General features: G+C 40.0%; 1 protein-coding gene across 1 annotated transcript; it reads left to right on the top strand.

Moving 5' to 3' along the window:
* The first annotated feature begins 16,713 nt into the window (after nucleotides 1-16,713).
* CLCN4 (chloride voltage-gated channel 4) lies at nucleotides 16,714-52,548 on the top strand. The gene is made up of 11 exons (XM_032226655.1): nucleotides 16,714-16,857; nucleotides 25,863-25,962; nucleotides 29,371-29,558; nucleotides 34,148-34,270; nucleotides 35,259-35,465; nucleotides 35,559-35,639; nucleotides 40,564-41,109; nucleotides 43,368-43,554; nucleotides 43,961-44,353; nucleotides 46,960-47,176; nucleotides 51,584-52,548. Exons 1-11 carry the CDS (start codon nucleotides 16,714-16,716, stop codon nucleotides 51,672-51,674), a joined length of 2,277 nt encoding a protein of 758 aa, XP_032082546.1. The 3' UTR covers nucleotides 51,675-52,548.
* The last annotated feature ends 19,541 nt before the right edge of the window (nucleotides 52,549-72,089 follow it).

The raw sequence follows: 72,089 nt of genomic DNA, 5'->3' as shown, positions 1-72,089 counted from the left end.
CCAATTTTATAAAGTGGCAACTTCTTCTGCCCTTATGTTTCATGGGAAATTTTAAATATTGTTCCTTCCCAGTGCTAATAGTGATTTTATCTATTCAGTGGTGACATTTTGACTCAACATTAAGGTAGAGATGTTAAACATATGAGCTAAAATAGTTCAATATTATCTTTGAAAACAATATACTATTCAGTTGAATGCCATTGCTTTGGAGGTAAAAAATATCCTTTTAGGGTTTTTGCTCATAGGTTTTTACAGTTAAGGGTCTGTCACCTTAAATTCCTGAGAAAGCCACTTTTATGTCTTGCAATGTATGCAATGTTGTTTATTATGTTGTTATATTCAGCTTCAGTTACCCAAATAATTATGCTCTTATATAATATAAAATATACCTTGGGGGTGTTAATAAGAAATGCAATTTTAACATAGGATACTATAAAAATCAAAATTTTGTTTTTGTTAAAAATCTAACAATGATATAAAGAAGTGTCAAGCACAGGAAATCAGGAGTCCAGGCAGTTCAAATGAATATAGGTTTATTGTATGCTTATTTTATTTGTGTTTCTCCACAAGAATCTGAACTATGGATCAAAGCAAATGGTGGTAGGTAAGAATCAGATGAATTGAAAGTGGGGTGAACTTAGATATCTTGTGAGCAAGAGGGACTTGAGATTGATCCTTCCCTCAGCCCAGTGGTGGGATTCAGCCAGCTCGTACCACTTCGGAAGAACCGGTTGTTAACTTTCTGAGCACTTTGGTGAACTGGTTGTTGGAAGAAATCATTAGGGCAGAGAACCGGTTGTTAAAGTATTTCAATCCCACCACTGCCTCAGCCTCTTCATCTCCTATAGGAAGCCAGATGACAAAGAAACTTATTGACCCAAATAAATCAACAGTTTCTATCTATCAAATCTGAAATAGTGTTTCGTGTTAAAATCACGAAACAGTAACCATTAAATTGTATTCTGGAGAGCTGGGCTTTGAAATGGTTGCAGTGTTATAAATCCTACATTGGGCAATTTTAAAATCCAGATAAAAGAGAGTTTCAGCACTGCTGAAAAATAAGAGCCAGTGAATTTACTGGCTTCATATGATGTCTGTAAGCATAGTCTGTAAGCATGGATAACATAAACCCATTAAATTAACAAGAATTTACAGAAAATCAAATAATTCATGATAGATGCTGAACATTTTCCCATTAGTTGGCATGATTAAATGAAAATTTGCCATTGTCTTCTAATAAAATTATTTTGGGTGTGATAGCAGATTATAAAAATGTTTGAAAATTTTTATCCCAGAAACATACAGGAATAAATGGGTGGAACTGGATTAAAAAGATAATGAAAAAATAGGTGATCAAATGCTTAAAGTGTTAAAATTCTTAAACATTGTTTTATATATTAGCTGCTATTATGGATTAATCTTATATTGCTGCATAATTCAATATATTTGGCCTCTAATGCAGCAGTCTGTAATCTTTCTGGCTCAGTGGACTGGTGGAGGCAGTGGTGGCGGGGTGGGGAGAGATGGGATGGTTTTGTGCGCATGTGTGCTGCTTTCACAAGTGAAGTTTCATATGAATGTGCGCACGTGCTCGCCCACCCCTTCTGCAGCCTGATTCATGCCGGTGGGCCAGGGGTTGGGAACCCCTGCTCTAACCCATTTGAAAAACATATCTGACAAAGAGCTTTTTTTACCCAATCTGAAGAAAAAAATATTACTTCTGATATGAAGCACTGCCTTGTCACCTGTGTTGTACTTATTGTTTATGATAAAAAGCAGTCAATATAAATATTTTGTCATCAGTTAAGTCCAATTGTGACCAGCTTCTGTTTGTATTATGGATAGAATACATGGTATTTGGACAGAAAATGTGTTTTGGGATCCCAAATAGAAAGTTATTAGTGGATAATAGTTGTAGTGACTATGCAGTATACATTCAGTATTTGTTTGGGGGGAATAAGAACATGACTGCCCACATTAATACTATTACAGTATGTTATACTCTACAGTATTCATTCCTTAATGTTGTCATTGTTTCTGAATGATTATCATTTGTATTTGAAAAGTATTCTGTGAAATTAATAAAAAATATACTTGCTATAAAGTCTTCATGTTGTGCATTTATTTTACAGCTAACTATCATAATGTTAGCTTATGTTTATACATTATGAGTTTGCAAAATCCAAAACACATGATCTTATAAAGACTTTTACTTGTTTTGGATTAGCTATATTAAAATTTTATAGTTTTTATTCAAAGTGTACATTACATCTTGTGACATTGACTAACATATACAATACATACATATATATGGTTACACTGCATATAAAATACTTTCTGTGTAATGTTCTTATGTCCATTTTTACAATGTCAGCCATTCTGCCTTCTGAAAGCCATTTATGATTTTTTAAATTGATTGGTAAGTATAGGTAGGAATGGAGGAATTTGCGATTATCATAGCATCCTCATGGTCACATGATCAAAATCCAGGTAATTGGCAACTGACATGCATTTATGATGGTTGCAGCATCCTGGAATCACATGATCTCTGTGACTTTCCCAATTCATTTCCAATAAGCAGTCAATGGCATGATTTGATTAACAACTGCATAATTCACTTAACAACTGTGGCAAAAAAGTTGTAAAATTGGGCAAGACCCTCTTAACATCAGCTTTGCTTAGCAAAGGAAATGCTGGTCTGAATTGTGGTTGTAAGTCAAAGAGTACCTTTAGTGTAGGATTAGAATGTATTGGAATTGGGATGAACTTGGTGTTTGTTCCTCCCAAGCTAGTAGTCCTTCCCTGGGACCTATAATTGGATTGACCTGAAGGTGTTGTTAGTAAACACATTATCTGTAACGAACCTATGCTCATGCATCATCTGGTGATAAAAAGGCATACCAAGAATGCATTACCAAAACCTGACTGAATGAAGCTGGGGATGTTGGTCCGTCATCTTGGGAGCACTTTTTAGGATAACAACTTTCCTTCTGGAAAGGAGCAGCTCCAAAGCTTCCCCCTGGCTGCTAGGACCAGTTACCACTGGTTATCACTAATAAAGTCCTGTTTCACTTGAGTCTTGACTCCACTTCGGCAGGATCCATAGTAGCAATTGGGACAATCACCTGCCAAGTTATGTGGATTTTTTTCTCCCTCTAACTTCTGAGAAAGTGGATATGGTACTCACCAGGATGACCTGCAGTCTGTGGTCTAGACCCTTGTCCTTCGTGGCTTTTTGGCATAATGGAGAGTTATTCTGTGGATTTGGAAAATTGACAACAGTTCTTTGTGAGACGAGTTATGGCTGGAAGACTTGAAGGAAGCTGCTAGATCCAAAGAGTTCTCCAACTGCTCTTTGTTAACAAAAACTGTTGAGGGTGAGGGATCAATTACAGAGTGCCATAGATAAACCAGATTATCTGGACTATTATTAGAGTTCAGGCATGAATCCTTGGCAAGGAGACAGACAAAGCATCTAGAAATTATTTTAAAATGTGTGTAAATTATTTAGTTTTTCAAAAATGCTATTTAAAAGGGCTGGCAGTCCACAAAAACATATATAACCTTTAAAGCTATCTGAAGACTCCTATCACTGAAAATCAATTCAAGAATTTTTCGTTTTTACATCAAAGTTGGGGGAGGGTATTGTTTGTATTTTAAATGTCTATGGAGATTCTCAGTCATTTAGGTCCTTGTTGTCCCAAAGATGCTTTTTCAAGAGTCAACTGGACTTTCTGGTTTTCCTTGAAGACATTTCGCTTCTCATCCATTAAGCTTTTTCAGCTCTTGCTTTTGCATTTTAAGTTGAATCCATTTAAAAATATTCTCTAAGCACTCCCAGAATGAAAATATCCCCACTCACCTTTAATTAATTAAAATACAAGTAGGTGCATTGTGGCCTTAGTCCGATTTTTGTAATATATGTGCACAGGAAATATGAGGTGTTCATCTAAAACAGAAACTATATATATAGTCAACTGTACAGAATTATGGAATAGATTTGCAAATGCATGTTTGGATATGATTGCTGGTGCTTCAGGTATGCAGATAGTGGTGCCCCTCACCCCCAAGTGTTGAAAAAGCCTCTTAGTCTGCGGCGTTGTTGCCACACTGGAGGGCCGCTCATGTGTCCTTGGCCGAATTGAAAGAAAAACACCAGACAGAATTCCTCGGGATGAGCTAGCTTCGAATGAACATCGAAGGTCTCTTTTATTAGAAAAGTTAGTTACAGCGTCATCAAAAAGGAGCGTATCAAAAGGCATATATAATCACACATGGTACAAGTAAACTAGTGAAAAATCACAGCATTCTACAAATAAACCAATAGAAAATCACATCATGGCAAAGGGTGGGCAAAGGGGGACTAGAAAGTTACAAGCTGCATGGCATTGGGAGGGGAAAGGGGGAATAGAAAGTTACAGCACAGCATAGGGGGAAGAAGGGGCAGGTGTGGGAGTAGCTGGCTCACATAGTTCGTGTTACATGAGGCTGCATAGTGAGTCCTGACCGTTAGGCCGGAAAGATGTTTCTGGTGCGATGTTTTTGCATCCCTGTGTACGTGTGCACACACACACACGGAATGGATTCCAACATCTCCACTGTTTTTGTTTTAAAAAGGCAGCGTCTCCCTCTTCGTCGCTGGGCATGCGGAAGGGATCTTTCCCCATGAAAGGGATTGACTGTTCATGTAACTCCATGTGGTTGACAATGTGAATATTCTTCTGTGGAGCCAAGCTAGAGAGTATATTCTTACACATTGCAAATAAAGAGGGTACACATTGAATACAGCAGCACAACAGTATCAGCAAAGCTACAAGGGTTATAATGGTCTTGACAGTATTTCCCAACCAGCTAAAATTAGGTAGCCAAGAGGTCAGCCAATCCCACAAGGAGTCCGAGGCCTTATATGTTTGTCTAACTGTTTGAACAATATCATGTAATTTTTCCACACTGGTTTCAATTTCTCCGGACTGGTTCAAATAATGACAACAGGTAGCATTCAACCAAACACATAGGCCTCCTTCCTTGCTTAACAAGTAATCCAGAGCCAATCTATGTTGAGTTAAAATTCCAGCTAAAGAGTCAACTTCGGCCTGCAGGGCTTGTAGCCCAAATATCGTGGTGTTAGCTAGGGTTTCCATTTGGGCAGATAAAATACGCAGTTGTTTAACGTTCCATGCGACACCCAAAAGTGGTAGGGTGGAGGGTGCTCTGCCCTGTTTTCCAGGTCAGAGACAGAGATAGCCTCAAGCTGTAGTTCTTGTTGGTTGGTTATGGTCAGGCTGCTTCTGCGCTTGTGTAGGTGATTTGGGTAAATATGGTCTTACGTGCCGTCCTGGGATCCAAAGAACTTTGTCTTTTAGTTGGATTGCAGCGTAGCCCCTTCCCCAGGTAATCAGGTCAGCAGGTCCTCGCCACTTCAGGTCAGGCAAGTAGCGATAGTAGACAGGTGGTCGAAGAGTGTCAGCAGAAGGTGGAGCTGCGAAATGACGAGTTGCTGCTGAGGAAGGCGGCTGACCGGTGAGATTTAAAAAGTTTAATGTATAGAGACAAAGATTAAGAATCTTTTGCAAAGCTGGGAGCTAGGGGGCGCTTTCCCCTTTGTTTCAATGTAGCGATCAAGGGAATGCTTAAGAGTCTGATTAGCGCGCTCAACCATAGCCTGTCCTTGGCTGTTATATAGAATGCCGAATTTATGCACAATGTTCCCATTGTTTACAAAAAGCAGCAAAGGCTGCACTGGTATAAGCGGGCCCATTGTCTGTTTTTATCTCTTTTGGGCGTCCCAGCGATGCAAAGGTTCGAATGCAGTAGTTGATAACATGTTTTGTGGCTTCCCCCCTTTGTGGGGTAGCAAACAAGAAGCCAGAGAATGTATCTATAATTACATGTAGATACTTCCAAGGAGCAAAGGATGGATATTGAGTCACATCCATTTGCCAAATTTGGCAACATTCTGTCCCTCTGGGGTTGACCCCCATAAGGAGGGAATGCGCTTGCCGGCTACAAGTGGGGCATTGTTGAATGATTGCTGATGCCTCCGCCAACGTAAGGCCAAATTGTTTTATGAGCGCTTTTTTATTCTGATGAAAGTAAGAGTGGCTATCCCAAGGTGTGATAGCAGAACAAACATTGACATGGGGTGGGGGGGCTGATGCCGCAGCGTCAGCAACATCATTGCCCTCCTGGAGAGGCCCAGGGAAAGGCTGATGATTTCGGATATGGGAGACATGGAAAAAATGGGTGCGGGCAGAAATTAACTTTTGCAAAGATAAAAAGAGCGAGAGTAATTGTGGTTCCAATGAGGGAGAAAGATAGGCCTCATAGATTGATTTCACAATTTGAGTTACATAGAGGCTATCCAAAATCAAGTTGAAGGGTTTATTTGGAAAAGTAGAAAAAGCCAAAATAGAGGCAGCAAGCTCCACACGCTGAGCGGAAGTCTGCGGGGGGGGGGGTAATTTTTGTACACCACCGGCCATCCTGCTGCCATGCACAAGCTCCATACGTCTTGCTTCCATCAGCAAAAATAGTCATGGCCTGAGGAAGCTGGAGAGGGGAATATGGAGTGTGCCATTGCAGGGGAACAGTTTTCAAAAGAGCCAATCTAGGGTCGACATGGCAAGAAATCTCACCTGGCCAGTCGACGAGTGCAAATTGAAGGTTTTCCGAGTTAGCAAGTAAAGTCTCCCAAGTTGATAAAGAACAAGGGACAAAAATCGTGGAAGGTTCAATTCCAGCCAACAACTTTGTTCTGACACGGGCTTTTGTAATTAGAGCTGCAAAAAGAGCAGGTTTCTGAGAAATAGTAGATTTTGGGGTGTGAGACAAGTGTACCCATTCAATAATTAATAATTTTGAAGTTTTTTGCACCACGGCCCCTGTTGGGAGCCCAAGAGTGTTACATATGATGAAAGCTAAGGGGGTGTTGTCCTGAAGACGATCCACCCAAATTTGAGCAAGGGCCTCATTTACTTCTTTTAAAACTTGCTGATGTGTTTCATCTAATTTAATAACATCTGCAGGGTTTTTGCCCATTGTTAATGCAGAAAACAATGGAGCCAGTTGAGGGGTTGTGAGCCCCATATATGGGCGTGCCCAGTTAATGGAGCCCAAATATTGCTGTAACTATACTAATGTGGGAGTGTATGGCAAGTCCAATTTTGGCAATGCAGGCGCAGCATGAGAGGCCAGAAGCTTATGACCCAGGTACGAAAAAGGTTGTGCTGTTTGAACCTTTTCTGGAGCTATATGCAGGCCATTTTTATGGAGAAGGTTAGTCAGAAAAGGTAATGTTGCTAAAACCGTACCTGGGGGCCCACATGCCGCTACCAAGATATCATCCATATAGTGGTAGACTAAAAAGTGAGGATGTGCCGTCCGATACGGCTGCAAGGTTTTATCTACAAAATATTGACACATGGTGGGGCTATTGAGCATTCCCTGAGGCAGGACCGTCCATTGAAAGCGAGAAGCAGATTTGGAATTGTTAAATTCCGGGGCAGTAAATGCAAACAGTTTGCGATCATTCTCATGGAGTGGTATAGAAAAAAAGGCATCTTTTAAATCAATGATCATGAGATCGCATTCTTGGGGAATCAAATTTGGATTGGGGAGGCCGCACTGCAGCGCTCCCATGGGTTGGAGAATTTTATTAACAGCCCGCAAATCATACAAAAAACGCCATTTACCAGATTTCTTTTTTATAATAAACACCAGGATGTTATAGGGGCTCAGGGATGGCTCAATGTGTCCTTTTTGTAATTGCTCCTGCACTAGGTCTGTTAAAGCCTTAAGCTTTTCCTGAGTTAATGGCCACTAATCGACCCAGACAGGGGTTTCAGTTTTTAAAGTTAGTCGCAAAGGATCAGAAAGCAAGGCAGAAGAAGACATGACAAACAAAATAGACAGCAGTTACTGCAAGATTAATTTGGCATTAAATTGGTGCATAAGATCACGGCCCCACAAATTAATATGGAGAGGCAAAATGACAGGTTTGATGTGAGCTACTACAGAAGAATCAGTAGAAACAACTGATAGCCAATGCTTACTGATTTTTGCCGTTTGGACGCCGCCTACACCGTGGACTGCGGGAGACACTTCAGTAGGCCAATCAGGGGGCCACTCCTCCTCACGGATGACCGAAACGTCCGCCCCGGTATCTAAAATACCAAGAAAGGAGTTGCCCTTAATTTGAAATTTAGCTGACGGGCAGGCATGTTTCATTGTTCTATAGCCATGGCTTCATGGCTGTCATGGTAATCATTTGGGTCCGTCTTGAGGGGTACCGGAATGGCCGTGGCCACCAGGGATCCCTCGGGAACATGCATTGGGACATTAGGAATAAAAATCAAAGCAACAGAAGAGAAATTAGAAGAGTCAGTAAGAAAGGGAGTAGCAAGAACTCCCTGAGACATGAAATCACGATGAGGAAAAACTAAGAGAGGCATCGTAGAGGGTAATGAAATAGAGGTAGCCGGGATCACCGGAAGAAAATAGGAAGAGCCAGGCATTGGGGCATCAATAGATTCACTTGCCAAGAGATTGAAATAAGAAGGAAAATAGGAAACAGACATAGCAGCATCAGCCTTTTGTGTGGGGCTGGCTGAATGCCCCAGGATTAGTTTCCCGACTGTGAGTCAGGTTTGGGCATGGGGTTTGTGCGACATTGATTTGCCCAATGAAATCCCCTTTTACAACGAGGACAGACTGTTTTTGGTTTCGGTGGGCGAGAGCCTGCGGCAGCAGCCCCACCCCCGGGTGCACGGCACTGAGAGCGAAAATGGCCAGGCTTCCCGCAATTAAAACAGTTGCCTGATTTAGGATTATTCCGGGAAGCTCCCTGAATGGCCATGGCCAAGGTTTCCATGTTATAGGTGTTAGTGCCAACCACCCGACAAGCCTTCAGGTAGTCGGCAATGGTGGCTTCAGGTTTGCTCACAAGAGGGTGCAGAACCTTTTGACAATCTGAATTAGAATGTTCATAAGCCAATTTCATGAGCAATTCCTTTTGAGCATCAACATTTTCAATTTGACGTGTCAACGCCTTTTGAAGGTCATCGACAAAGTCAGAGTATGCCTGATTCAGGCCCTGTATAATTTTAGAAAAAGATTTTAGTGGGGCGGACGACACCTCATCCACCTTTTTCAGGGCTGCCACGGCTGCTTGAGAAATTATGGTAAAAGCAGCCGCCGGAGAGGTAACCTGCTGTTGAGCCATGAGAAAGGCACCTGTGCCATACAAATGGGCATCGGTCACAAGAGCAGGTAAACCCCTGTGAATGGCTTTTTGAATTTCATGAGCATATTGAGACCACAAAATAGAATATTGGGAAGGGGTCATCAGCATACCACACAACAGTTTCCAGTCTTCTAAAGTCATAGTGTAAGTATTAGCTGTGGTTTCAAACAACCCTTGTGCATACGGAGAGGTGATCCCATACAAGGAGACAGCAGACTTAAGGTCCCTGATAACCTTGTAAGGGATAGGGACATAATTTGGAATATTTTGGCCCGGATTATTCGGGTCCGGGATCATTTCAATTGGAAAACAGGCAGAAGCATCCTCTAAAGGGATGTCCCCTTTTTGAAAACCTTCCCTTACAGCTGGAGCTATGGCACCCTCACGAAGGGGTGTCACAGAAGAAGCCAGTGGCATTTCTGAATGCTGAGGAGCTTCAGGGGCTGAGGGTGACAGAGGCATGCACACAAGGGGAGAGGAAGCCTTGGATTCAGAGCGTGAATTTAGTGAAGAGGTTTCCAAATATGGCGGGGAGGGGTCCGGTCCCCCCATCATGGCCTTTTCATGAACTTTTAAACATTCCATAACGATCCGCCAAGTGGAAAGTATTTTCGGTGGTGCCCTTGAGGGGTCATGGAAATACTTTCCTAATTTTACCCAAATGGTTGTTCGAATTGAGCCCTTCTCAGGATATGTGGGACAATTTTGATAAATGTACTTGAGAAGGTTAGTAAGATCTTTTTTCGAAGGGATGGGGAGAATGTTCCCATTGTTTTTTAAGATTAATATTGAGGACTTGGTCAATTCTCTAAGTTCAAAAAGATGTGCAACCTGGGGCTTAGAGAATTCTGCCCCCGTAACTCACGATTCTGGGAGGATGCTCCGTCTGCAACGGCTGGTCCTGGTATGAAAGAGGCGTTCCTTCACCGGTGAGCATGGGGGTGCCAAGAGAGACAAATGAGGCGACGAGCTCGGTCAGCGAGATCACGTCAGGGTCACCAGTTGCGGCGTTGTTGCCACACTGGAGGGCCGCTCATGTGTCCTTGGCCGAATTGAAAGGAAAACACCAGACAGAATTCCTCGGGATGAGCTAGCTTCGAATGAACATCGAAGGTCTCTTTTATTAGAAAAGTTAGTTACAGCGTCATCAAAAAGGAGCGTATCAAAAGGCATATATAATCACACATGGTACAAGTAAACTAATGAAAAATCACAGCATTCTACAAATAAACCAATAGAAAATCACATCATGGCAAAGGGTGGGCAAAGGGGGAATAGAAAGTTACAAGCTGCATGGCATTGGGAGGGGAAAGGGGGAATAGAAAGTTACAGCACAGCATAGGGGGGAGAAGGGGCAGGTGTGGGAGTAGCTGGCTCACATAGTTCATGTTACATGAGGCTGCATAGTGAGTCCTGATTTTTAGGCCGGAAAGATGTTTCTGGTGCGATGTTTTTGCATCCCTGTTTATGTGTGTTTCAGACAGCAGAAACTGCCCTGCACACACACATACGGAATGGATTCCAACATTAGTCATCAGGAAAGCATAGCTTTGATGATTACCTAACATATTCCATATAGAAAAAAATAACTTGGTTAACAACTTTTGGACATCTACATCAGTGGATAACCGGTTTACTACCAGTTTGCTCGTGCTTGTGTGTGCAACGCTTCTGCATGCGCAGAAGCATCCGGGCAGAGCCTCCTGCTGCCACTACAACAGACTCAGCTGAATTGGGAGCAACCCAATTGGAAGCAACCCACCTCTGATCTACATTTGCTCTATATGCAGGGACAGTCTAATTGTGCTCTCCAGAGGTTTGTAGTACAATGACTGTGAACCTAATCATTATGCTTAGTATATTAAGTTGATAGTTCCTGAAATAGAAGATAAAAATATAAAGAAAACAAAGGGACAATTCTCACTGATATATGAAACTTTTTTCTAAGCAATGCTGAGCTATACCTTGACAGAGTAATTTGGCATTTGAGAGGTGCATCCAATGTTCTCCTTTTATACCCTGAATCATGCTTTTGCTTTCCTAAGTTTACATATTTCAGCTTAGTTGTGGTAAAAATAATTGCTCAAAATATCTTCTGAGGTGTTACGGTAACTACTTTTATGGTTATATCATAGGTTAAAATATCCTAGGGGGAAAAATCAAATACCACCTCAGTTTTCTATAGACCCCATAAACTAAGGCTGCTATTACAGGATTCAATCTGAATTGGTCACTGTTGTGGCCTGCCAGCTGCCAGTGGAGCTGGTGGCAGACTTAGACAATGAGGAGGTTGGGGAGGAACTTGGGCCAGTCCTGGAGTCTGGAGAAGGCTCTGATGGATACTCTGCGTGGGATGTAGAGATAGAGCCAGGACTGTCTAACATTTCCCAGCTGCCTTCAGAGGTGGAGATAAATGGGGAGGAAGAACAGCTGGGGTCTGTTCCAGATGCGTGCATGCGCAGAACTGTCAGGAGAGGAGAACAACTGAGGACAAAGAACCAACTCGAGAAGAAAGGCACACGTGGATGCTGAATGACCTCTCCCTGGCTGGGGAATAAATAGAAGGAAAGGGGAGGGGTGGTTGCAGGAGACAGCTGTTTGGATTTCTTTCCGAAGATTTGCTCATTGTGGTTTGTGCCTCAGAGACTGCTTGCTAGAACTTAATTTACAGCCTTGTGAAGCTCCCAGCCTGGCAGTTATATCAAGGAACTGATAAGGTTTGTTACGCAGTTAACCCTTTGAAGGATTATTGCCTGGACCTTTCAGTGTGTGAATGCCATTAATTCACAGTAACTAAATAAAGGAGATTTTCGGGACAAGGAGTCTGTTTATAGGTTCTGCTAAGGCTGGGTCCGAACAGTCACCCAGGATGAAAAATTTATTCCAAGCTTTCAGACTCATGCTAGAGCTCATTCTTGAGGAACTTTTCTTTCTCCATGGATGAATTCCAGTATGAGCCTGAAAACTTGGAAGAATAATTCTTTGGTCCTGGTGAGTGACTCAGATTGGATCCTACAACATTATCATAGGACATGTATATTTGCCTTCATTCCTAAGGCTGCTATTGCCAATGTTCTGCACATTTTGCATTCTACTTTTCACTGTCCCAGTGGTGACAATTTTACTACTTCCGAACACATAATAGCCCATGTTTTTTTAGTAGTCCAGGAAGAAAATGATGCAAGACTAAGGTATTACAACCATCTTCTTAAATATAAAACATCTAGGACTAGAAAAATAGGTCATATCAAACAAACCTTATTGTCTTCTTTAACGAAGTGACTAATTTATTGGACCAAGTGTTCTGACCCAGCAGAAGCAAGAAACAGACTCCTTATCATGAAAAACCCCTCTTTATTCACCTCTTGTGAATTAATTACATTCACCCACCAAAAAGTCCAGGCAATAGTCCTAAGTTAACTCCTAAGGAGTTAACTGCAATAACAGACCTTATCTGGCACAAAACACAATGAGCAAAATCTTCAGAAATATGAACTGTTGTTTCCTACGACAACCACTCCCCTTCTATTTATTCCCCAGTCAGGGAGGGGCCATTCAGCGTCCACATGTACTTTGCTTCCTGAATCAACTCCTCGTTCTCCATTGCTCACCTCTCCTAACTGCTCTGTGCATATGTGCATCTGGAACAGGACCCAGCTGTTCTTCCTCACTCATATCAGCCTCCAAAGGCAGCTGCCTCTCTGGTGGCTGGGAAATGTTGGACAGCCCTGGCTCTATCCGTGTCCATCAGTATCCATCAGTCTTCCCCAGACTCCAGAACTGTCCCACGTTCCTCCCGAACCTCCTCATTGTCCAAGTCTGCCGTGAGCTCCGCTGGCAGCTGGCAGGCCACAACACCAGGAAATACTGTGGGAATAGTATAGACGTCAGTAATATGTTTGATAAAGAAGACTACAGCCTACTTCTTGGGAAGATAGAACAATGTGGGATAAACTGCACCAGCACCAAATGGATTTAACTGACCAAGTACACTACACATGTGTGTAGCCCGCAATGGAACTACATCTACATGGGGGGAAGCATACAATGGGGTACCTCAAAGTTCTGTCTTGGCTCCAGTGCACTTCAAAAGTTTCATAAATGACTTATATAAGGGGATTGAAATTTATGGAAGGAATTGCCAATGTTTTGAAAGATTCAGAAGGGTTTTGACAGAAGAGCATTGGGCTCTATCCAAAAGATGCAGTGGTGAGAAAATAAGGTCTTGTACTTAGGCAGGAAAAACCAAATGCACAAATACAGATTAGGTTGTACCTGGTTCAACATAATGCCTGTGAGAGGGGTCTAGATGTCCCGGTGAACTACCATTTAAGTATGAGCAATATGCTGCAGCCACCAAAATGCCAACACAGCCCTAAGCTGCATCAATAGGAATATAGCATCAAAATCCCAGGAAGTGATAGCACTACTCTATACTGAATTAGTGATGCCACCTTGAAATACTGTATCTAGTTCTGGTCACCACGATACCAAAAAGATGCTGAGGTCCTACAAAGGCTGCAGAGAAGAGCAACAAAGATGATAAGAGCTCTGGAGGCTAACTTGTGAGATGAATGGCTAAGATAAGTAAGTACATTTAGCCTAATGCAAAATGGCTTAGGGAAGAAGTAACAGCAGTCTTCCAGTACTTGAAGACTGTCACAGGGAAGTATGGGTCAATTTATTCTCCCTAGTATCTGGGGGCATGACAAGAAGCAACAGGTGGAAGCTCACAAGAGGGGGATGCAATCTGGAAATAAGGACAAATTTCCTGAAAGTGAGAATAGTTAATCAATGGAACAGTTTGCCTCCCAGTTATGGATTCTAGACCAGAAGACCTCCAGGGTTGCTTTAAGTCCTATGAGTCTATATTTGTATGAAATCTCAGTAAAATACAAATTTTATTTCTCTTTTTTGCATTTGTCATGAATCAGTTCTAAATAAAGTTGTTTAATAGCTACTGTTCTATTATTTTAAGCAATGAAAATTGACTTGTTCTGGTTAGGAATACTTTTTAATTGAAAGCCATTCCTTCCTCCCTCCCTCCCACCCTTCTTTCTTTCTTCCCTTCAGAGGAAGGGAAGCCAGCTCTGAAGATGTAGGAATATTTGCTTAATCCTGAAGGAGCTCAGTTCCTGCCCGTCTGCCTGCCTCTCTGGCAGTTCTCTAATGTGGCATGTGGTCATGTGACTAGCTGCTTCCTCTGTATGACATCATTCTCTTTGCAGACATACCAGCGAAGAAAGGATGCTGTCAGGATCTTTAGAGCAGAACTAAATGATGTTGCATTGCGGGTAAGAGAAGACCATGCTCTGTTCCATTATTTTTTATAAGCTTTTCATGGACATCGTTCTGAAATCAACCATTGTCAAAGGACGGCTTTAAAAATACATCCTAATTATTACAGGCCTCTACAAATCAGAAGCCGGCAGGTGCAGAGGCTGTTTGATGTGTCTCCAGACATTCAGATGAGAAGTTTAAAAATAATGCTGTCAAATGGGGTCTTAAAGCTGACAAAGACAATCGTCAGTGATCTTTTTAGTACGCAGGAAGCTGTATTTTCATTCTGTCCAAACGGCTAGAGAGAAACAGTTGTGTTCAGATGCATGAACTGGCTCTTTGCAGAATATCGGAAAATATTTGTTTTAAAGGGAACATAACTAAATTTCTGGCATAATTCATGTGGAAATTCTGTTTCATTTGTTCTTGGGGAGCTTACTGGGGGGGGGGAATCTTCAGCTGAATGGCTTGCCTAAGGAAGTGTTAAATTGCCTATTTCATTATTTTTCCCTTGTAGTAGGTAAGATGTGTGTTCCGCAATCAGTTTATGTGAAAGAAAATACTTATCAAAATACTTGCAGATATTTTTACAATGTGTTGAAGAATGGGATAATACGTAATCTAGTATTTGGTAGAATGGATCAAAGAAAGAATCACTGCAAGAAAGTAGTAAGAGTTCTCAATTTCTGTACCATTCAAAATGCCATGGTGAAATCTATCTGCATAAAGAGAAAGTATTACTTGTAGTTCAGTTAAAAAGACAGGCAGTTATCTAATAATTCTGTCTATTTTGTTGAAACAGAATGTTCAGCTGGACACATCTGAGTGCTGATTTTTTCTACTGCAAGCAAAAAATGACTATGCTTTATTTCCTCTTCCAAAAACCTCTATGGTTTAAGATGTCAAGCAGAGTAAAATTCAAACAAATCATTTAAAAACCTTAAATCACAGATTTAAAAATAATTTTCATTTCTATTACCAAAAATGTTGCATTGTCTAATATTGGATAGCTGAAACAGATCATGCCAAATTCCTTTTTATAAAAAAGATTGTATTATCCTATGTAAGCCTAAGATTGCTCTCAATCATGATATTATCTGATATAGTTTCAATTTTCATTCACCTCCACACAAGGAACATTGCTGTTTTGCATATGCTGTACACCACATGGCACAGAAGATAATTTGAGTTAGTTGACAAACAAAAGTTGTATTTATTTTTAAGCACATACCTGAAACATTTAATATATTGTTTAAGAAAAAAACTACCATTTTTAAGGAATTCCACAATAACTCAGTCTGTAAAATTACATAATCATTAATCTATGTAACCACTCAGGAGTAACTATGCTTTAATAAATCCACAGAGGCATTAAACGAACATTAAAACAGCAGGAATAATAAAAGTAGTATTATCGTTATACTGGAAAAAAACCACTTTGATTTATTGTACCTCATACCATTTAATGAGTTTTCTGAACTTTCCTGTGGATTGATTTTCTATTTGGTGTTATGTTATTGTAATTTAAGCAAAATTTAAGAATGGAAAATTTACATAACTTTAAGGAAGGTTCAACTATTGTCTAAGTAAACAGTGTACTAGTTGCCTTTTAGAAAAAGTATCTTTGGGACAACCATGACCTGGATGACTGAGAATCTCCATAGACGTCTTTCTAATGCCATTGGTCAGGCACACGATTATCTCTTCAATCTTCTATTAGATATATTAGTCATTTTAGTAGTTTACCAAGGATTAGTCTGGATATTGTTATTTTTAATTAATTGGCTGTTGGAAAATTCTTGTCCTCATCTTTCAAGTTCTTATTGAGCCACTAAACCTGTATGTGAGGCATGCTTTATAGCAGTAGCCCCCAATCTTTTGGGCATCAGAAGATTGAGAAAAACCCTGAGAAAGCTTTTTCCACAGAAGGAACATGGCTTTGCGTGCTGCCTGCATCCTGTGGATGGGGTTTCACTTGATTGCGCAGCCCAGTTGCTGACATGCCGCAGCCTGGTGCCGGTCCATGGATTGGGCATTGAGAACCCCTACTTTATCATATTGCAAGTAATTTCTTCTTTGCAGGAAAGGGCGTGATGAGTATGATGGTGTAAGCATGATGTAAAAGAAATGCTAATGTCTTAATATTGAACATACAACCTTGCTCCTTTGTTTTTCATTGTCTAGGTTCTAATATGGTTAATGCAGGAAATATGAATGGTTCTGGAAATCTGATGGATTTTTTGGATGAACCTTTTCCTGATGTTGGCACTTATGAAGACTTTCATACCATTGATTGGTTAAGGGAGAAATCTCGGGATACAGACAGACATAGAAAGGTAAATAAAAGATAAACACTTGGCATATCTGTTTAAAGTGATTGCTTTTTAATTTTATTCCATTAATAGTTATAAGCATGAAATACAGGTGGTCCATGACTTAGAACAGTTCATTTAGTGACAACAGCACTGAAAAAAGTGACATGACCATTTTTCACACTTAAGACCACTGCAGCATTCCCATGATCAAAATTCAGATGCTTGGCAACTGACTCATAGTTATGACAGTTGCAGTGTCGCAGGGTCATGTGATCACCTTTTGTGACCTTCTGACAAGCAAAATCAATCGGTAAGCCAGATTCACTTATCATGTTACTAATTTAACAATTGCAGTAATTGACTTAACAAGTGTGGCAAGAAAGGTTGTAAAATGGGACAAAATTCACCTAACAAATCTTTCGCTTAGCAACAGAAAGTTTGGGCTTACTTATGGTCATACGTTGAGGAGTACCTATATAGCAATACAATGGAAAACTGATTTAAGGAACTGATAAGGTATGGAACATGTATTTCCAGCTTCACTTCTAGATGAGTTTGAATGGTCAACTTGGTCATTCTCATGAATAATGGTTTTTAGATTTCTGGCTTATTGATTCTTTGCCTTCTAAGTAAAAGCCTTAAAAGCAATTGAAATAAAGCCTTATCAAACATTAGTATAAGGAGTGTTAGAGATGACATGATAGATGTATTGTTAAGGAAATTAACATGCATAATCTTTTCTATACAGATAATGCTGTTACTAAATAAGGACAGAATTATTTGCAGCGATCATTAAATAACTGTATGGTGCAACAAGGAGTATAGATCAGAAATTAATGTAACAGAAACCAAGGTAGTTGTGAAGTGAACAAACACAATATATACGTAAATATTAAAAATAAAAAATAGGTGCAGTTCATTCAGAAAATATTCAGACCCCATTCACTTTTGTCAGTTTTGTTAGGCTGCAGCCCAATTCTACAGTTGTTGAAATTCATTTTTTCTCATTAATCTACATTCAGTACTCCATAATGACAAAGTGAAAACAGAATTTTAGAAATGTCTGTAAATTTATTAAAAAGAAAAAACTGAAACGTTGGCATAAGTATTCAGATCCTTCACTTAGTACTTTATTGAAGCATCTTTGGCAGCAATTACTTTGGGGGAATAATGTGACAAGCTTTGCATACCTGGATTGGGGAATTTTTTTGCCAATATTCCTCACAAATCCTCTCCAACTCAGTCAGATAGGATGGTGACTGAATGGACAGCCATTTTCAGGTCCCTCCAGAGATGTTCAATAGGGTTCAAGTCAGAGCTCTGGTTGGGCCACTCTAGGAAATTCACAGAATTGTCCCTAAGCCACTCCTATGTTGTCTTGGCTCTATGCTTAGGATCGTCGTCAGGTTGGAAAGTGAACCTTCAGTCCTGAGTGCTGTGAAACAGGTTTTCATTGAGGATATCCCTGTACTTTGTTCCATTCAGCTTTCCCTCAACCCTGACCAGTCTCTCAGTCCCTGCTGCTGAAAAACACCCCCACTGCCACCACTGGGATGGCATTGGGCAGGTAATGAGCAATCTCTGGTTTCCTTTAGACATAATGTTTAGAATTGAGACCAAACAGTTCAATCTTGATTTTATAAGACCAGAAAATCTTGTTCCTCACAGTCTGGTCTTTCAGGTTGTTGTTGTTGTTGTTGTTGTTGTTGTTGTTGTTGTTGTTGTTGTTATTATTATTATTATTATTATTATTATTATTATTGCAAACTCCAAGTGGGCTTTCAAGTGTTTTGCACTTAAAGAAAAAGTCTCAATCTTCTCCTTTTAAAAGTTGCAGATTTTCTTGAAGGTCTTCTTTCAGTTGTGTTGAGAGATTTATATTTAAACCATCATAATAAGAGTTGATGTCAGGTTTATATTCCAAAATTGCAGTTGACTCCTCTGCATTTTCAGTTAGTTGTGAAGATGCCTCAGTAGTTTGACAACTTTCTACATGTATTTGCATCTCTAAAGTAATTTGAGAAAAAAAATTATCATCCTTGGAGCACAGCTGATCTACAAACTGGTGAATTTTATTTACAAAATTTTCCAATACATCTCTAATAATTTGCTCCTCCATCTTGACTCACTCTTTGATCAAGGAGTAGCTTTTTTATAAGTCACTTAACAATTGCTAGCTGTTCAGGAATCATAAAAATCAGAAAGTTTTAGCCACCCATAGCAAAGCAGACCAAGCTACAAATTACTACAAATAATAAACTAAAGCCACAACATTCTGCCTTTATGTTTCTCTGTCAGCATTTTTTTTTTGGCTCCACACTTCCTTATTTTGGCTTGTCATAGTAGCCTCCTTCTGTGTTGTTTAACACTGAAAAAAACTCCCAAAATGGCTTAGGTAGCCGGCTATGACAAAAAAGAGCCTCTTTTAACTTAATAAAGATTAATAGTCCTTAAAGGTGCTTAAGAAATGAAAGGCGCTGTCAATTTCAAGTAAATTTCAAAGCTGTTGCTTCTTCCATGACAAACAGGCACACAAGCAATTTGTCTTTGGTGCATATAGTCTCAGTGTACATAAAAGAAAAGATACATTCATCATGAATCATAAGGTACAACTCTTATGATAGTCATAGGGTACAAATAAACAATCAAATCATACTAGGAAATAATCATTATAAATTGTAAAAATACAAGCAACAAAGTTACAGTCATAAGGGGAGGAGATGGGTGATAGGAACAATGAGAAGATTAATAGTAATAATAATGCAGACTTAGTAAATAGTTTGACAGTGTTGAGGGAATTATTTGTTTAGCAGAGTGTTGGCGTTCAGGAAAAACCTGTTCTTGTGTCTAGTTGTTTATGTCCAGGATTTGAAGGGTCTGTAAATATTTTCACAGCCCTCTTTTTTAATTTTTTTTTTAATAGACACAAACAAACAAGACACAACAAACACCATAAAAACATATTCCATTACAAATTATAAAAAGTGTGTCAATTGGTTACAAAGAACTTTCGTGCATCCCTTCCATAGTCATCACCTATAATCCATATCAAATTATATATTTTACATCAAATATATTTATTTATATTACTATCATCATACCTCATCCTTCATATGACTATAGTTGTTTTTACATCCCTTTAAAACAAATATTCCAAAATTCAAAGCAAAACCACATAATGGCATTCCATTGTCTATTTTCAATATCATCAAATAACGTTCTATTTTTATGAAACATTCTAAATAAAAATTAATTATGTTTGATAACAAAGTTTCTAAACCTCCTTTCTTAAACACTGTTTACAATTTATATCCAATTTCAATATTATAGGCTTTCATATATAACTAAGTTTCAAAACTTCCTTTCATGGTCACCATTTAAAATTTATACCAAATTTCCTCTTGTCAAACCGATATATATGTATATATTATATCATTATCAATTATTTATCTAACTATATCCATGATCAATCCAATTTCAGTATTATAGGATTTTATACATAACAAAATTTCTAAACTTCCTTTCATGGTCACCATTTAAAAAATTATACCAAATTTTCTCTTTTCAAACCAATTTTCTTGGTATTGTGTCATTGTCCAATTTATAAACACTGCACCACTAGTTGGAAAACAAAGCTTTGTTTTTCACTTCTCTCTCACTGCCAAAGAGACATCCAAAGGGCATCTGCCTAAACAACCCATCTTATCTCTTTGCAAGCTAAAACCTTTGAGGTGCAAGGTCAAAATGATCAAAGAAAAGAGAGAGAGAAATAGTTCTAGAACTCAGCCTCCAACCTCCAAGTGGCAGTGGCAGTTCTTTTCCCTGTGATGTTACTGCTCTCTTTATATTCCTTTTATATCCTCTTTATATTCCAAGCTTAAAAGAAACAAGGCTCTTAAATAGAACAAAAGAAAAAGAAAAAAACCCCATCCAAGCCAGTATTTTGAAAATAAAAAAAAGATTTAATCCATAGGTTTAAAAAAAAAGTAGTAGAAGAAAAGCCAATACTTTCACCTTAAAAAGTAGGAAATGTTTGCAAAACTTTCATCCATAGAAGACAATTTTTAAAAAAGGGGATAACACACTGTCCAAAATAGCTTAAATGTGCTGCTTCTTTTCTTTTCTTTACAAGTTTGATTTGGTTTTAATCATTTTTGGGCAATCTCTTTTGTAAAAATAAAATTTCCTCACCAGATGGACACACTTTCTCTTTCCACTTTCCTCCGGTTGCGGAGCTGTTCCGACTTCAGCAGCTTGGGGCTGCGCTTCTATCACCAGCTAGAAGAGATTCTCTTGGATCAATCAGGGACTTTGCAATGTCCCTTAGATCAGCAAGACGTACTCTTCCCTGTCACCGTCTCTTTGGGACGGTTTAGGTCCAGATGGACCACCCAGCGGTAAAAGTATCAGCGGCGATCTCGGAGCTCTGAGATCACACATCCATATCATCACATTATCAGCTCCTTTCCACAGCCCTCTTTTTGACTCATGCAATATACAGGTCCTCAATGGAAGGCAGGTTGGTACTAATTGTTTTTTCTGCAGTTCTAATTATCCTCTGTGTCTGCCTTGTTGGGTTGCAGAACCAAATCAGACAGTTATAGAGGTGCAGATGATAGACCCAATTCCTCTGTAGAACTGTATCAGCAGCTCCTTGGGCAGTTTGAGCTTTCTGAGTTGACACAGAAAGAACATTCTTTGTTGTGCTTTTTTTATGACGTTTTTGATGTTAGGTGTCCATTTTAGGACTTGAGATATGATAGAACCACTGTTTCCTCTAAGGTGCGCGGCTGCATGGCCGTGCACATGACAAGAAAACACCGCGCAGCAATTTCTAACTGCCGCGCAGTGATTTCTGTCACAGGCTCTGGAAGCTGAGGGGCATCAGAAAATCTAGAGTTAGCATGGGTGCGGGGACGACGGCAGGAGCTTACATGGCACAGCCGGTCTCCTAGGACCTCCTAGGTGCCGGCTGCGCCGCTCATTACTGTCAGTCGCCCCATGTTCAGCAAAGCAAACACGGGGAAGTCCTTTGCAGGCGGCTAGAACTGGCCGCCCGCAAAGGACCTCCCAGATTTGTTTTGATGAGCATGGAGCGACTAACGGTAGTTTGCACCGGCTGCGGCCTCTCAAACTAGTGTCAGTCGCCCTGTGTTCAGCAAAGCAAGCCCAGGGAGGTCCTTTGTGGGCGACCAATCCTAGCCGCTTGCGCCTGGCTCTGCGGCTGAAGTGAACCCCCAAATCCCCCGCCGCCACCAGAATATCTGCTGCCGCCTCCTCCTCCTCCAACAGCACTGCCGGATTTGCTGCCCAACACTGCAGCTGAGGTGAAGCCGCCAAAGGTCCTGCCAGCACCCCCGCCCGTGGCAGTGGTGCCTCCTCCTCCACGCGGAGCACCTGAGCTGGGGTAACCCGGAGCCCAGCTGAGGTGCTCTGAGCGGAGGGGGAGGCACCACCGCCACTGCTATGGGCGGGGGCGCCAGCGGGAGCTTTGGCAGCTTCACCTCAGCTGCAGCGCTGGGCAGCAAATGTGGTGGTGCTGTTGGAGGAGGAGGAGGAGGCAGCGGCAGCAGTTATTCTAGTGGCGGCGGGGGCTCGTTGGCATCTTCAGCGGCAGCCATGCCCCTTGTGAAAAAAACTGAAGATGGAGCAGATCCATGCAGATGACGTTGCCGCAACATGACTGGAGGAGGAATTCTGGGAGTTGAAGTCCACAAGTCTTAAAGCTGTCATTTTTGAAGACCCCTGGGTTTTTTTCCCTAAAGGGTTAAGGGTGCAAGAGTCTTGTAACTTGACAGCTTTAAGACTTGCATGTTTCAATGCCAGAGTTTCTGAGCCAACATGACTGGAGGAGGAATTCTGGGAGTTGAAGTCCACAAGTCTTAAAGCTGTCAGGTTTGAAGACCCCTGGTTTTTTTTTTTCTAAAGGGTTAGGGGTGCAAGTATCTTGTAACAACAGCTTTAAGACTTGCGTGCTTCAAATGCCAGACTTTCTGAGCCAACATTTTGGTTGCTAAGCAGGAGCGTTGTTAAGTGATACTGATATTATATAACACTTTTAATTAAGCGGGTACCTTGAATAAATATAACTTTGAATTTCAAATAATACTGATTTCGTTGTTGTCTTAGGTGACATCTGTGAAAAAAATTCAGATGCTCAGGCATGAAAATGTGCCGCTCAAACACTATACTTTTCTGCTCACACTGAAAAATAATTAGAGGGAACATTGGATAGAACCTAGAAATTTGAAACTCTCTACTGTTGATACTGTGTTGTCTAGGATTGTAAGAGGTGGTAGTATGGGAGGGTTTCTCCTAAAGTCTACCACCATTTCTACGGTTTTGAGTGTGTTCAATTCCAGATTGTTCCAGCCCCACCATGAGACTAGTTATTGAACCTCCTATCTGTATGTGGATTTATCATTGTCTCGAATGAGACCAATCACTGTTGTATCATCTGCAAACCAGTAGTCTAACAGATGAATCGTTTGAAATGCAGTCATTGGTATATAGAGAGAAGAGAAGTGGAGAGAGCACACAGCCTTGGGGGGGTGGGGGCTGTGCTAATTGTACAGGTATCTGATGGGATTCTGCTTAGCTTCATCTGCTGCTTTCTGTCTGTTAAGAAGCTTATGATCCACTTACAAGTGTGATCCAATACCACTAGCTGGTTTAGTTTAGTTAGAAGAATATCTGGAATGATTGTATTGAATGCTGAACTGAACTCTACAAAGAGGACCCTTGCATAAGTCTTTGGAGATTCAAGATGTTGTAGATGTAGTGCAGGGCCATATTAACAGCATCATCTGTTGATCTGTTTGCTCAGTATGCAAATTGCAGGGGGTCTAACAGTGGAGGCGTGATGGTTTTCAGGTAAGACAGCACTAGCCTTTCAAAGATTTCCATAACTGCAGATGTTAGAGCAACTGGTCTGTAGTCATTCAGTTCCTTGATGGAGGGCTTCTTTGACACTGGGATGATAGTAGAGCGCAGTGGTGGGTTGCAGGCGGTACGCCCCGGTACGGGCGTACCAGAGCCTGCCCGGAGCACCGGGTACCATTCCAGTACGGTGCTTTGGAGGGCCCACCCTCCCACCCAAGCTCCTTACCATGTTTTAAAGCTGTCGGCACTTCCACGCATGCGCATGGCACGTACAACACCGGTGCAACGTTCCACTGAGCAGCTGGAGCGTCGCGGAGGCTTGTGGAAGCATCGTTTGCAGCTACAATGCATGTGCGTGCCGTGCGCATGCATGTGGGTGATGCCAGGGTCATTCCAACCATACCGGTTGGAACGGAATCCGGAACCCACTACTGGTAGAGTGTTTGAAGCAATTGTAGAATCAGGCTGCAGCATAACAAAATTGACAAAAGTGAAGGGGGTCTGAATACTTTCTGAATGCACTGTATAGCTGCTCATAGTAGAATACTCACTAAAGAGAGGAAACTGCCTAGAGAAACTGTAGGAGATGAAATTCTGATAGAAAGGTAGGTTGGATGGTGTGCTGAAGGCAAAAAAAAAAAGCTTTGTATAAGAGAATCCTTTTGCCTACTTTGTTATTGAAAGGACAGCTGAGTGTCAAGAAAAATATAACAAATTGGATGCAGCGGGGATAGGTTACTTCAGCCTGAATGGTAAACAAGTAAAGATAATAATTTAATAATTTATAAACCTTTATGTCAACTGACTCTCGGTGATTCTGGTTTATTAACAACAATCAGAGAAATTACAATAAAACATAAAAATAAAGAAAAATGATGGCACGTATGTTGAAATGAAAAATTTCACTTTCCAATGCCAAGTGAAGATCAGGTCATAATATAATTACATTTAAAAAAATAAATGGAACCAAAACAGGATATACTGAGTAAGTTGGATATTCTCAAAATCAGAGAGGAGAAAAGTTTAAAAGATAAAAGATACACTGATGTGGTAGGAGTAAGGATAGTTTCAAGGGTAGAAAAGTACAAATACGTACATATAGTGAATCAATTATAAGCTAGTTTTAGCAATTTTATCTTTCCTTTTTCTTATCATATGCCTTTAATTTCTTTAAATTATTATTCATCATTCTTTTTAAGCAGTCTGCTTAAGAGTACTTAGAAAAGAGTGCTTGAAAAGAAGCATTATGATTTTTTTATGGATATCTGATATGGGATATTGTAAGACCATAAAAGGTCAAATTATCACATATAGTTTGTATAAAAACATCCAGCAATTGGCTAAGGTACCATTCTTGAAGTAGAAAGTTAAAGAACTATTGTTTGTAATCCCATTTATCTCTTGATGTCTTTTAAATATGAATTTACTAGGTTTCATGTTTATAGGACTTAATTTTTATTACAATAGACAAGATACTGAGAAAAGAGAAAGAACTCTAGTAAAATATTAGCAGTGAGAGTTACACAGGAAATACAATATTGACTCCAATAAAAATATGATTTCAGATTGATTAATCAACAAATTTTTAATTTTATTCTAAACTCTGCAGTTATAATTATTAGAAATATAGCAATAGCACTTAGGCTTATATACTGCCCCATAGTGCTTTACAGAATTGGCTAGGCAATTTACAATGTCATATTGCCCCCAACAGTGTGAGTCCTCATTTTACCAACCTTGGAAGGACAGAAGGCTTAGTCAACCTTATAGGTTTTATAAGGATAGATCATTTCCACCCAAAAGTCAATCTGACGTACATTGCAGGAAATGATTAATCTTAATTTAATTTGTTTTCTTCAATAAATTCTCACTATAATTAACTCTAGGTAATGGGAAAGATTCCTAGCCCTTATAGATTGCTTCAACGCTTTTATGAAATATGTTTTGTTCATAAAAGCAGGATACAAATAAATAGAATAATAATAATGATCATATCTCTTGCCTCATCTTCTCTACCAAATACTTTGCCATTTGACTTTATAGCTTACATATAGCTTACATGTTAGATTATTTTAATATATAGTGCTATATTTGATGAAATATCAACATTGCAACTTTTTCAATTAAATAATATATTTTTCCAGATTACAAATAAAAGCAAGGAGTCCATATGGGAATTCATCAAAAGTTTATTGGATGCTTGGTCAGGATGGGTTGTTATGCTACTTATAGGACTGCTGGCAGGTAATTTTATATTTACTTATTAAAAGTTGTGCGTTGTAGAGACAGTTGTTTATGTTGGGTATATAAATGTGATATCTTCCATTTCAGGGCTAAATACTATTTTTTGGGGGGGATAGAAATGCTAAATATTTATGCAGAATATTGACAATAACAGCCCAAAGAAATAATAATATTTATAATTTGAAATATGGAATAACAATTGTGATATAGAATTTTAATTTTTTTAGTCTCAAATAGATCTATTACTAGTGAAAATAACAACAACAGTTTTCTGGTTAATTGATAACAATTTGCAAAACCTTATGTTTATTTATTAAATTTATATAGTTGCCCATATATACACATACACATGCATACACACACACACGCGTTCCACCGTTAAGAGCAGTTGATAACATTCTGAGAAATCATTAGAATTGTGGTACTAAAACGCATTCATAATATTGTGATTAATAATGCTAATAACAAAATGATTTTTAATTATTTGTTATTTATCATTAAGAATATATTAACTACAAATAATATCTCTGGACTTTAACTAGTGCTTTTTTCCTTGCTATGAATAAACAACAAATGTTCTTCTAGTGTTTGGCTGAAATATGTAATTGGAGCCATGCATAATTCATGAAGCAATATGACATTTATTCAGGCAAGCTCTTATAAAGCAGTCACTAATTACTATTTCAATTTTTCCTTGTTATGAGTTACCACTTGATGTCACTGTTGTACTATGTTATTTTAAAAAGTGCCAACTATTTGGAACGGAAACACAACAATATTACAATGTCAAAATGGAAAGCATAAAAAGTTCATGTATTATAATACAATATAAGCCAGTTGTAAATATTTAATGCTACAAGTTAATGATGTTTTTACCATAAATATATAAAAATAAATATTGAAATAATATATAAAAATGGTTTTTTGAGTGACGTGGTGGCCTAGTGGTGAAGAGGCTGACTTCCCACTTGGAAGATGGAGAGTTCAATCCTAGGCAATATCAGATGTTTCTCTCTTAGGGTGCAAAGAAAAAAATATGTGCTGAGAATTCCTCATGGCGTCAGGAAGGGCATCTGGCCAGTAAATGCTCTGCTCCATCCAGTCACCCCAACTCTATCCCAAATTAAGGAATTACAGGGTTGTAATAAGAAAACTGTTGTTTATGGTATTTTTTAATTGAATCAGTGTCTACTTTTAGGTCAGTAGTCATGCACACTGCCTACTTCTTCAACTAGTGGTCTTAACCTATTGTGAACTTTGGTCAATAATCCCAAACCCAAGTTTTCACCTTATCAATTTCAGCTGCTCATGGAATGATCTAGATAAGAATGTATTTTCTTGTTTTTAAAACTTATTTAGACTAATAATTGTTTATGTTGTTTACAAGTTCTTAGAAGTGAGTCAAGAAAAGCAATTCGTATTTTAAGAGAAACACTACATTGCATAAAAAAGCTTATAGAAAGATACAAGGAAACAATTCTCATCTTCTGTTTGGCAAGTTTCATTCACTCACTCACTATTGTAGGTGCTAACATGTGTAATAAATGCTCTTGAAAACACCCTATAGCAGTGTTTTTCAACCACTGTGCCACGGCACACTAGTGTGCCGTGACATAGTGTAAGGTGTGCCGTGGGAAAATTACTTTATATATAGTCAATATAGGCACAGAGTTAATTTTTTTTAACATTTTCTAATGGTGGTGTGCCTCGTGATTTTTTTCATGAAAAAAGTGTGCCTTTGCACAAAAAAGGTTGAAAAACACTGCCCTATAGCTATGAGGTGGACAGTTTTCCCTAGTGGTGGAGGCAGCATCCAGACTGGGTTAACCTTCATCCACTCATCGCGAGGACTGGGTCTGATAACGTTGTTAAACCACGTCCCTGTTGCTAGGTAGATCCAGCTTTAGACTCAGTCCCTCGATGGGGGCGGCTATGTCATCGCTTTCTCTGGTCTTAAAAGAGCATTGGATGTGGATTGAAAAGCGTTGGAGGTTAAATTAAGGCGTTAGTGAGTAAATACTAGGGAGTGCCAGACAGTGACCCCAGTATCAAAGCCCCTCGTGGGGCAGTGATTTTGGAGGGGTCTGAGCCTGTAAACCCAGTCAGAGTGCGTAGGCTGTCGCTAGGGCTAGAGCGACTCAAACGACAATAAACGGCTCCCTGCGGTTTGAAACAGCCCGCTGACTGTCAGCTTCGGCTTCCCTCTCTAAACGCCTATCTTCGGCAGCCAGAAGAGACTATTTGGCTCCCTGCTGGGAATACGCTCCGCTGCTCATGTCAAAAGTTGAGCAGCGAACTGTGGCAGCCCGTGACTATATAAATATAGTCTGCCGCGGAGCGAAACAGAGGGAGTTCTGTGAGGAAAACTGAAAGTGTAAGAGTTGCGTTGGAGTGCCGCTAGCGTGACTGAGCCATAGGGCGAATTTAACTTTATTGTTTAGTGCGCGCGCTTCATGGCAATTAAACAAGGCGTGAATTGCCATTTTGAATGCCTGTCAGTTGCTGTCAGTTGGCAACATGGAGGCTGTGCTTAGTGCAGAAAACTCCATACCGGCTCTCCTGAGTTGCCTGGGGAGGCTCAAGTATCTCACACACCTGAAGCAGCGTCAGTGCCTCATTCCTCCCCCCAGCCCTCTACTTCTGATGGCAGGGAAGCAGCCAGGGCTAGCAAAAAGACAGCACAAACCTCAGTTATGGAGAAAAAAATTCAAAAAGTCTTCCAAGCCCAGTTCACGCTATGAGAAACAGAAGGACAATGCCTTAGAGAGAATTCATAAGAAGGCAGCCAGTAAAAAGGCTTCTTCTTCTACTCTGCCATCTGATCAGACACCTCCAGCTCAGAGCCAACTCACACTGATGCTGTCCCCAGGAGGCAGGCAAAATAGAGAGCCTCCTGCTAATCCAATATACCCCATTGATGTCTCAAATATTTGAGGTCTACCTCAGGGCCCCAAGCCCCTCTACCTGTTAGAGATGACATACTTCCACCAGCTGTCCAAAGGATGGATGCAGCTATTATGGGACAGACACATCCTATGTATTTGCCTAACTTTCAAGATATTATTGCCAGTGCCATCTCACAGGGCATCACAGCAGGGTTGCAGCAAAGGGATGCTGCAAAAGCAGGCCACTGTTCCTGCAGCAATACTACCAGCTCCTGCTCCAATGGCGCCCTCTGCAGGGCAGGTGACATCTGATCAGGAAGAACAGGATGACTCCTCTGAATCAGAGGAGGGCGTACTTAAGGAGGCTGAGTTTTCCTAACTTGTTATTTTGGTAACTGTGGGGTGACTTAATATGGAGTTACAACTCATATTCAAGAGACATTTCTGCAAGAGCCTGTTCAAACTCATTTCTCAGCATCTATCATTTGGATCTTTCTTTAACAACTATTTCTCACCCTGTTAGGCACATTGGCTGGAGTTATAGATTTAGCAGTGGATTGGATGACTGATTTGAAAGAAGGAGTCTGTTTAGAAGCTTTTTGGTATAGTCATGAGCAGTGTTGCTGGACATCCAATGAAACTACTTTTGAAGACCGGGACAAATGTCCTCAGTGGCAAAAGTGGTCTGAACTTTTAGTTAACGAATCTGAGGTATGGTTATAGTTTTGCTGTAATTTATTACTAATTGTTTAATGTTTTAACATGGCACTGTCATGAAAACATTTACAGTAAACTGAAAAATGCTCTGTGTGTAATTATCTAGACTACAGAAATTTGGACCATTCTTAGATGGTAGCAAAGAAGTACAATAATCCTCTAGTATTGTAATAATCTAAAATTTTTGCAGCATATAGCTCTATTTCCTCTCAGTTAGACAGAAAATAAAAATTATGCCATTGATCTCCCTCCCTCCCCCCCCCCTCTCTCTCTCTATCTCTATGTATGTATGTATGTGTGTATGTGTATGCGTGTGTGTATGTATGTATGTATGTGTATGTATATGTATGTATGTATGTATGTGTATATATATATATATGTAGCTCAATGGTTAACACATCTGCCTTAGAGGCAATAGAGCACAGGTTCGATTCCCAGTAAGGGTGTGGCTAGCTGATGAGAGCTAAATAGCTTGAAATAGATCTATACTAGTCTCCCTTTATTTATTTATCAGCATAAAATATAACACATATATATATATATATATATCTGATCCGTTATCAGCTAAGCCAGGGAGAAAGGTATATATTTAAAGGCTGATAACGGATCCGAGCCTGTAGCCTAATGGCTAACACATCTGCCTAATATGTAATATAGCCCAGGTTCGAATCCCAGTAAGGGTATGGCTAGCTGATGAGAGCTAAATAGCTTGAAATAGATCTATACTAGTCTCCCTTTATTTATTTATCAGCACAAATAAAACACAAATATAACAAAGGCAACAGTAAAAATATTGGGTTTCTGTCGTGATGGACTCTTGTGATGAGCCGATTGACAGAGAATGGAAGCAGTTAGCTTCCTCCAATAATTGGGGCATACCAGGGGTTGTGACTTTAAATATGTATGTATGTATGTATGTGTGTGTGTGTATGTGTGTGTGTATATATATATATATATATATATATATATATATATATATATATATATATATATATATATATATATATCTTTGTTCATTTTATGTCTGTTTTTTAATCTTACAGTGGTTTGTTCAAATAGTTAGTTGCTTCAATGTTAAGTAATGTTGGTTTGTAAGGTGACAGCATGTATATTTACATAAATTTAATTTACCATTATGTCATCACTGTCTCAGCATAGCAGTAAGTCCAAAATATTGCTTATATGGCTTAATTTATATGTGACAAACTGAGAAAAATATTCATTGCCTGCATCCCCATATATTTATTTATCAAGGAAAGAATTTGTGTTGAATCAGTCATTCTGTTATGGACTGTAATTTTCAAACAAAGTCCATCCCGTGAAGGAATAAAGATTATTGTCATCCCTGTCTCTTATTTGAAAATATGCTACAACAGTTGTAGCAATAAGAATTACTCAGGGAATCAAAGCATCAAAATAGATGCCATTCATTTCAGATCTGCCTGGCACAACTTGGAGGGCCTCACAGGCATCCTGCCATAAAAAGAAGAAGGGGGAAGGATGAAAGAGGGAAAGATGAAAGGGCAATAAAGGGATAGGAAATCGGGAGGGGGGATGACAGGGGATAAGGACCAGAGCAGCCGGATCCTGTTTGCACCAGCATCCCACAACCAGGTATCCTAAGGAATATACAAATTATCCCCAAACATCTCAAAATACTCAAAACATCTTGGCGAGCTCCTGTTGGTTGGAAATGGACTGGTTACAAGGGGAGGGATGGCCTGGGGGCAAACCTATTCCTTATTTTTATATCCAGCAAGCATGGTAGTGTCAGAGCTCGCTTCACTTTACTGCAACTACCACTCTTAGTAAAACAATCATTTGCTTTAACCAAATGGAGTCGAAGCCATTTCTTTCCTAAGAGATCAGATTAGGACAGTTCATCTAGGTCTTAGGCTTGAATAAGTAAAGCCAGATGTCAAAATTAGCAGAAGAATCTCCAGTCATTCATCATTCTGTGCAATAGGTGAGAATATAAGCAGTGGTGGGATTCAACCCACTTAACAACTGGTTCACCAAAAATGTGAGTGTGCGCACATGCGCGTGTGCATGGCTTCTCTGCATGCATGGCGTCTGCCATGTGGCAAGGGTCGACTGAGCAGCCTTTCGAGGCCTGCTCCGCTCCATCTCTGCACTCTGGGGCAGCCGCTGCTTCTCTCCACTGCTGCTCTTGCTGGATCACCACTGTATTCTAAGTCTCATTCGGAAAATGTATAGCATAGAGAAGCAGCATCCATGTTGAATGCTGCTTCTCTGTACTGTGCGTTTTCTGGATGGAATTGCACAAGAGATGCTCTCTCTCCCAGCAAGAGCAGCAGCAGAGAGAAGCAGCCACTGACCCGGAGACCACATGGAGCGTCTCTGCAAGTGACCGAGCCTCGGCAAGGACAACTGCAAGATCTCTGCTGCAGCGCTTTAGGTAAGCAGAACACATACGTAGTTTGAAGCCAGAGGGGGGTGGTGACATGCGGGTGGAGGCCTGGGGCAAGGCTGGAGCTGGGGAATGATACATTCCCTGACCTGGCTGAGGAGAGCAGCAAGTAGGCGGCAGCTCTGGGACAAGGCAGGAGGTGGGGAATGCCGTGTCACTGGGCCCCAACAAAAAGCGAAAGATAAGCAGGTGGCATGCTTTCCTTTGGTGAGCACAACAGGCGAAGTGCAGAAGTGAGGTGCAGAGGCTAGCTGGACTGCGTGACGAAGGGAAGATAATATATAGGGCAGGGTGGAGCAGGCGGGGTGGGATGGCGTGGCTAGTCAGTGTTTGATTTTACCAGTTCTCCGAACTGTGCAAGATTATAACACCGGTTCGCCCGAACCGGTCCAAACTGGCTGGATCCCACCCCTGAGTATAAGTGGGAAACATACATTTGTTACAATAACAATTTTTTATTATTTACCAGACTTTAAAAAATTCAAAAAAAACTATGCCTGTGAAATGCCATTCTTTTCACCTCAAAGCATCTTATTAAAGCTCCAAAAAGCATTATAAATATTCAGCAATGGATTGTATTTATTTAAAATAGTTCACCAGTCTACTATTTTTCAGCCTTAATCCCCCCACCTTTGTGTATAGACTGTAACTTTTGCTAACTTTACTAAGACAGATAGTTTACAAAAGCAAACAAAACTGATTTGAAATGAAGGAGCTTTAATGGGAAATACTGCCGTTTTCAGTCGCAATTCATTTAAAATGGCTTTAATTTGATCTGCCCTCTTAATTTATGGCTATAGTACCTCTGCAATAATTTAGGCCTCAGTGGTCAATATTCACATTATGTTTCCTTGTATGTTTTGAAATAATAATTGCAATTTCCATAAATTGCTTTTTTGAGGTCCCATGTTGGAAGACATGCAGTTCCAAATTGTAGGTGTTTATTTGGGAGTAAGTTCTATGACATTAAAAAAACTTGTTTTGGGGTAAATACTGCACAACTCATGACCTGCTGGGTCATCTTTCTTCCACATATAATGTAGGCTGGTACTGCTTCCCCTCACCTCACAACCTTCGTAGTGAAGCCTCCTCTTCCTCCTCCTCAGCTGACCATGGATCTGCCTGCCACTTTATTGGAGTGGGGGAGAATAAAGGGAGCTGAAGATTGCAAGAAAAACTACATGATTACCAAGGGTGGGTTCTGGTAGTCACTCTTGCCGGTTTGCTCATGGACGTGCCTGATGTGCACTGCATGCACATGTGCAGTGCAATAAAAATTGTTCTGTGCATGCGCAGAAGCAAAAAACAAGATCACGACGTTTATGGCACCACCAGAAGAACTGGTTTGGCGGCATAGCAGGCCTGGGTCACTGCCAGTTCCAACAACCAGGCCACCAAACCACTACCAGTTCGGCCCCATTCCACCATGCCCCCAAGGACCCCTTTCTCCAGTGGGCTTATTCTGCCAGCTGTATCCAGCTATCCTTTTCTTGCTATTAGGCATACAAATTGCTTCCTAATCATTCCCTCACTGCCCACTATTGTTAAGAGATTTCCATTTTTGGGTTCCATTCCAAAGAAGTCAATTATCTGCCCATCAGATCTTGCTGACAGTTGATTTGATGCAGTGGCCAGAATAAGGCAGGAAAGGTGGGGATATGCCCCTCCCATCTTCCCTTGCTCATTTATTTCAATTACATGGGAGTAATGGTTCCTGAATTTTAGATGCATTATTTAAGTTAGCTCACTTGAAATACCTTGGTCAGGAGTGTCAGACTGGCAGCCCATGGGCCAGATGTGCCATGTCATGATATGTCACGTGACCCGATCACGTTTGACACCCATGACCTTGGTTCAAAACTTGTTGCTCTATGATGCTCCTTCTAGCCTAATTGACAAGACAAGATTATAAATGGACAAAGAGACAGGAGAGTTTGAGTAATAAATAGATGCATCAGACTGCAGACTTCAAGGAAAATATTTTTGTGGTTAAATAAATCAAATATGAAAAATATACTGTTCAAATTTTATAACATAGTTGATGAAGAAATTGTGCTTTATATACTCCCACTCTCCCACACAACCAACATAAATATGCCCCTTTTTTGGACTGTCTTAAAGTGATCTGTTCTTGTTTCTTTCCCCTTTTAAGGGTGCCAGTGCTTACATTCTAAATTACTTCCTATACATCTTATGGGCATTGTTGTTTGTTTTCCTGGCTGTCTCCCTTGTGAGGGTGTTTGCTCCTTATGCCTGTGGATCAGGAATTCCAGAGGTAATGTCTCCTTACTTGATTGGTATAACTTTGATATTGGGAGTGAGAGGGGAGGGAATAATTTTCTGCAATGCAAATTACAGGCAAACTCAGTCTGCAGTCCTTGCTAATGGAGATGAAAGTAGGAAAACGAAAGGAAATTGTTGACTTTAAAGCTGGCCACTTTATTTTATTTTTATTTATTTATTTGTCAAGCAAGTATAAGATAACAGACATAAGTATAAACATGATTATGAATACATGAAATGGATACAAATAAATGGGGAAATTAGGACAGGGACGGTAGGCACTTTGATGCACTTATGCACGCCCCTTACAGACCTCTTAGGAATGGGGTGAGATCAATGGTAGACAGTTTAAGGTCAAAGTTGTGGGAGTTTGGGAAAGAAACCACAGAGTCAGGTAGTGCATTCCAGGCATTGATCACTCTGTTGCAATCGAGTTTGGAGCAGTTTACCTTAAGTTTGTATCTATTGTGTGCTTAGTATTGTTGTGGTTGAATCTGAAGTAGTCATTGACACGTAGGACATTGTAGCAGGTAATTTTATGTATTACGTTTAGGTCAGACTGAAGGTGGTGTTGTTCTAAATTGTCTAAGCCCAAAATTTCAAGCCTGGTGGCATAAGGTATTCTGTTGTGAGCAGAGGAGTGGAGGACTGTTCTCATGAAATATCTCTGGACATGCTCAATTGTATTAATTGTAGTATTATAGGGTTTCCTGCCTAGGCAGGGGTTTGGACTAGAAGCCCTCCAAGGTCCCTTCCAATTCTGCTATTGTATTTTATTGTATTAATGTTAGATATGCAGTGCGGGTTCCAGACAGATGAGCTGTATTGGTCTAGCAAATGTTTTGTATGCTTGGGTTGTATTTTTCAGCACGGAATATTCACCTATCTTGAAAAAGCAAATTAATTGCTGACCTGCCTAGACTTCCTAATAGTTTCACAAAAATATGATCAACCAACTTTTGTTCTTCTTTCTCTTCCAGATAAAGACCATCTTAAGTGGTTTCATTATTCGAGGATACCTAGGGAAGTGGACGCTCTTAATCAAAACTGTAACTTTAGTTCTGGTGGTATCCTCAGGACTCAGTCTTGGCAAAGAAGGGCCTCTCGTGCATGTAGCCTGCTGCTGTGGCAACTGCTTTAGCAGCCTATTCTCCAAATATAGCAAGAATGAAGGAAAAAGGAGAGAGGTACTAATAGTTTCACCATTTCCTTCATTCACCTAATATTCTGTGAATATTTTCCACAGACTACTAACAAGTGGATTGATGTTTCCATGTTAGGTGCTGTCAGCTGCAGCAGCTGCTGGTGTCTCTGTTGCCTTTGGTGCACCCATTGGGGGGGTCCTTTTTAGTTTAGAAGAGGTAAGAAGTATTTTTAATGTCATAAGCTGAGCAAATGCTTTGTATGGCATATTTTATTGGCAGTTGTTCCTGCATTGTTTTGCTTTAGACAGTGGGTGGCAGTCAACTCAAGGGACAGAAATCATTAGAGGAAGAATGGAGATAGATAGATATCTCTGAGCTGAGCTGGTGACTACAAGCTGGAATTCAATATAATGCAAACACAAGCAATAGAACATAACTCAGCTAGTGTCTTAAACTTCAAAAGCACTGGTTTTAATAAACTCAGAGAGACCCTAGGAAAAATCCTATGGATGAAAATTCTGAAGGGAAAAACAACTCAAGAAGCGTGGGAAGTTAAAAAATACAATCATAAAAATCTAGTCCAACACAATACCACTGAAAGGAAAAGTAGACATCCAAAAAGAAACCAGCATGGTTGCACAAAGAGCTCTCTGAAAAACAAAAAGGACAAATACAAAAAATGGAAAGAGGGACACATAACTAATGCTGATTATCAGCAGATAGTCCAAATCTGCAAAGATGAAGTCAGGAAAGCAAAGGCTCAGAATGAACAAAGACTTTCAACAAAAGTCAAAGATAATAAAAAAAACAGTTTCTTTCAATATATAAATAACAAGGAAACAGTCAAGGAAACAGTAGGTCCACTTAAGAGAGAAGATGGCAAGGAAGTAACAGGCAGCAGAGAGAAACAGAACTGTTTAACTCATTCTTTGCATAAGTCTTGAAGCAAGAAATTACAGCCAAACCTACTAAAAACCTATTTTTAAAGACAGACTAGAAATAAAAAATAAAATAAGCAAGAAAATGGCTAGAAAACACCTATCTGATCTTGATAAATATTAATCACCAGGACCTGATGGGTTAAATCCCAGAGTTCTGAAGGAGCTGGCGGATGTTATCTCAGAACCATTGTACCATATCTTTCAAAAATCCTGAAACGAGGGGAAATTACCTGAGGATTGGAAAACAGCGAATGTGGTTCCCATTTTCAAAAAAGGGGGAAAAAACAGACCCAAAAAACTACAGGCCAATCAGTCTAACATCTATATCTGGGAAGATACTGGAAAAAATAATTTTAAAAAAAATCAGCATCTGTGAACATCTAGAAACAAAGAAAGGTATAACTAGTAGCCTGCATGGGTTTGTTAGAGTAAGATCATGTCAACCAATCTTATTTTATTCTTTGACAAAGTGACTAAATTAGTAGACCAGCGAAATGCTTTGGACATAGTATACTTAGATTTTAGGAAGGCATTTGACAAACTAGACCACAACCTACTTTTTTGTAAACTAGGAAAATATGGGATAGACAACATCACCACCAGATGAATTTGTAAATGGCTGACAAGCCATGCTCAACTAGTAGTCCTTAATGGTACTACATCTACAAAGAGGGAAATAAGCAGTAGGGTCAGGAGTGGGTTTCAAAAAAGTTTACTACCAGTTTGGTGGGTGTGGATGGGGGGACATGTGACTGAGTGGGCATGGCCAATTTGACATCACTCGTGCACACTCAGTCACATGATCCCCCCCAGCAACCCACACACAAACAGTGGCAAAAAGTTTTGAGGGGTGTGTGTGCGCCAAGCCAGCGATCTTCACTGCCTTTTGGGGGGGGGGATCCCCAGAGCACCTTTATTTTGTTTCATGGGCTCCCTCAGAGGCAGCTTCTCTTTCTGGCCCACAAATAGAGAACAAGGTTGCTACCTGCCCTCCCTTCCCTCAGTCTCCACATTGCTGCCCACTGCCAACTCGACTCTGCGCAGAATGGGCTGTGGAGGGTGTCATAAGCCAGATTGATCAGGGCAGCGTGCTGCTCCAAGAAGCCCAGCACCCTGAAGAGGTCCGTGCAGGGCTCCACCAGCTGTGAAGCATGGCACAAGGGACAGAAGCCCCTGAACCCAGCAGTGCAACACAACTCCAGCAGCAGCAGCACCCAACTGCCTGGGATCGGGCCTACCGCAGGGCCCTCGCGCACAACGCCTGCCGCCCCATCCCCACCCCGATCCCAGGAGGTTGGGCGTTGCTGCTCTTGGCACACTGAGCCGGGCCACAGGGCTGGCTGGGTGCCATCCCGCATGTTGCACTCCCTTCCCATAATTTCACCCACACCTCTGTGTCATTTTCGGGCATGCAACACGTGGGAGAGCCTAGCTGCATTTTACTCGTGAGTACCATTGGCCAGGAGAGGCAGGGAAAAAGGCCAATGGTGCTGATGAGTAAAGTGAGGCCCCTAAGTGGGATCAAGCCGGGGGGGGGAGGGTTTCCTGGCTGCTGCTACTGCCGGTTACTCTGCATGCGCAGAAGGCAAAAACAATATGGTGGCACCTATGGCGTCACTGAGAGAACCAGTTTGGGAGCGTGGCCAGCCTGGGTCGCTGCCAGTTCCAGCAACCCAGGCTGCCAAGCCACTACCTAATCGGGCAAACCAGTCCAAACCAGTAGGGTACTGGTCTGAGTAGGGTACCACAAGGTTTTGTCTTAGGCCCAGTACTCTTCAATGTTTTCATAAATGATTTAGTTGAGGTAATAGAAGGGGAACTCATCAAATTTGCAGATGATACTAAGCTAACAGGAATAGTCAATACCCCAGAAGACAAACTCAGGGTTCAAAAAGATCTTGGCAGACTTGAACAATGGGCCATCTCCAGCAACATAAAATTTAATATCTGGAGAAAAGCAAGGTTTTACACCTGGGCAGGAAAAACCAAAGTTACAAGTATAAATTAGGCGAAATCTGGCTCAAAAACATTAATTGTGAGAGGGACCTTTGAGTTCTAGTGGACAATCATTTAAGCGTGTCAGCAATGTGTGGCAGCAGCAAAAAAAAACTAATACAATCCTCAGTTGTATAAACGAAGGCATAGAATCAACATCACATGAAGTATTAGTACTGCTTTATAAACCCTTAGTAAGGCCACACCTGGAATACTGCATCCATTTTTAGTTACCACATTACAAAAAAAATGTTGAAACTTTGGAAAAAGCGCAAAGAAGAGCAACTAAGATGATTAAAGGCCTGGCGACAAAACATATGAAGAATGATTGCAGGAGTTGGGTATGGCAAATCTAGAGGAAAGAAGGGCTAGGGGGGATATGATAGAAGTATTCTAGTATTTGAGAGGCTGCCATAAAAAAGAGGGGATCAATTTATTTTCCAAAGCACCAGAGGGCTGGGTAACCTGGAATTAAGGAGAAACTTCCCAACAATGAGGACAATTAACCAGTGGAAAAGCTTGCTCCAGAGGTTGTGACTGCTTCATCACTTTTTAAGAAGAGACTGGACAATCACTTGTCTGAAATGATATAGGGTCTCCTGCTTGAGCAGAGGGCTGGACCACTTGATCCTGATTGATTAAAATATTTTGATACTGCTGCTCTTATGCTTGCAAGGTCTTACATCAGTTGAAAACATTCCTAAAAGTAAGATTATCCAGAAACAGATTTTGTTGTTTTATCTTCAATTGTATTTAAGTGACCACAATGGGTCAAGCAACTTAGTTATTAAGTGAAGCAGTCACTAAGTGAACTGTTCTTACTGTATGTTCTTACTTCAGCTTTCCTTTCATCTGTGAAAATCATAAATGCTTTTTCATTATCATTGTGTTTGTGAACTGTTGCTATACAATGCAGTAGCTAAATGAGAACTATTTTATTCCTCAATTGTAACATTTTGTATTTCTCTGAGCCCCTTCTTGGCAAGAAGATATACCATTAATCCAGAAGCTTCCTTGCTTTTGGCTGGTCTGGAGGATTAAGTCATTTACATGGGTATATAAAGAACAAACTGAAATGCCTTAAGATGCATGGAAAACGTCCAGCCTTGGTATTGTAGAAACCAGTAGCATAGCAACAATGTTGTTAAGAAAGAATAACTTATCACACATACATCCTTTTTAGAAGATAATAGCAAAATATCATATTATAAATTGGTGGGGATGGTAGGAACCACTGTACTGCTAGGTAAAAGTGGCTTAACAATAGATATTTAGTATCTTAAAAAGGCAACAATTTGTCATATGCCTCATTTAATATTCAGTCATTTTATTAAAAGTGATACAAATGCACTTCCCCTCAATTGATTTTTTAAAATAACTAGCAAGTGAGAAGGCAATTCTCTTTTGCAACCCATGAACCATATGGTAAGTTTACCTTCCTATGAAAAGTACATATCAATTTCACAGTTGTATCAAACCAATTTTATGTGGCTACCATTAAAACTCAAAAGAGGGGTAAACAGGGGTGCATTTTGGCCCTCCTGCTTTTCAACTTCTATATAAACAACATAGTGAAATGGCTAAACAAACCAAATTATCAGCCTCCAAAAAATATGGGATCGAAACATCGCCCTGCTGCTCTATGCAGATGACACGGTGATCCTCTCCAGGGAGGCCATAAAAGAGTGCAGTTCTTAATTGTATATTTACTGAGCATTTTTATTTGTTCTGGTCTCTGGTCTAAGACTAATAAATTGATTGAATTGAACGTGGCTACTAATAAAAACTGGGAGACATAAACAATTATATAAAATTATATGATGAAATATAAGCATACGATGAAACTTTCCCCTATATTCTTTTTTTTTCACCAAAATGGATATTATGTACCTGTAGAATTCTTTGGTACTTTAATAGCAATGGTTATGGGATCCTAGTATCACCTGAAAATGTGAAAGTAGCTTGCTTGCTTGCTTATTTATTTATTTGTTTGTTTGTTTATTCTATCTCTGCAGTGTGCTTGTGTAATTCTAATAATATATTCAAAAATAGTGTAATCTTTCATCAGTTTTAACCTTCTACAATCCTATCCTTAGACTGCATCTTTATCAATGCACAATAATGTATCACTTCCACAAGTATCTGCAAAGGAAACCCTTTGAAAGAATTGGAGATAATTGTTGATGGATTCTATTTTATCCTAGGTGAGTTATTATTTTCCCTTGAAGACACTCTGGAGATCTTTCTTTGCTGCACTTGTTGCAGCCTTTACCCTGAGATCCATCAATCCATTTGGAAACAGCCGCCTGGTTCTCTTTTATGTGGAATATCACACCCCTTGGTACATGGCTGAACTTTTCCCCTTTATATTGCTTGGAGTTTTTGGAGGATTGTGGGGGACGCTTTTTATTCGATGCAACATTGCATGGTGCAGGAGACGTAAAACTACCAGGCTTGGAAAGTATCCAGTCTTAGAGGTCATTGCAGTCACTGCCATAACTGCTATTATTGCCTATCCAAATCCTTACACACGAAGGAGCACCAGTGAGCTCATCTCTGAACTTTTCAATGACTGTGGAGCCTTGGAGTCATCACAACTCTGTGACTACATAAACGATCCCAACATGACTAGACCTGTGGATGATATTCCTGACCGACCAGCTGGTACAGGAGTATACATGGCTATGTGGCAGCTAGCTCTGGCCCTGATTTTTAAAATCATCATTACCATATTCACTTTTGGCATGAAGGTAAGTTGGAAAATCAAGCATAGTTTAAGAAATGTTGAGGTCACCTAAGATCTGATACACTGAAATAAATATACCAATATAGCAATAGCACTTAGATTCATATACCGTTCCATAGTGCTTTACAACACTCTCTGGGTACTTTACAATGTCAGCATATTGTCCCAATAATCTAGGTCCTCATTTTACTGACCTTGGATTGATGGAAGTCAACCTCGACTGAACTCCTGGCCATGGGCAGAGTTAGCCTGCAATACTACATTCTAACCATGGTGCCATCAGAGTTCCTTCTTTTACTTAACCAAGTAAAACTAAGGGGAAGATTGCACTAAAAATAATATTTTATACCACATAAAATGTTTACAGTTTCAGTTCAGCTTTTAAAGAATTCTTGAATATTTTGATATATTTATAGTACTTTTGAAATTTTGTACATCACCATATATGATAAAATGTCCCTTTGTTATGGCATTTCTCAAATTTATATATTTGTGTGTGTATATATGTATGTGTGTGTATGTATATATGTGTTTGTGTGTGTGTGTGTGTGTGTGTGTGTATATATATATATATATATACACATACATACATACATATACATATATATATACATACATACATATATGTACATATATGTACATATATGTACACAAACACACACACACTAATAAGTGATCTTGCTTATTGTACAAATATTTTAAATTATGTAAATTTCTTAAAATTGTTCCTACATGAACATAAATTCCTATCTTCACTGAGCAGCTCTTGCTGTCATTTTGCTCTACTGAGCAACATTAAATGACAGGTTAATCATCATTTTATTTTATACTAAATGATACCCTTCAGAGTCCATGTTTAGCAGAATTTGATATCATACAGCCAGTATTGTTGACAGTACATTGAATATATAGTTAATTGCTTTTTAGTATGATTTATGACTTATTTTAGGGCTTTTTATTTTTGCCATTATTTTATTTTCAAAAAAAAAAAAGTCACCCGTAAGTTTCATAAATTTGTAGGGCAAGTATAACAGTGTAGGTATTATCAGATTATTTGAAATGCTGGACCATTTGCTAGTTCTAAGGGGTTTAAATAGGTTGTTACTGAGACTGAGTATTTGATGCTAAATTCATTTGCAATCACACTGGCATCCACAATCATCCAATGTTCATCAAAATAACAAAGTATGCATGGTGATGTGACGAAGAAGCACCACCTTGATGATGTCAAGTACATGATTGATAGTATGAATTATGGAATGCGGTTAAAATAAAAAAAATCAGAAAATTATTGGAGATTTCAAATAATTTTTGACTAATGACTTCCCACATCTATGGCAAAATGTTAGTATCCCTGCTTGCTCACTTTTAATAGCAAGTGAGGAAGAAAAATTATTTCTGCTGGACCATTAGAACTTGCTTGACATTGATTTTAAGAAAATATGGTGCAAAAACAATTTGGAATTTATTTCTTTACCAATACCACTGATGGAGAGAATCATAGTGGTAATTAAAACTCTTTTTCATGCTATGATTCCTTCATATGTTGTCTCTTCTGCTCTTGTTTGATTAATTGTTGTGAAAGACAGAATTGATAACAATCTTGGAAAACAGCCAAGGTGTTAAGAAATGCAAGGTCACAAGTCTTTACAGTGAACAAAAATAATGGAGATCTCTGAAATAATAAGAAACAAGAACATTTATTAGGAAGATTTCAGTTGCCACTGAAATAATTTATTAACTTTAAGAAATGTAATATATTTAAGGTAAACTTTGAAATAATCTTTACCATATGTACTACAGGTAGTTCTTGACTTATGATCACAATTTAGCCCAAAATTTATGTTGTTACATGAGACATTTTTTGAGTGCATTTTGCCCCATTTTATGACCTTTCTTGCCACAGTTGTTAAGTGAATCATTGCAATTGTTAAGTTAGTAACACAGTTATTAAGTGACCCTAGTTTCCCCATTGACTTTGCTCATTAGAAGGTCACAAAAGAGGATGACCCCAGGACACTGCAGCCGTCATAAATATGAACCAGTTGTCAAGCATCTGAATTTTGCTCCTGCGACTATGGGGATGCTGCAATGGTCATAAGTCACTTTTCTCAGTGCTGTTGTAACTTTGATCACCACATTTCACCCACAGTGATCACCCATAGTGATCAGTCACTAAAAGAATTGTTGTAAGTCGAGGACTATTTAGATTAAGTTGTGCTTGTGATAATTTGGTTTTAACTTCACTTTATGTTATTTGAGATTCCTTCAGGTCTCTTTATACCCAGCATGGCTGTAGGAGCAATAGCTGGTAGAATTGTTGGAATTGGTGTGGAACAGTTGGCCTACCATCATCATGACTGGATCATCTTCAAAAACTGGTGTAGACCAGGAGCTGATTGTGTTACTCCAGGACTATATGCAATGGTGGGAGCTGCTGCGTGCTTAGGTATCATTATTTTGTTTTAATTGCTGTTCTGTATGATATAGCATGGTATCTGTTTACACCCCTAAAAATGCAGTTTACTTACTACTGATTTACTTGTGCATGCTGATGAGTGAACTGGTAGTAAAAAAAAATGGAAACCCACCACTGTATTATACCTAAAGATTCCTTGGAATGAAGGCACCATATCCATTTGGGAATAAAGAAAACTAAGGGTGTACACTAATTCAATGAATGATGCTCTGGATACCATACAGTACAACTGCAGAGCTGCCTTTGTGTTTTGGTTTATGGAAAAATGTTAACATTCTATAGTTGATTCCATTTATGAAAACGCATGTCAGGTTGCAAAAAATCAGAGTGGCATCTTCTATGACAAACCTACCCAACAATTTCTTTCTCTTGACAGGTGGAGTTACCAGAATGACAGTATCGCTTGTTGTGATCATGTTTGAATTAACAGGAGGACTAGAGTATATTGTGCCTCTTATGGCTGCAGCTGTTACTAGCAAGTGGGTTGCGGATGCTTTTGGCAAAGAAGGGATCTACGAGGCACATATCCATTTGAATGGCTATCCATTTCTGGATGTAAAAGATGAATTTACTCACAGAACACTGGCTACTGATGTTATGAGGCCCAGGCGTGGAGAACCTCCTCTTTCTGTCTTGACCCAAGACAGCATGACTGTGGAAGATGTGGAGACATTAATCAAGGAAACAGACTACAATGGCTTTCCAGTGGTGGTTTCTAAAGAGCGTCTTATTGGCTTTGCACAGAGACGGGACTTGATTCTTGCAATAAGTGAGTTGCATCTGTTTCACATAGTGGTGATTAGTTTTATGGGTGGCCTAGAAGAAAGTTAGGTAAGAAATTAACTATGTGCAATAGTATTCTAAACTTAAACGATTCCAATGTCATGTCCTCTCACATCTATGCATTTAATTTTCCCTTTCCAAATTAGTCTTTAGAAAATTTTGATTCTTTTAAGAATAACAGAAAACTTCTTTCTTGTTACTTTTTGTAACAAAAGAAGTCTTGCAATATATACTAACAATTATACTCATAAATAGATTGAATGTCTATACAACTTTTCTGTCTTCTTTTTCTTATTATTTTCAAAGTTAAAGCCAAACTATACTAAATTGATGCATAGAGGAAGGCGATGAGACTTGCAATTACAAAACTAGGCATGTTTACCATAAGAAGACAGGGCAAATGTCAATAATTTATATGAAATATAATAAATTACATGTAGGCTTGAAAGTTGATTGGAGGATGATGCAGCTTGGGATTTGGTAATTTTCATTTCATGGCTGTTAAAAGATGAGTTTAAGTGACACATAAAACAGTACAATGCCAATGTGTTAGAAACTGACAAGGTTCTGTTGTTAGAAGTTAAGAGTTGGTTTCAGCTCCATGATTGATGGAAAATAGTTCAAAGGGAGAGAGAGAGGAACTTGCACTAAAAATCTCTTCTGAAAATTAGCACCAAGCAAGAGGAAATATTATTAGTGTTAGTTAACCTTTGTTTTTGAACAGAAGATATTTTTAGGAAGCCTATTATTGTTCTGGAGGTTTTAGCACTTCTACACACTGAAAAATCAAAGAAAAGGAAAGGGAAATGGGTGTATTTATTATTCAGCAGTAATTGTGCTGTGATATTACTGTACACACACATTAGAGAGAAAAGAGCAATAATAATAATAATATATGTTTCAATTAGCTGAAAGATATATGTCAATACTGAGCTTAATGAAGAGTCTAATTTAAAAGTCAAATGGGCACTTTCCTAAAATAAAATTTAAGCTGATTAAGTTTACCCATTGGCAACCACTTCAAGAATTTGACACTTAATTCTATTCAATAATCACAGTCCTAAACCAACAACAAGCCACAGTATGGTTTCATGTTATATATGCTACTATTAGACATCATAATCCTTTGCCATAATCCTTCCTAAACTCAGATTGCCTTCTATGTTCAAACCAATTAGTTTGTTGTTTTATCCAAAAGCTATCACAATATTTTGCTCTTTCACAAGACTTTATTCCTTTATTTAATCTACTGGATTGTCCAGTAGATACAAGAAGTACTTTTAAAAGGTTTGTCTGTGTCTGGAAAGCAATTGTTTGTGAACCAACAGTTGAATTGTGTGAAAGAAGGATTGTGAGACTCCAGTTTAAGTCCCTTCAGTGCCCCTACAAGATACCGTTTTGCATACCTTTCCCAGAAGATAAGAAAAAACAACCCTAGACAGGGTTAAAGATAAATGTTGGTGTGCATGGGCTCTACATTTTTCAGTTAAAATGATGAGGTATGCTCCAAGTCTTTTCTACTGAACAGCATGATCTGGTGATACCTAGCAGGTGAACCTTCCCTCAAGAACTGGAGGATCCCTAGTCACTTAGGTTCAGGAAGGTTGTGTAAACCTGGCTCTTCTGCCAATCACTGGGACAAGATGAAAGTTGAACACAACACATGTGAATTTGGGCTAAGAGTATTCTGGTGCCTTGGTTCGTTATCCTGGTTTTATGTTTGTTCAGTTGTGCTTTTTGTTGTTGTGAGCATCAGGATTGAATTGGAGCGGCCATGTAAATCTTTTAAATAAATGAATACATTTGTATTTATTGAGTTGAAGAAGTCTTTGAGGAGCCCCTTGAATCTGCTGTCATATTGAGTGTAGCAGAAAAGTCCTATTAAATGATAATGTCCCAATGAAACTACAACACTGCAGTGATCCAGTTTTAAAGGGTTACGATTATTCAGAATTTCATTTTACACTTTAAGCAGAATGCACTGTTCTTGGGCTTGTGCAACAGCTATAGAGGCAACTGCAGAAGCCCAGGAGAAGTTAGAGATTCTTGAATGAGTTTTTAACATCTTATATAGGTGAATATCTTGCTTGCTCTGAAATATTTTCTCTCTGTAGCCTTAAGATAAGTAGCTTGGTTTGTGACCAGTGAAAGCAGAAATGTAGCAATCTACTTCATGCATCTTAGCACCTCTGCGAGCCTCCACAACACTCCAGCTGCTCAATGGAGCTTCGCACAGGCGCTGTACGTGCTGTGCATACGCACGGAAGCCCCAAAGACTTAAAAGACCAGTAAGGAGCTCGGGCGGGCGGGTGGGCCCTCTGGAGCACCATACCAGAATGGTATCCAATGTTCCGGGCAGTACAGTACCGGGGCGAATTGCCTGCAACCCACCACTGCATATCACAATTATCCCTAAAAAGGAAGTTAGGATAAATCTGGCATCAGCATTAGTGTGCTGGCACTGCTATACAACTGTACTTAATAATCATTCTGACCTTACAAGAACCATTAAAGGATCATCTGGAAACAGTAACTATTTCTCTCCTGAGATGGATGTGCAATAGTCCTTATTTGTCTGATTTTTTCATACAGAAAATGCAAGGCAGCACCAGGATGGCGTAGTAAGCAATTCAATTGTATATTTTACTGAAGATCCTCCAGAGGTCCCTGCCAATAGCCCTCATATGCTGAAGCTGCGGCGTATTTTGAATCTGAGCCCCTTCACTGTCACGGACCACACACCAATGGAAACAGTGGTAGACATTTTCCGAAAACTTGGACTCAGGCAGTGTCTTGTTACACGCAGTGGGTAAGTATATATATTATTTTTGTTTTAAAAAATATGGTATTTCTGCTGAAGGGAAGAGTTATTTTCTGGAAGAAATAATTCCAATCCTCTCCAGATACATGTAATGTTAGACCTGGAAAACAAGTTGGGTTGGATTACAAGGGATTCATGTTTGAGTTTATAAAAAAATAACAACACAACTTTTGAAAAATAAGTTAAAACTAACCTGAAATAAAAGAAGGGTGCATTTGAAGCACCTTGATAATTTTTCAATAACAGTACTAAAACAAGAACTTAAAGAAAAGATACCATTGAAATAAAATAATTAATTCCCAAATTTGTGGCTATTAATGCTTTTTATAATTCATTTAGCTAGCAAAAACTTACCCTCTAGCTCAGAGCAATATACTGTATCTTATTTTTGCTCCTTTTGACTTAGAGCAGAATTTATAATACATGTATGTAATTAAGCTTCATATTTAGGTCAAGCTACTGCTAAATATGTATTATTTTTAATCTATGAAAAAAAAACTTATATATTGCTGCTAGGGAGAAATGCCAGCTGAATGTAATTGTTAACAAAAGTTTTGCTAACATTTTAGCTTTTATCCAGACTAAATGTCCCTCAAACACTTATGGAAATCCCTGCATGAATGACACATTAAATGAATTAACTAATGGAAGTTTATTTTTTTACAAACTGAAAGTGCTTGGGATTTATAAGCCTATAAGAAGGTAAGGAATGAAAAAATATAGAGGCAGAAGCTTAATCGAATGAAACAAAGCCTTGAATATAGAATATTTCCCTCAAAAGCTCAAACATTCTGGAGCCATGAGAGAAAGCAAGTTGCAATGCTGAAAATAATGAACGCCTTCTGAAGCTATAAAGAACATTTGCAAGGCTAGAGGAATATTTAGTGCTTTTTCGACTTCCTCATTGGCTGAAAGTAGACAGATTCTGTTTTTGATAAGCAACATTCATACACTAATACTTATAAGGAGCAAAAGTTAGGAATCTGTCCCACTGATATTTTCCATATCAGTACAATTCAATTTCACTTAAATTAATGACAATGTATTGTCTTATACTATTATCCCTAATTCTGGTCTGAGCCTGGTGCTGAGGCCAATGAAGAACACCAGACACAAAATGCAGGTTTTGTTTCCTTTTATTGAAGTGCTCCAAGAAAAGGAGTCCTGGCCAAAATGCCAAGGAACCTCAAACAATGGAATTAAAAAAGCGTTATATATTTTCACTAAAGCAGAAAGTGGGATAAGGCAGTATATGTAAAAAATATCATCTAATAAACATGTTAGTAATGATTGAACAATTATTCTATTGATCTCTAGCCATCCTTATTCCCAAGCCTTGGCTAATGAACGCTCCAGGAGTTATCTAATACAAATTCTATTTGCTCCAGGCCATCCCTTTTCCTAACTTCTACCTGAGGTCTGCAAGGTGCCTAACTCCTTGTTTCTTTTATCATCTTTCTAACCATCCAGAATTGTTACAATCATTACAGGTGCATATTCCCTGTGAATAAGCATTCTTTGTTTCTTGCCAGACAGACTCCACAATTACAGGCTTCCTGGTCTCCTTTCAAGTGTATGCCATAAACTTGCTTTGTTTTAGCAGACAGCCCATCACTACTCTGATAATATGAAAACTGTCAGAGAGGGAGTATTCATAAGTATAATTTTATTCAACTTAAATTAATGAAAAAATACTGCAAACAGAGCAGTATCCAAGTGTAGAGAAGACAGGAAGGCTACTGCTAGTCCTTGACTTACAACAGTTCATTTAGTGACTTATGACCATTTTTCACACTTATGACCACTGCAGCATCCCCATGGTCATGTGATTTACATTCAGATACTTGGCAACTGGTTTATATTTATGATGGTTGCAGCGTCCCAGGGTCACATGATAATTTTTGCACTTTTCTGACAAGCAAAATCAATGGGGAAATTCATCTAGATTCATTTAACAACTGTGTTACAAATTTAACAATTGCAGTGATTCACTTAACAAATGTGATTCACTTAGCAACATACATTTTGGGCTCAATTGTGGTCGTAAGCTGAGGAATACCTGTATTTATTTATTAGCTTGAGGGGAAAAATTGAGCTATTTGGAGTCAATAAAAGTCAATTTGTTGGTCAAACCAACTTTGTTATTTTTGCCCAATGCTAATCTCAATGGGATTCAATTCTGGTAAAATCAGGAAAGCACATGAGTTTACTAATTATGTCATTTTGATAAACTCTTTGCATACTAGGCAGGTTTTTTTTAAAGCAGGTAAAATATTGGTAAAAAGAAACTATGGTTTTAGATCAGTAAGTATTATATGTAACTTATTTTTTTTAAACATTGGATATACAGAATCCTAGGTTTTGAAGATAAAAACCTAGTAAAATCTGGTTTTGTGAAAGTGATATCAGATTATGGCTAAAGTTCAAGGTAGAAAGAGGCTTATAATAAAGATTTTAAGATACACTACTTAAAGTATTCTTTGCTTTCTGCAACTTTTTACTTCAAGATATTTTCTAACAAACTATAATTGCATATATTTAATAAAAATAAATGACCGGACTCCACAATAATGAAATATTCTTCATCAAACAGATTTTTAAAGGAACACCAATGTTTCATAACTGCACTAAAATAATTGTAAATAGAAATATGTGAAATGATTCACATATCTTACAGTATTTGGTACTATGTAAAGGACATAGTGTGATATTTTTAAAATAGAAAAATTATTCAGACATTGCATTGCTCTTACATATCTTTGGGACTGTGATAATAGCATATCTATCCTCTTTTTCTGTTTTTCCAATCCTTTGAGAAATGAAAAGGAATGAAAAATTGCCCTTCACACCTAATTATTTAAGCATGTATAGTGTTTAAAATAGAATGTTTAAAACAGTAGGGTCAATTATTTGAGGCATTGGAGTGTTATAATTAGTATTGATTATTCAAAGGGTTTTGTTATCAGGGTAAGTTAGTAAGTCTGTATTATATACAGTTAATATTAGCTTGACTATTACCATATTTTTGGGAGTATAAGATGCTCTGAAGTATAAGACTCACCTAGCTTTTGGGGAGGAAAACAAGGGGAAAAATCTGCCTCTGCCTTCCAGCAATTTGCCTCCTTGCAACAAACTGCAAACAGTACAGATGGTATACACTGTTTGTGGTGTTACATTTCAGACTACACTTGTACAGATGCTGTTAAAATTGATGTGGCTTTCTGGAAGTATACACTATTCTCTGCTATTTAAAAGAAGATACAATAGCACTGAGCCTCTTCAGATCAAGCATTTATTTTAAAAAAGCTTCTTCATTTTGTTAAGTTGTCTAGAACAATAATAAAGCAGTCTTTAAAAAATAAATCTAATAATTTTAACATTCTATAGGCATTTATAGTTATTGACTTACCTCCTTGCAGCAAACAGCAAACAGCCCATTTCACAGTCAGATTCAGTTTCCCACGGGCCTCCCGATGATCAGCTGTTTCATGCTGCAGGGATTGCCATAGCCTATTCCCCCCTCCACAAGCCCCATTTTCCCCATTTGCTGCAAGGAAGTAAATTGCTGGGAGGCAGAGGCCAAAGGGTGGGGGGCAGTGGGTGGGTGGGGCTACATTTGGTGTATAAGATGCATCCAAATTTTCACCCTCTTTTTTTGGGGGGGGGATGTGTCTTATACACTGAAAAATATGGTAATTTTATTTATATTTTTGTCATTGTTTTAACAGCTATAGCAACCCTCCTCTAAAATAAGTAATAAAAACTCATGATAGATGGAATGAACAGATATTTGAGAGTTTCCACCCTTTTGCATAATAGCATGCCTGCAAGAGAAGTGGGAGAGCATATAATTCAGTGGTTTTGCAGGAAGCTTTCTTTAAATGTGATGCATTGGCATTCAGGTCATAGTTCAAGAGCCTCTGCTTCAAAGTTTTTGCAATGCTTTGATGTATCAATCTCTTTATACCCTGCACTGAATTTCTTCTGCTTTGGCCTGGAGGATCCCAACAGTTTCTGAAATGTTTTCGGAGAGATGATGTCAAGTTGGACAAGTTTGAGCCTGCTCAAGAAACAGTCTTGACTAAGTGCATTGAGGAATGCAGCTGGATAGAATATGGCATCTTTATCCCCTTGCCAAAGGCTGAGAAAAATATAATGAAAACTCTGTATTCATAAAAGCAATGCATTGTGATGATTTTTTTTTCAGTTTGTAAATGTAAATCATTCTTTAAAAAAAAAAACCACATCATTTCTTGATTTTTAAAGAAGGGAGGATCAGGGTGTCTTTTTGAAACTGATGGTTTTGTGTTTAAGTTTTGCCTGCAGCAGAATTTGAAAAATGAACAAGACAGGTTAATGATTAATCACAATTTTGTTTCTTGCCTTCTTCTCTAGGAGGCTCCTGGGCATTATCACCAAAAAGGACGTGTTAAGGCACATGGCTCAAATGGCAAATCAAGATCCTGAATCCATCATGTTTAATTAGGCTGTTCCCAGCAGAGAGGCCCACATCTTAAAGAAAAGATTCCTACTGAACTGATTGAAAGGAATTTGAATAAGCTCTTCATTTTTTGTTAAAATAAAATTTAAATTAATAGAACTTTGTTAAGGGTAGAACCCAGGGAAAATTATAGCAAACTGAACATTTGAGTTATGTTGGTAAAGATTTGAAAATTCAATTCAGCTATGGGCTATTTTTCCTGGGAACATGTTTCTCTTGTCATAAATACAGTCCTTATCATGGCACATTTTTTGCCTTGTCCTGCCTACCATATTCCATTAATATAAATGCATTTTCTTCATGATTTGATGAGGACAGAAAAATCATCTTAACAAAAATTTGGGAGCAGAGAGAATCATCTTGATAAAAGATATTAAAAACAGCAAACATATGTATGCCTACAATATAATCAAGAATGCCAAATGTTTTCATTACATATGCTCTATTTCATATTCCTTAAAATTTCTATTTGAGTTCCCAAATTAGGTTATTTTCTAAATTTGTATACTTTCATGAAGAATGTTCTTCATTTTTCTATTTTTGCAGAAGTTCGTAGATATCGTAGAAGTAAAAGGTACTTCACTTAATTTTTAGTGCTATTGTTTAGACTGAGTTATTCTGTTCACTTGTAATAGGATGAAATAATCTGCAAATTCTTTCTTTTTTATGATGAAATTTTCTTTTTACTGTGTTCCTATATACAAGCATGATGTCAGGTAGAGCACACAAGGTTATATATTTTCCAGGATAACTGACATTAAATTGCAATTCAGGCCACAAATTTTTGTTAAAAAGTATTTTAAACAATAAGCTTCAGTATTCCTAGACAAAAAAAACAACCCTAATTGTTGTTTTTTCCCTGGAGAAAAAAAAACATATTAACACTCAGGTTTTTTTTTAAATGTATTCATTCTTTGTGGAATTGTTGTATATTTATTTTATGTCACAAATAGATTTTACAATATGAAATATTTTATAAACCATCTTAGAATCAGTTTAACTAATTTTTTATGGTTAAAAAGTATAATCGAGTTTGAAATATGACATGAATATGGTAAATAAAATATCTGCTATAGATAATCTTCATATTACATGTCTCAGGCATATGATTTTTGGGATGGTCATTTATTACTGGTTCCTGGAAGAAATATGTTTAAATGGGCTCCAGGAAACATCAAGATGGTTTCCCAGCTTGTAACCCCACTAACATTAGCACATATTCTATAATATGTGGTTTGCTGATAAATTTATTGATTGATGTATACATGAAACCTACGTCCTGTGTGAGCATGTTCAATATTTTACCAAAAGATTACCCAATTGAAGAACCCATGGTTTTTAATACCTGGGGAAAAAAGATTTGGCATTAAGCTGCTTATGACAACATGGTATTGGTTTTAAGATCCACCAATATATCACTGTCTGGACACATGAAGTGTATTTAGCTGATTGTAACCCGATTTTAGAGACTGGGAATAACAATAATTCTAATAATTGACAGGATTTTTTTTCAGAATTGAAAGGAAACTTACCTTTATAGAACACCAGAGAATATCTATTATATTTCATTAAAATGTAGTTTTCTTCTACTTCAAGTGACAGAAAATAAAAGAATAATAACATTAGGAAAATTTATCCAACTTTCCAAACGTTATTAACCATCCCTACCTTTTAATACAAAGAAGTGGCTCTTCTGTGATAAAGTGTGTGAATTTGAGTGTGTGCTTGGAGACAAATCTCACTTTATGTGGGTCTGCATAACCAAGCCATGATGGGACCATTTTTAGAAACTTTTTAAATTCTTTTCTTTTTGACATCCAAATATAGTTTTTATACATTTAATGAATTAATCTGCACAACATATCGAACAAGGTATAAATATGGGAGATTGATTTGATAAATATTACATTTTGAAAGGTATTCAGAGGGAAGTTCAGTGCAATAATCAACATAGTTCTGATATATAAAAAGAGTATGATAGTTTTCAACATCCAAATAGATATGGAAAACATGTTCTATATTTTAGTTACATGCATTCTTATGTTTAACTATTAGCCTATAACTTATGAGCAACCCATGGCTTTTTTTGTTTGATATATGCTGAAAAATGATCAAAAGCACTTGTCTTTCTGTTACTTGTTATTTCTGAAGAAGAAAATCCCAGCTTGATAAAATATATTCTAAATTCCAACTATGAATAATAGGTTTGTTGAAAGTTCTTATTTCTGATTTATATGTATGGATTAAACTTGCATATATTCACAAAATGAATAAAAAAGTTTTAGTAAATGAATATCATAAAAAAAAGTGTACTTCATGTAGCTCTGTCCTGATTTAATATATATTAACTGTTGAAACTGCTCTTTTATTAAAATGTAAATTTTAAAGTAGGTTAAACATTACAGTAAAATTGCAAATGCCACAATTTGTGTACTACTCAAGGTGCTAGTCGTTACTTTTAAAGCCCTACATGGTATCGGACCTGGGTACTTGAGAGGCCGCCTTCTGCCAATTACCTCCCTACGACCAATTAGATCCCACAGATTAGGCCTCCTCCGGATTCCATCAACTAGCCAGTGTCGACTGTTGACCCCCCCGGGGGAGGGCCTTCTCTGTGGCTGCTCTGGCCGTCTGGAACGATCTTCCCATGGAGATCCGGACCCTCGCTACTCTTCAGGCTTTCCGCAAAGCCGTTAAAACCTGGCTGTTCCTGCAGGCCTGGGGCTGATGAGTTCCCAGCCCCACTTGAATTGGTGTGGCTGTTGACGAGTTTTTAATTTGTTTTTTTTATTTGTCGTCTTCTTGTTTTTTGTACTTCCCCTTTTCCCTATTTAGTTTGTTAATAAGTTTAATAAAACTAAAACTAAACTAAACTACATATCAAGATACAAACCAGAAGAAACAAAAATGCAAAGATCTATTGAGTTCCTTGTATTTAACAATTCAGTTATAATATCTACATTTCAAACTTGCTACCTTCCAGAGTGTATCTTAATGCAGAATTTGTGTTCTAGCTTTTGAAAAATAGACCTCTATTATTCATGTTCAGATGAGTGGCAGGAAGATGAAAGTTCAAAACATTTGAATGTCATCAGATTGGCAATGGCTATTCTGTTATACTGTTGCACTGTTGTTACATATGTGGGGAAGGAGGAAAATTACATTTGGGATATGTGTTTAAACAGGAAGAAATTCATTCTTTTAAAATTATATTAGGAAGCAGATTTTTTTTCTATCTTTGCATTAGTATCACTTTCTGTGGAACTTCAGTCTGGATATTTAAACCATAATGAGCATGTTAGTAATTGAAATGTGCAAAAATTTTCAGTTTTCTCATGTAGATTCAGATTAAGCAATAGCCAGTATAAATTCAAATTGTACATTATAAGTTTTTGGCATACTCTCCAATTTCCCATAGCATTCTTTCACACCTCCAGCATGCTTCCCCTCCCAGATGCTCCTTCCCCCCTGGTTATGGCAATTGCTACCAAGCTTCAAAGAAAGCAAACATGAGCAGTTGACATTTGGGCCCCCTTCACAAAGCATTAGCCCTAAAAGAAAAGAAAAGAGAATTTTAAGTGTTCAATTGAGATCTGACATTTTAGATTTGTGGAAATCATAAAGAGTTTGTCAGCTTGAATGTGGTGGCCATCAAACCATTTGAATTGGGAAGCAGGGAAATGTTTCCATGCAATTAAGTACTAGATCCTGCCCTTCTGTTTTCGAAACTCCAAAATTTCTTTCACCTCAAAATATTGTTCCCCTCTATGAAAATAGGAAGGGGTGGTGTAGGAGGAGTGGGCCGAAGGGGAGAGGTTACTTCTGGTTTCAGCAGGCTACAATGAAATACAGGGTGAATTCTTTTCAGATTTGTTGACAATTGTAATTGTACTACAATTGAGTTGATAATTTTGTTAATTTGGAAGGGACCAATGTACTTAGGGCCAAGCTTTTGGGGATTATTGGTTACACTGTATATACTTTGTGGAGATATATAGTCTGTCTCTCACTTTCAATTCCTTTGGTTTGGCACATTTTTATCACCCCGCTGTTTGTAGGCTTCTTGTGCTTCCTTGAGGGCATTGAATGTTATTGGCCACATATTTTGTACTTCTTGTATCCATTCTTGTAATGAAGGGTTCTGGGGTTTGTCCAAAGGTAGTTCTTGGATTTCTACAAAGTCCTGACCTGAAGCCACCTTAAAGGGAGTAAACCCGGTGGTGTTATGCACTAAATTATTATGCTCCACTTCTGTAAATGGTAAAAGATCAGTCCAATTATCTTGTTGACAATTAATGTAGCATCTGAGGCACTGTTCCAGTACTGAGTTCTCTGAGTTCACTTCTCTGTCTAAGATAATTCGATCAGGAACACTGTAAAGTCTGTAAACATACTGCACAAATAACTTAGCCAAAGTACAGACTGATGGGATCTTTGAGCAAGGGGCAAAGTGGAGGTCGAAGGCACTGGGGAAGATGGCTGCCTGAGCTCGCCGCTCAGGCTCGGAGAGGGATTAAACAAACAAAATTTGAATCCTCTGCTGACTCCAGACTTACTAAAAAGGCTGTGGGAGAGAGAGCCAAGAGGCTCCCAGAAAGCCGCTTACTTCGAAGAACACTGCTCCAAACGACTCTGAGCGGCTTCGAATGGCTCCCATCGGCTTAGAAGGGCCCTCAGGCAACGCAGTTTCTTACAGGCAGCATTCCAGCTGACGACAACTCCAGCACCGATTTCAAACCGCCGCGGCCTCGGTTCATTAATATGGGGCGCCGCTGAGCTGCATTGGGATGCGGATTTCACCCACTGAGTTCCATATCCTCGGAGGGGTTGGTCAGTTGGGACTGGGCGGCTGGTCTCTTTACCGCCGCCGCTGATGTCCCCCCCCTCTTTCTTCATTTGCCTTTTTACCACCATCGCTGCGGACTTTTGCTTTGTCCATACTCCGGCTGCTGTGATCCTGGCTTCTTTAAACATCAAAGCCGCCTTCCCGCTGCTGTCTACCGCTGCCACCCGCTATCTTCTTGGGCTTGCCTTTTTGGGCACCGTGGGCTTTCCTTTTGGTGGCACGTTTCTCCAGTCGCCCTCGCCCTCTGGCCGCCCCCGCCCTTGTCCTCAGGGATTTTTCTGCTTATCATCCTAACTATTGCTGCGGCCATGGAGACCTCTGGCCACGCTGATAGTTCTACGTTAGATCCCATGTTATACAACCTTGTAGAAGGAGAGGACGGCGGGACGAGGAGAATGTGGTCAGAAAGCCAGCTCCCCCCCCCCCGAACTGGCGTCAACCTTTTCAGCCATTTTAGACTCTCAGACTGCATATACTTTCTGGACTCCGCAGGGGAGAAGATTAATAGCGTGGAGCCCCCCTCTCTTAAACTTAAACTTTTACCAACTTTACCTATTTTAAACTTGCGCCAACCGCTTTTGCGGGGCAAAAACTGCGCTTATCTTGCGTGTTGAGGGAATGTTTGTATGAATGGGTGAGAGCGTGTTCCCACTTTTAATTTTTAAATTTGATTAATTTTTATATTATTACTCTGTATTTTAACTATTGTTGTGGGGGGTGTATGAGGAGAGTGGCTGTGTGTTGTGTATGAGGGGATCGGGTGGGCTACCCCCTCCACTGAGTGCAGATGCAGAAGTGGATGGGGGCCCAGATTTGCCCCCCGTCCTGGTATGAATGATGAGTGCGGCCTGTCGGGAAGAATGGGGGCCATGGGAGGTGGGCGGGGGTCTATGGCGACGGGGGAGGGTCAGGGCATTTCGGTCATGACTGGGAGGGGCAGATATGATGGGAGCTGTAGGGCTGGCCATTACCGGGGAAGAAGGATTCACTACCTTACAGTGATTCCTTGTTCCAGCCCTACTGGCTCAACTCAAGGGCCTGGTGGCAGAGGAGAGCAGGCCCCTGGTCTCAGGTTGCTGCTGCTAAATGCCAGGTCTGTAGTAAATAAAGCTCTCCTTGTCCGGGACTTAATTTTAGACGAGGAGGCAGACCTGGCATGTATAACTGAAACCTGGCTGGGCCATGAGGAAGGAGTCCCCCTCTCGGAAATGTGCCTAGATGGGTTCCAGGTGCTCCACAAGACGCGACACCAGTAAAGGGGTGGGGGAGTGCCAGTTATTATCCGAAGGTCGTTAGCTCCTCGCAGGATCCCTGCCCCAGAGATTGTGGGGTGTGAGTCTCTCCTCCTGAAGTTGGACCTAGGGGTTCAATTGGGCTTGTTTTTGACATACCTACCTCCCAGCTGCATCACAATGGCCCTGCCTGCACTCCTAGAGGCGGTAGCCAGGTTGGCGGTGGAGTTCCCCAGACTGATGGTACTGGGGGACTTTAACCTGCCATCCCTGGGCGAACACTCTGATGGAGCGCAGGAGTTCATGGCTTCCATGACAACCATGGACTTGACCCAAGTAGTTCAGGGTCCAACTCATAGAGCGGGACACACACTCGACCTTGCATTTCTCTCGGGGCAGTGGAGATGTGATCTTGAATTAAGGGGAATAGAGATCTCACCCTTGTCCTGGTCAGATCACTTCCTGCTGAGGCTTGACTTTGGAATGCTACTCCCCCAGCGCAGGGAGGTGGAGCCGATTAAGTGGTTCCGCCCCAGGCGCCTGATGTATCTGGAAGGATTCCAGAAGGAGCTTGGAGGGATACCTGACTTCCTTGCCTACAACCCAACAGAGGCCTTAGTCGCAGCCTGGAATGTTGCAGCGGCTGAGGCTCTGAATCAGATTGCACCTTTGTGGCCTCTCTGCAGCAGTGGATCCAGGAGGGCACCTTGGTTCAACTCCGGGAGATGAAGGGCCAAAATAGACACCTAGAGCGACACTGGAGGGCTAGTAACTCCGAATCTGACCGAATACTATTAAGAGCCTTTATTAGGATTTATTTAGTGGCGATATGGGCGGCAAAATGCATATATTTTTCCGCTCTTATTGCATCCGCAGAATCCCACCCAGCCACCCTATTTAGGGTGACCCGCTACCTCCTAAAAGGTGAGGAAGCGGGGGAACCCTTGCAGGGAAGAGCTGACGAGTTTGTCCAGTTTCTGTCGGATAAAATCACTCAGATTCGGGCGGACCTGGACTCTACTTGGGCAGCACCAGCTGAGATGCCGAGGGAGGGTCTTAGTCAGATTTGCTGGGATGAGTTAGAGTTTGTCACCTCTGAGGAAGTGGACAAGGCCATGGGAGCGATGAGTTCCTCCACCTGTTTATTGGACCCGTGCCCCTCCTGGCTGGTTTCGACCAGCATGGAGGTAACACGAGGCTGGCTCCAGATGATTACGAACGCTTCTTTACAGGAGGGGTCTTTCCCGCAGCCACTTAAGGAAGCGGTGGTAAGACCCCTCCTTAAGAAGCCTTCTCTGGACCCAACTATTCTTAAGAACTATCGTCCTGTCTCCAACCTTCCTTCAACTCCGACAGACCTTGAATGAAGCAGATTATCTAGACTCCTTTTAGTCTGGCTTCAGGCCTGGATACAGCACAGAAACTGCTTTGGTCGCACTGACCGATGATCTCTGGTGGGCCAGGGATAGAAGACATTCCTCTATCCTGGTGCTTCTTGGCCTCTCAGCAGCTTTCGATACCATCGACCATGGTATCCTTCTGCGACGGTTAGAGGAGGTGGGGGTGGGAGGCACCATTCTACGGTGGTTCTCCTCTTACCTCTCTGACAGGTCGCAGTCGGTGTTGGTCGGGCGACAGAGGTCGACCCCTAGGCCCCTTAAATGTGGGATGCTGCAGGGTTCGGTCTTGTCCCCCCTCCTATTTAACATCTACATGAAGCCGCTGGGTGAGATCATTGGACAGCACGGGGTTAAGTATCATCAGTATGCTGATGATACACAATTATAACTCTCTGCCCCGTGCCAGCTCAGTGTAGCGGCGGATGTGATGTGCCGGTGCCTGGAGGCTGTTAGGATCTGGATGGGGGTAAACAAACTCGTGCTCAATCCCGACAAGACTGAGTGGCTATGGATGTTCCCCCCCCCCCGCAGGACAACCCAGATAGTCCATCCTTAATCCTGGGGGGAGAAAACTTACACCCCTCAGAGAGGGCACACAATTTGGGGGTCCTCCTGGATTCACAGCTGACACTGGAACATCATCTGTCGGCTGTGACCAGGGGAGCCTTTGCCCAGGTTCGCCTGGTGCACCAATTGCGGCCCTACTTGGATCGGGAGGCACTGCAAACTGTCACTCATGCCCTAGTCACCTCAAGACTGGATTACTGCAACGCGCTCTACATGGGGCTACCCTTGAAAAACGTTCGGAGACTGCAACTAGTCCAGAATGCAGCCGCATGAGCGATATTGGGTGTACCTAGGTACACTTATGTTACACCTATCCGAGTTGCACTGGCTACCCATTGGTCTCCGGATGCAATTCAAGATGTTGGTTATTACCTTTAAAGCCCTACATGGCTTAGGACCAGCATACCTGCGAGACTGCCTGCTGCCACACTCCTCCCAACGGCCAGTAAGATCCCACAGGGTTGGCCTCCTTCAGATGCCGTCAGCCAGACAATGTCGGCTGGCGGCTCCCCGGAGGAGAACCTTCTCTGTGGCTGCCCCGACCCTTTGGAACGAACTACCCCCAGAAATCCATACCTCACCCACTCTCATGGCCTTCAGAAAAGCTGTCAAGACCTGGCTTTTCCGGCAGGCCTGGGGCTGTTGGCCTCATTGTTGAGGTACAGCCCTGACTGAAATGAATGTTTCTGTGTTGTTTTAACTTGTCTTATTTTATTTTTATTTTATTTTATTGCTTTCCCCTCCTTTAAGCCACCCGGAGTCCTTCGGGATTGGGCGCCCTATAAATAAAATTAAACTTGCAAACTTCCACCCCCTTCTAGATTTCTACACCCTCCTGCAAGATTCGGTATCCCAAGTATTCAATTTTGTCTTTATGGAACTCACACTTAGAAAGTTTTAACACAAACCCCCAACCAATCAGAACACACCTCCACCCAATTAGAACACAGCCAAGCTCCCACCCAATCAGCTCAAACCCCCACTGGCAGTTAAAAGGAAGAAACAGCCGAGATCTCACATTGCTCCTGGAAGCACGAAGCCTGAAGATGATGAATGAGACTTCGTCAAAACGTCGCCAAGACACTTCCAATTTTACGCGGGATAAAACCCGAATAACCAAAGACCTACATGCTAACACCCACGAAAACCTCAGAAAACAAACAAATACACACACACACACACACACACAGACACACACATGAAAAATCTAAAAAGAAGGGAGTTTAGGGGTCCATAAACAATACTATGTGGCAAACTAAATTTATCACAGTACAGAGCACTCTAGTATGATGAACTAGGTACCCATTGAGGTACCCATTAAGACTATATACTCTTTCAACTTCTCCAAACCATTCAAAGTGTCTATCACTTGATTCTACCATGCTAAAGCAACACTATAGAAGTCTATTGAAGAAATGCAGTGTAGGAGAAATGAAGGAATATCACAGATGAATTGTTCCCATAGGCTGTCCCACAAGCCAGAGGAGCAGAGCTTAAGTTCCCAATATAAGTTCCCAATTTTAAGATTGCAAGTATGTCAGAGGTACCTAGTAGTAAGATAGGTGGCCAATAAATTTTATAAATAAACAAATGACAACATTACACCAAATATTGTAGATATCAGAAGGAAAAGTAGCATTTCTTCATTTGGGAAATGACAGGGGAGGGAAGAATTATACAGTTTGGTGTATAAAGGATCTCTTTATCATGGAAATTCAGGTAGTCCCTTCTCGGACTAACATATTTCAGCATAATTCATATTTTTTAATAAAATATAATTGTGATAAATGTTAATAAAATGGTAGTCAGTAAAGTCTCCTGATTTTTATCTACTGCAGCCTAACCTAGTTCCAACAACTTATTATAAAAACTGTTATAGTAATAAGTAGATAAAGCATCCTTTTAGTGAGCTAAAATGTCACCCAGAAAGCTTCATAACCAGACATTTCTTTATATGATGTTAATATTTCCTTCAGTGCACCATTTCATTTATAAAATAAAATTATCATGTTGCAAGTTTCATATAATTAACCATCTTATGGAGAGTGGGCTCAAATGTTAGTTGTTATTAAAGTAGCATGAGTCCACTAGATGGCATGCAAATATTCCAGATAAGTATCTACCTTGCACAGTATTCACACACACTATTATTTTGTAGATAGCTTCATAGGCAATTACATTATTTATATAATGTAAAATGAGGGTATAATTATATCTTTCTTTTACTCTGATTATAATAAAGGAAAATCAATAGAGAATGTTGATTCTTTGGAAAAGTGACCAATGATAAAACATTTTTTGCTGCTTTAATGCAAATTGCTTATGATGAGGAATGACTTGAAGAAAGAAAGATGTTTTTTGTGAGTATTTCATCCCATTCTTTTCAGCCTTTTTTTTTCTATAAGACCTCTCTCCCTCTCCTTCTCCCCCTCCCTCTCTCCCCCCCCCTCTCACAAACACATACAAACTTTAAACTTTAAATTCATAGTCTGTGTCACTGGGGTAAAAAGACTGAACATCTTTCTGGGCCTGTTAAGCATATGAAATGTATAAATCTGTTGTAGCCTTTCTGAATCTTGCTGTGTGACTTCCTCTTTGTTGTTTATTAGATCCTTCTCAGGTAAATTAAGCATTAATTGTATATTTATTTACTTGCACACGTGCAATTTACTGCTGCCAGTGCAAATCTCAATGGTGTTATGAACCAGGACCTTTACTAACACTGGATGTACAAAGTTGATTGCACTAAGATAGATCTGATATTGTATATAATCAGGAGCACCATTTAGAGTAGTTACTGGGAACCTTCTCCATTCGGCAGGCTAGAAGTTAAAGTTCTACTGTAGTTCAACAATATCTGTACTCCTCATCTGTGCAAAGTAGCCATTCTTCTAACATTATTTGGATGATAAAACAAGAGGGAGGAAGTCAAAATCATGTAGGCAAGTTAAATCAATGAATATGCTGCAACAGCAAGCTTGCAAAATATTTCCATTTTGGTTATTGAACGGAGGGGGAATTTATCTGCCTGATGATTTTAGCAGGTGTTTAATGGCACAGACTGAAAGCTCCTGTAGTAAAAAATATTTTTCTTGTTCTGCATTAACTGGTTTGTAGGAAGGTCACTTTAGATAGGAAAACATAGGTTGAGTGCCACCACACATCAAGTGGAATCTGGAGTAGACCTACAGGTGAAACTCGAAAAATTAGAATATTGTGCAAAAGTTCATTTATTTCAGTAATGCAACTTAAAAGGTGAAACTAATATATGAGATAGACTCATTACATGCAAAGCAAGATAGTTCAAGCCGTGATTTGTCATAATTGTGATGATTATGGCTTGCAACTCTTGAAAACCCCAAATCCACAATCTCAGAAAATTAGAATATTACATGCAATCAATAAAACAAGGATTGTACCTAGAACAATATCGGACCTTTGAAAAGTATAAGCATGCATATGTACTCAATATTTGGTTTGGGCCCCTTTTGCAGCAATTACTGCCTCAATGCGGCATGGCATGGAAGCTATCAGCCTGTGGCACTGCTGAGGTGTTATGGAAGACCAGGATGCTTCAATAGCAGCCTTCAGCTCTTCTGCATTGCTTTGTCTCATGTCTCTCATCTTTCTCTTGGCAATGCCCCATAGATCCTCTATGGGGTTCAGGTGAGGAGAGTTTGCTGGCCAATCAAGCACAATAATCCCATGGTCATTGAATCAGGTTTTGGTGCTTTTGGCAGTGTGGGCAGGTGCCAGGTCCTGCTGGAATATGAAGTCAGCATCCCCATAAAGCTCGTCTGTGGAAGGAAGCATGAAGTGGTCCAAAATCTCCTGGTAGACGGCTGCGTTGACCCTGGACTTAATGAAGCACAGTGGTCTAAAGTCCTGTTGCTCAGTGGTCCAAAGTCCTCTTTTCTGATGAGAGCAACTTTTGCATCTCATTTGAAAACCAAGGACCCAGAGTATGGAGGAAGAATGGAGAAGCACAGACACTGCAAGATGCTTGAAGTCCAGTGTGAAGTTTCCACTGTCTGTGTTGATTTGGGGAGTCATGTAATCTGCTGGTGTTGGTTGATGTACATCAAACCTACTACTAATTTTTATGCAACAAGTCATAATGCTTTTTCAGCAAATGTAAACTGGACAGCAATGGACTTTGCATGCTACTGGTATCTATGTTTATGTGGCAGTGTCTGCTTCCAGAGATCAGGGTATTTCATATAAAATGAAATGTAAATCTTTCTAAACTTGACTGTAAAAAATATTATTTCTGGAATAGAGTTGTCAAAGTCTCAGCTACAAATTTTCACATTTTCAATCACAAATTGACTTCCATGGACCTTATTTCATACTTAAGTGGTGAGTAGAGGAGGTGTGCATAAGTGCACTGACATGCCTATTTCTTTTATTCTTGTTCTTGTTTTCTTGTTTTTGTTTGACAAATTCTAATAAATAATAAAATAAAATCTTACAATCTATCATATATTTATTTTTCATTTCATTTCTGGCTTATTGGAGATATGAGAGAATTAAAGAAAATAGGGCTGTTCTCCCACTTCATCTCAACTAAAAACATGTAAATTTGCATTTTCCATCAAATATTGATGCTGTATTCTGTGGAAATATAAAAAGAGTCTTGACATTGTCTCTTGTGGAGTCAGGACTACTTATCTCAACACTTTGAATCAAATGCTTGGAGAACTCTTATTTGTATCCCAGTTAAAGTGGTTCAAGAGAGGGAAGATGTAGCTTATTCAATTGTAGTACAGTTTCACTAAAATAAGACCTATTCAGAAAATAAGCTCTAGCATAGTTTTTACACATGCACCTAATATAAGCCCTACCCCAAAATAAGCCCTACTTAGGAGCCTGTGCAGCCACTTGCCTGCCCACTCCATCTGGTTGCTCACAGTGCTGTGGCCACAAAACGATGCAGAGTGGTGGTAGAACTGCCCTATGCATCCCACATTGGCTTACCATACAGCCAGCCCCAACAACTGCCTGGTGGCAGCAGCACCTATAACCATGTGCACTTGGCTGTTGGCCCACTTCTTCTGCTTGCTTGCATCACAACAGAGCAGGAGGCAAAGCAGTGTGGTTGTGCTGCAGCTGCGAGGTGTTGGGGTTGGCTGCTGGGGCCCTAAAGTTAGCTGGTGTGAGGTGCATAGGGCAGCTCTACTATCATCCCATCTTGTGTTGCAGCATCAGCGTGTCTCCCAGCCTTTTGCTCCATTGTGGCTATGAGCAAGCAGAAGAAGTGGGCCGATGGCTATGCAGGACCCTGCTGGATGGGGCTTTAAAAATGTGCATAGTATTACTTGTGATTCTTGTTACACATTAAAGTAATGTCTCTCACCATACAAACATGTTGAAAGTTCTCTGCTTAAGATACTGCATTGGTATGTGAATGCGTTTTCTTTTTCTGCAACCGGACTCCCCTGTTGTTACATAAAACCCGGTTTGAACACTGTCTATCAATGCCTTGAAAAGCACTTGCAGCAGATTAGTTTAAAATTCTCACTGACACACAATGAATTTTTTTCAAGTAGGCTGCTCTGCATGAAATCTGGAATCGTCTTCCAGATCTAGAGTGACAGTCAGTGAACAAAGATTAAACTGTTACCAGCTGCCCTGTGCCTGAGAGCAAATGAATTCCCTTCAGATCAATCCAAATTGATAATATGTATCCTGTAGAGAGGATCTTCTTCTGTGGATAAAGAAAATTGGGCATGCAGGGTAGAAGAAAAACAAATATTCTTCATTCTAAAAATGCATGTACTGCATCCCTACACAATCTTGGGTAGCTGTGGAGAATTTATTTGTACTTTGATGCTGTTAATCAGAACAGAATTTATGTGGAAAAATGTGAGTGGGTTTATATTTGTTTATATTTATTTATTTATTTATTGATTTATTGATTGATTTATTGATTGATTGATTGAATTTATATTGCTGCCTATTTTCCCATGGAGACTCAAGGCAGCTTACAGAACCACATTAAAAAAATAAAATTAATAGATAGAATCAAATAAATTAATATAGCATAATATAATAAAATCATCTCCCAGCCCCCACCCCCACCCCCGGCAACAAGAGATTGCACGAGCGATTTAATGGGCTCTCTGGGTTCCCCGGGCCCACTAGCAGAACCAGGTCTTCATCACCTTCCGGAAGAGTATTAGAGTGGGGAGCATTCTAATCTCTGGGGGAATGAAGTTCCAAAGAGAGGGAGCCACCACAGAGTAGGCCCTTATTCTGGGTCCCACCAGGTATACCTCCCTAGGGAATGGGACCCGCAGCATTCCCTGCCTCCCCACTCTGATGAGGTGGGTAGATTTGACCAGCAAGAGACAGTCCCTCAGATAACCTGGTCCCAAGCCATCAAGGATTTTAAAGGTGACAACCAGCACCTTGAATTACACCCGGAAGCAAATTGGCAGCCAATGCAGCTCCTGCAGGAGAGGTGATACATGTGCACATTGGGGTCTGCACAAAACCATGTGGGCCACTGCATTTTGCACCAACTGGAGCTTCTGGATGCTCTTCAAAGGCAGCCCCATGTAGAGCACATTGCAATAGTCAAGATGGGAAGTGACTAGGGCATGAATAGGGATTGTTGGTCCAGGAAAGGGTGTAACTGGTGCACAACCCACAATTGCACAAAGGCCCTCCTGGCCACGACCGCCACCTGCTTTTCAAACAGGAATCGTGAGTCCACAAGATTACACACAGGGTCTGTTTGGGGTAGTACTACCCCATCCAAGACCAAAGATGGCAATTCTCCCCGAGCCAACGAACCCCAAACCCAGAGCCACTCAGTCTTGCCAGAGTTTAGTTTCAACCCGTTACTCCCCATCCAGCCTCTAACATCCCTAGGCACTGAGAGATGGAGGACATGGCATCACTTAACTCACCATGGTCCGAGACATACAACTGAGTATCATCAGCATATTGGTGATACCTCAGTCAATGGTGATGGATGATCTCACCCAGTGGCTTCATATAAATGTTGAACAGGAGCGGACAGAATACAGAGCCTTGTGGAATCCTGCAAAGCAGTGGGTGAGGGCTGGATCTCTCCCCTCCTATCAACACTGGCTGAAAGAAGTGAACCCATCCCACAAAGCTGCTCCAGGAGAATACCATGGCTGTTGGTATTGAAAGCTGCCAAGAGGTCAAGTAGAGCAAGAATGGATGCACTACCCCCATGATGATTTTTGAGATCATCAAAAAATGCAACTAATGCCATTTCTGTTCCAAATCCAGGCCTGAATCCTGACTGTAGGGGTCAAGACAATCCGTTTCATCCAGAAATCTCTGGTGCTTCCATGCAACCACCTACTCAACAACCTTCCCCAAAAAGAGAAGATTGGAGACAGATCAGAAATTATCTAACTGGGTGGTATCCAGGAATAGTTTCTTAAGAAGAGGGTGGACCACAGCCTCCTTAAAGTGCTGGGGCACTGACCCCTCCTGTTGTGAAGCATTAATCACCGCCAGAGTCCACCTGCCTGTCACCTCTTGGGAAGCTTTCACAAGCCAGGAGGGAGATGGGTCTAAAACACAAGTGCTTGCGTGCATACTCCCTAGGATCCTGTCCACTTCCTCGGGAGCAACAGGATCAAACTGTTCCCAGATAACAGGGCAAGAACCTGCCTCATGGGCTTCCATCGGACTACCAACCACACCAGCATATAACTGGGAATGAAGTCGAGCAATTTTGTCTTCCAGAAAATCTGCAAATTCCTCAGCACACCCCTTCAGGTGCACCTCAATCTCTTCCTTTTCCCAGAAGGAGGAGGCTCACCTTAAAGAGAGTTCTTTTGGACAGCCTCAGATGAAACAAAATAGCCATGCAGAGTGACTGAGGGATATTCTCATAGCAGCCTAAAATGGCCAATTCAGTGTATTTTAACTTGTGTGTGAATCAGCAATCAATTCAGTGTGCCAAATTACATCCATGACATAAATTGTGTTAGGAGAAGAGGAAACCATTCTTTAAATCATGTACAGTTAAGAATAGCTTGAAGCCAATGGCAGGGAATGAGACCATGGATTTGTCCTCATGTTTCCTAGGCATGGCATTCATCTCATCCACAGCCCACAGCTAAGACTGCCTGTCTCATTGCCTCAAAGCAGCTCCCTCCCTCTTAACATCTCCCCCCCGGCCCAAGACCAGGAGAAGGCACTTTGACAGAACAGTCTGGCTGTGCATAAAGGAAAAATCATGAGGGCACAACAAAAAAAGAAGTAACAAAAGTATTTTGTGATATAGTGAGATCCAAGTAAGGAAGAGACCTGTGAGGATATAATTTTAACAGGGCTACTTAGTAAGATGTAGTTTTGAGCACTTGAGAGAAATGCGTTTGCTTCCATGACCTGACTCACATTCACAGTTTGTAAACCTATCTGGAACCAAATAAAATGATATGCCAGTATCAACATTTTTATGAATAGTGATGCAGTTTGTGATCCAGACATATGTATAAATATACATATAACAAAATAAAGTATGAACAAATTATAATGGGTAGGCATGAGCAAACTTGACTGATTTGCTCCACATTTAATATTAGTTACTTATAAAAAGCAGTGTAGTATGTGATGTTTTCTTTTAATTTATTTATCCTTATTTTCATTTTAAAAAAGCCTAGCTGCGAAATTTCATCTTGCTTTAACCTAGGTGACATAATTCATCTTGGTTTATTTGATTATGGTTAAAACAATTGTTATTTCTGATGGTATCTAATGGCTGTTGAATTTTTTTGAGTTGGATGTAATGATGCTAGTCATTTTTGGCAATATTTAATTGTGGGTAATGGATTAATTTGTAAGGCTATTTGTTGATAATCTTTAATTGCTAATTTTAAATTGGGCTTTGATTACTTGAAGAGAGGAATTAGGGAGAAGTTGTTTAAATGGAAACAGAGATATAAATATTTCAATTGTTATTTCTGGTAGCCCACATTGGATTTTTCCTGATTAATAAAAAGAATTGGAGCTTTAGAGCGTTATAGAAAAGAGGATAAGGAATGGAATAATATCTTAAGAGTCAATGATAAGATGTTATAATGTTGACTATAAATGCTGGGGATGAAGGAGGAACTTTATTTGAATGTTTCTTTTTTTTCATATATGCATGGAAATATATAATTTTATTTTGTATTAAGCCTTTTTCCTTTGCACTTTTTCAATATACAGATACAGATCTATGATAGATAGATAGATAGATAGATAGATAGATAGATAGATAGATAGATAGATAGATGATAGATAGATTGATTTCTATTTTTTTCAAGACTTTTGCATTACTCTTATTTGCTTGATATAATCCTTAACAAAATTATTGAAACAAATTCATCTTTTTCCATAACTCCGGTTCCCTAATTATTAAGCTAATTTTGCTACTTGGTCACAAATGAAAAATGGATCCTTCCCTTTCCATATCTATTTATATGAAATGGCCCAGGATAAAATTGCAGAACTTTTACTCTCTCCATAAACAAGAATTGTTGTGCTGACAGACCTGGTTACAGGACAGAAACCGCTTTGGTCGCATTGACCGATGATCTCTGGAGAGCCAGGGATGGAGGCCATGCCTCCATCTTAGTTCTCCTTGACCTCTCGGCTTTCGATACCATCGACCATGGTATCCTTCTGCGACGACTGCGGGAGGTGGGAGTGGGTGGCACTGTTTTGCAGTGGTTCTCCTCCTACCTCTCGGACAGGTCGCAGTCGGTGTTGGTCGGGGGGCGGAGATCGACCCCTAGGCCCCTAACATACGGGGTGCCGCAGGGGTCGGTCCTGTCCCCCCTACTATTTAACATCTACATGAAACCGCTGGGCGAGATCATTCGGAGGCATGGGATAAAATATCACCAATACGCGGACGATACGCAGTTGTATCTGTCTGCCCCACGCCAACTCAATGAAGCGGTAGACGTGATGAACCGGGGTCTGGAAGCCGTTAGAGACTGGATGAGGGCTAACAAGCTTGTACTCAACCCGGAAAAGACCGAGTGGCTGTTGTGTTTTCCTCCCAATAATTTGGCCAGTGTTCCATCACTCAGGCTGGGGGGTCAAATATTACACCCCTCAGACAGGGTTCGCAACTTGGGAGTCCTTCTGGATCCACAGCTGACTTTTGATTACCACCTGTCAGCTGTGACCAGGGGGGCATTTGCCCAGGTTCGCCTGGTGCGCCAGTTGCGACCCTACCTGAACCGGGAGGCTCTCACAACAGTCACTCGGGCCCTTGTGACCTCTAGGCTGGAATACTGCAATGTGCTCTACATGGGGCTGCCCTTGAAGAGCATCCGGCGACTTCAGCTAGTCCAGAATGCGGCCGCACGAGTGATTGTGGGTGCACCTCGGTTTGCCCACATAACACCTATCCTCCGCGAGCTGCGCTGGCTACCTGTTGATCTCCGGGTGCGCTTCAAGGTGCTACTTACCACCTACAAAGCCCTTCATGGTAGTGGATCTAGGTACTTGAGAGACCGCCTCCTGCCAATTACCTCCTCACGACCCATTAGATCGCATAGATTGGGCCTCCTCCGAGTTCCATCTGCCAGTCAGTGTCGACTGGCAACTACGTGGAGGAGAGCCTTTTCAGTTGCAGCTCCGACCCTTTGGAACGATCTCCCCATGGAGATTCGTACCCTCACCACCCTCCAGACCTTCCGCACAGCCCTCAAGACCTGGCTATCCCGTCAGGCCTGGGGTTAAAGATTATATTCCATCCCCGCCCGAATGTTGAATGAATGTTGCTTTACTCTTTTAATTATGTATTGTCCTATATGTCTTTGTATGTTTCCCCTTCCTATATAAGTTGTAAGCCGCCCTGAGTCCCCTCAGGGAAAAGGGCGCCCTATAAATAAACTTAACCTAACCTAACCTAACCTGACGTAGCTAAGTTTGGTGCTGCCTCATGTGAAGCTACTTTAAATAAACAGTTTATCCTTTGGAATGGCATTAGTACAAGTCTATTTGTAACAAAGACATATGCCAGTTTTCTTAAAGATAAACAAGGATTTTCATGTATAAATTCAAAGAAACATAGCCCCCACCCCCAATAGTATTTCACCCTTAAGGGAAAAGCCACATCTTCATGCTCTATATTCTCAGCTGTTAAATTATAGATGTCAGCATTGGGAATTCTAAACGGAAGTTAGTATATCTTTAGATTCTAATTGGATGTTTTCCTTATACAACCGGAGAGAAGAATTCTGAACAATTTTTATAATAACTTGTAGTAGAATCTATCTTGTATGCTGAACATCTTCAGATTTACTTCTTTATTTTTTATGTATATGATGTACAGAAGAATCTTTGGTAAACCACACTGCTGTAAAAGTAAGAGATATATCCTTCATGGGCACCTGAAATAGTGGAGATATCTTGAAGAACAAGATACAGAGAACAAGCCTTTGATGCTCAGATGTAATAAAACATGCTAGTCTATCACCACAATGAAACACAATTGAATTGCAAGTCCAGGAGATTTCCAGGATGTGCCACTTAGATCCATTCAAGACAAAGGTCTTAAAAATGCCTGATAATGATGAAATGAGAAATTTTGTTTATTTCCCTACCCTAACATTGTTTAATAGGCACCTGTCTCCACATCAGATTTCTTAAACTATCACAATAAGATACAGGTGAAACTCAAAAAATTAGACTATCATGCAAAAGTTCATTTATTTCAGTAATGCAACTTAAAAGGTGAAACTAATATATGAGATAGACTTATTACATGCAAAGCAAGATAGTTCAAGCTGTGATTTACAGCTTACAGCTCATGAAAACCCCAAATCCACAATCTCAGAAAATTAGAATATTGTGAAAAGGTGCAATATTCTAGGCTCAATGTGTCCCACTCAATCAGCTAATTAAGCCATAACACCTGCAAAGGGTTCCTGAGCTTTTAAATGGTTTCTCAATCTGGTTCAGTAGGAATCACAATCATGGGAAAGACTGCTGACCTGACAGTTGTGCAGAAAACCATCATTGACACCCTCCATGAGGAGGGAAAGCCTCAAAAGGTAATTGCAAAAGAAGTTGGGTGTTCCCAAAGTACTGTATCAAAGCACATTAATAGAAAGTTATGTGGAAGGGAAAAGTGTGGAAGAAAAAGGTGCACAAGCAGCAGGGATGACCACAGCCTGGAGAGGATTGTCAGGAAAAGGCCATTCAAAAGTGTTGGGGACTTTCACAAGGAGTGGACTGAGGCTGGAGTCAGTGCATCAAGAGCCACCACACACAGACGGATCCTGGACATGGGCTTCAAATGTCATATTCCTCTTGTCAAGCAGCTCCTGAACAACAAACAACATCAGAAGCATCTTACCTAGGC

Source organism: Thamnophis elegans, chromosome 11, assembly GCF_009769535.1.
Source record: "Thamnophis elegans isolate rThaEle1 chromosome 11, rThaEle1.pri, whole genome shotgun sequence".
NCBI lineage: Eukaryota > Metazoa > Chordata > Lepidosauria > Squamata > Colubridae > Thamnophis > Thamnophis elegans.
The sequence above is the reverse complement of the archived record's forward strand: the minus strand, read 5'-3'. Positions and strand labels throughout refer to the sequence as shown.

Excerpts from the sequence above, each read along its gene's own strand:
- CLCN4 (XM_032226655.1), top strand. The coding sequence starts at position 16,714 with ATGGTTAATGCAGGAAATATGAATGGTTCTGGAAATCTGATGGATTTT. Across the intron at positions 41,110-43,367 it reads TATTCACTTTTGGCATGAAG|ATTCCTTCAGGTCTCTTTAT; the intron begins GTAAGTTGGAAA and ends ATGTTATTTGAG. Across the intron at positions 43,555-43,960 it reads GGGAGCTGCTGCGTGCTTAG|GTGGAGTTACCAGAATGACA; the intron begins GTATCATTATTT and ends TTCTCTTGACAG.